We start from the raw sequence: 72,089 nt of genomic DNA, 5'->3' as shown, positions 1-72,089 counted from the left end.
GCTAAACCAACAAGTGTAAGGAAAAACGCATTTTATTGGATAGAAATATATTCCTATTCTAATGAGTTATCCTCCCTTTGTATGTGAGGATATTGTATTAACCACATTATAAATTCCACCTATTTACATCACATGCCTTTATCTGCCTACTTCTGACTGGTTCCTGACTCCACTTACTTAATATGCTTAATTATATGCTAATTGTTTTTATGGAGTTTTTGTTTTTTTAAAATTACATATTAATCATAAAGGATTATAGTGTACTATGATACTGTGCAGTCTCCCAGGCATCAAGACTATGAAGAGTTAACTTTTTCTTATCATTAGGGTTACATTTACTAAATTACTTTTCCTCAGGAGATGGAACCTTCTCAGAATGAAAATGTTAATGCTCTCTCTTCCCTCCAAAATGAGTCATTTGCTCTTCTTGCCTATTGGTAGGATTAGGTACATTATAGAATTCAGAAAATTTTAAACATCTGTTATGAATTTAAACTGGCTTAATAATATAAGGGAATGTTTTGAATGACCTTCTATGTCATTTATGCTGGCATTTATTTATAATTAGTCCCACAATTTTTCTGAATAATTAAAAAGTAATTTTTGTTGGATCTTCCTTTTTATTTCATTAAATATATGTAAAGATCAAGCAATATATGAAAAAGAAATCTCCATATTGCAAGCCATGGACTCCATAAGACCTGTAAATCTTTCATTAAATGTTCTGTATAGATTGATTGTCACCAAATTTAAACGTTATCTTTTGAGTAATTGAAAGCAGAACAGGATTCACAATGGTGCTCGCTGCTTTTTGAATCCATTAATCTCTTGAGTGACATTTACATATATCCAGGAATTATATTAACTACTTCATCTACATTTGAATACAGAATTACTTGAATTGGTGATAGAAAGCATTTTTAGTAGGTAAGAGTGAGGTGATTATTCCTTTTACAGTTTAGTCTAATTGAGTTTAATGTTACACTTTTGTTTAATTCTTTTATTTATAGCTATGTTTCCTAGGGGCCAAATCTAAGAATTAACTGCCCCATGGCTAGCTAATCATATATTATGGGATTTTTAAATCTGTGCACATTGGTGTAACCAATTTAAAATAATCACAGTGACAAAGAAAATTGGGCATTTCTGAATTATTTGAGTGAACTTCTTACCCTCTTTGAAACACTTTTATAATGCATTCAATATATAAGTTCTGAGTACTTCTTGTTAAAAATCCAACCAGTAAAAACTATACAATAAAACTCAGATGTTTTAAAATAGTATTTGAAATCATAGTTGTATGTGTATATAATATAAAATATTGGTAACAATAGCTAAATCTTTTAATATTTTTTTTAAAATAGACCATATGTTTAATTTTAAAATGAATCACTTTTATGATTTATTTTTTTTACAGAGAAGTCATTTTTTAAGCTTTAACTATCCAACTATTTACATTTTTATTTTAAGAGAAAAGGGTCAAATATGTTTACAAGGCATCAATATCTGCTCCGTTAAAACATAATTTAGGTACTCTGGCCTTCAGATGATACAGGGTTCAAGGTGAAGCAGCAGACTGTGGCTTGCTTCTCTAAAGATCAGATCTCAAGAGATTTTAACAGTTGTCAGTTATATCAAGCTCCCCTCCATCTCAAAGTGTTGTTAAGACGTCCTAAGACGCACGTGTTGATGAATAATAGTCCTACCCAGACTGATCAAATGAAAGAACAGATATTTCTCCAGAACAGGGGGAAAATAAGTGTTGGTTGTAAAGTCCTCAGTAATTCTCTCTGTGCTTCAGCTATTTCCAGAACACATTTTAAAGCCTGTTGTTGTTTGGAAGCATAATAATGAGTAGCTTTCTTGAATCTGAGCAAGGGCTTCAACAATGAGGTTCAGAGCTCTAGAAATAGTTTCAAGTTAAGCTGCTCAGTAGTAAATCTGATTGTTCTCTTGCTATGTGAAGGCAAATCACATAACATTCAGAGCCTTAGTGTCATCATCTAGAATACGGAGGTGTTGGAACTTCTTTCTTAGGCACTTGGTTCAGGTGAGATTCAAATGACATTTCTAAAATGCTGTAGAATGTGATTAGGATTGTGCATACATAAAGTTGAAAGGGAGTGATCAGGAAAAACAAATAACTCAAGCATTCTTCTCTCAATCATTGAAATATAGTTCTGATCCTGTAAAAAGGAAATAGACCTTAGTCATTGGTGGGTTAAGAAAATGAGGAATTGAGGTTCATTTACCTTAAAAACAAAAATTACATACTTATAACCGAGCAAGCTTATTATTATTTTTATTCTGAATATGAGGCCTTTTCTGACAAGTAAGACTTCAGAAAACAAGTGAAACTGGTTTTGCTATGAGGAAGAGAAGACAGGAGAAAGCAATTATGATTGGCATTTATTGAGTTTTTCTGTGCATCTGAGCACTTCATATACAGTATCTCTTATAATCCTCATGACAACTCAAGGAAGTAGTAACTTTTGCATGCCTATAATCCCAACAACTCAGGAGGATCACAAATTTCGAGGCCAGCCTCAGCAACTTACCAAGGCCTTACACAACTTAGCAAGATCTTGTCACAAAATAAAAACTAAAAGGGCTGGGGATGTGGCTCAATGGTAAAGCATTCCTGGGTCCAATCCCAAGTACCAAAGAAAAAAATTGGAATAAGTTCATATTTCTTTTACATGTATGTAAGTTAAGGCAATACCTTTTGAGTGAGGAGTTAAATTTCGAGCTCAGAAACCAAACTCTTACTCACTAATCAGAGGACACTTTCTTACCCTCCTCTTAATATCTTTTGTCCTGTCAAAGAATAGAAGTGAGAGGAAAGCTGAAAGCACTTTGTTTGTAGGGATCTTCTTTTAAATATTTATGTATCCTATGTGGAAACTGTACACAACTCAATAATTGGCTTTAGTGTCTAGTTTAAGAGTTTTATCACTTTCTGGCACTCAAATACATTATTACCAAATTGCATAATCTGACTCAGCAGTTGTAGAAGAAAGAGGATGGATTGACTTCTTAGTGAGATCTAAATGGCTAGATAGCCCTGCTACAAATATCCTATGCTTAAAATTTAGCTATAAGTTGAGGTGGGATTATTGGAAGTTACCGAGTCACCCCTGAAAGGTCATTTTCATTTTGCTCAAGAAGTATTCATTCTGCATCAAACTGAGGTCCATTTTTATGAAAAAGCTTTATTTACTTGATTTTAAAAAGTAAAGCACTATGCAGATGATGAATTTTATTTTTATAGTTCATTAAGCATCATGTAATCTCAGATATGGCTCATACACCCTTCATTTATGTTTTGCTAATATTTGTGCATGAATTCATTCATGTAACAAATAGTACTGAAACTGATCACTATGTTATCATTAATTTTTCCTCCTTTTTGGAATTTACAAAATGTGATAGTTAAAACATCTGGGAAATATTCTCACTATATGCAAAAGTAATTGTGCCATTTATTAGTCAAAAAGTCTATGAAATGTATCATTGTGAGAGGTATTCTCCAGATTGTACTTGATTGATTTTTATCAGTGACTTTTGAGAGAAAAATGTTACTCTCCTGGATTACTTAAATTGAGCAAATTCTAATGGAAAAGTTAAGCCTGTATCCTTAGACACTGTATTTTCCACTGAGAGAGATTATGCAAAAGAGCATTTTAAACGCACTAAAATCTGACATTTAAAAGAATTTGTTATGGACCATTATTTCCTCTAACAATGAAAACGTGGAGGCAGCAGACATGAATAAATCAATAAATGTTCTTTTGATACAGCAGCCATGTTTTTGGTTTGTTCAGCTCTGCAGTTAATGCAATGGGAAAGAAACAATATCATTTTGAGTGATTTATAAAAATGTGTTTCTGATTGTATCATTTCATTGTTTATAGCTTTTACCATCTCTAACATAGTGATTCTGGTATTTTGAAAACAAATACATCTTTCCACCTGATATTGCCTGTTTGTTCTGATATTCACCATCTCTGAATAAATGCATTATTATTTCCAGGTGGGAAAGGTGGAAAAAAGAAGAAAAATAAAAACTCCTCTAAACCACAGAAAAACAATGGATCAACTTGGGCCAATGTCCCTCTATCTCCTCCCCCAGTTCAGCCCCTTCCTGGCACAGAGCTGGAACACTATGCAGTGGAACAGCAAGAGAATGGGTAAATGGTATTTTATATACCAACAAAATGGACCAGGCTGCATTCCACTCTCTATTGTTCTCTTTTGCCCTGAGTTCTTGTTCTTTCTTAGCTCCCCTCCCACCCTGTTCATTACATTTTCCCTCTTTCCTGTTTGCACTGTCCGTGTATTTTTAGCTGATATACACAAAACAGCACATATTGAGGACTGTGAATCCTTGGCCTTCAAGTGCCTCAGATTGTCTGCAATCATGATAATGCAGCCTACATTTATAATATTGCTTGTTAGTTTGAAAGCAAGTACCAACAGCTCTTTGAACTAAAGAGCCACTCCTGAGAAGGGTTGAAAAGGAAATTAAAATAACCTTCCTCATCATCCCTTGCAGTTCTCTAATGACTTGATGTCTGGCCATAACAGGGCGCCACGGTAAAGCGCCATCACAATGGGATAATTGTAGGGACCTGGGCAGTGGGTAGAATTTTAATCATCAGCTCTGATGGGAATTTAGGGGCAGGGACAATAAAAGAGGTTCAAGCCAATGCACACTCTGTAACAAAACCTTTTTAAGTTAGAAAATTTCCTTTGAGGACCTTTAAATGTGATCAGTTTTCTGATTCTTTCTTTTGAAACATCTAACAAGAGTTAGTGTCCTCTGTAAGCTTAAGTGTTAATTGATTTTGAACACAGACACAGATAATTTTTTATTTGAAAGAAAAAAAAAACAGGTCAAAAGAATATATTCTCTTTTTCTGTATGAATAAATCCTATGTCTTCCTTATAATTCCTAGGTCACTGTTTATTTTGACTAGACCTTTATGTAACCAAAAATAGAGAATACAGACAGTTTTTCTTTGCATAAATTTTCCTTACTTAGGAAAAAAAAAAAAAAAAATATATATATATATATATATATATATATATATATATATATATATATATATATATATATCAGTTTATTTGAATGATAGATTTAAATCTTGTCTTGGTTCAAATAAATATCATATGTATGTACTTATCATTTTTTCTATCTGCTTTCTAAATCTTCTGAGGTTCCCAGAGTACTTTTCATAACTGTTTTCTATGTCATAGCTTTTGTTTTCTTTCAAAAATATTATTTTCCCATATATATATGTATATATATATGTATATATATATATATATATATATATACACATCTGTATACATATAACATGTATTATATATATAAATATATATACACACACATAGTATGTATACATGTACACACATCACACATCACACACACACACACACACACACACACACACACTCTCATCACATATTTTTGTATGTCTTTTTCTCCCTCCAAAGGACTTTATTTATTTCTCTGGGATTATAGTGCCCATATATGTTCATATTATTATCATTTATATATTTTAGAAATATATTGACCTATGAAATAGGCAGCTAAGGGTACATGCTTTCTTTCCGTAACTTAAAAAAATTAATAATTTACCTCAAGGTATAAATGTGTTAGTATCACATGAATTGTGAGCAAAGAAATAGCAGACCTATAAGGGCTGAAGGTGTAGCTCAGTGTTGGAGCTCTTGCTTAGTCTGTGTGAGGCCCTGGGTTCAATCTCCAGCACTGCAAAAGAAAAGGAAAAGCAAAGATACATATTCCATAAGAAAAGATTATCACACAGAATTTTACAGTCTGCATTTTTAACAGAATCATCACAAAATGAGGGAATGAAATTTAAAAGATGAATATGAAGAGAAAGCTGTGCTATTAAAACTTTATAAGCATAAAATTGAAAACACAGATCACACAAAAATTATGGGTAATTTGGAATTCTTTCTATTTTCTTTTTTTGTTGAGTCTACTTGAAATATATATACAATATAATAAGGCCAGTTACTCATTAAAATAAAACTAATTCCATCAAAGTGAGTACTAAACTTATCACTTGATTTTGTTTTATCTAGCAGTAGAATTGGAAATACTAATTTGATAATGAAATAACACATGCTATTGCAGACTTTTATCTTTTGACAAAATCATTTTCAGAATATCAAGATATAAAGCAAAAACTTATTTCTTAAGGGGATTTTAATTTGTTTAAATATTCATCCAAAATGCATGATATTAAATAATCCCTTTTTAAAGATTTCTTTAATATCAACTTGATTTTTTAAATAGGTAAATTATATTTGTTGACCATATACATGTATATGTATATATCTACATGCATGTGTATATGTATTCATATGTATATTTGAAGTCTATTTAGGATGTATTTTAGTCCTTATTTACCTTTGAATTTTTATCACTTTACCTAGTATTTGCTGAAAAAAAGTCATTCTTGCTCAAAGTAATGGTTAGGTCTTAAACAGTTAATAATACTAACCGCAGAATTAGATTTACTTCTATTTTAGGTTTTTTTTTTTTCAAAGAATATTGTAAGTTTTATTTCAATTTTTGTGATGAAAACATATTTAAAGTCAATGCAAAAAGAACAAATTAAACTTGCTAAGCTGAGGCTGATATTGTTCCTTTGCATATAATCTTTACATTTTGGTGTTTTCTAATGTGCAAACCTCACACTACCAAAAAGGAAACATTATTAGACTCAGGCTGTTGTCTGCTATTCATGAAATTAACTTTGACTATTTCACAGATGAGAACTTCTATAGAATCTTTTTATATTTTAGTGTGAAAACTTCATAATTTAGGCATGAGGTTTTCTTCATATTCAAAGTACAGAAACTTTAGAATTAATTTTTTGCTTTTGATAATTTTTACTTCTATCCATCAAGGATTCTGCAGTTATACTACTTACAGAGATATACAGATTATGACACTTTTATTTCTAACATCATAATAGATAATTTAATCCACAAATATTTCTATCAAGTATAATAAGTGCTAAGCATTGTACTTGGAAGAGACATAGGAGACACAAGATAAATGTACAATTACTAGGGAAAACTGACCTGTGACCCAGAGGGGAAGATAGAAAGCACATTCTAGATAGTAACCCCCTTCACAACACTTATCCATCTCCATCTCTCTGTCTCTCTGTCTCTGTCTTTTTCTCTCTGACACACACGATTTTGTACAATGAGCTCTTGGGGAATTTTGTATACAAAATAATAATTTGTCTACCCCAAGGAATAATCATAGATGCCAGGTAAGCAGGTAAGTCTTCAAAAAGCTGATAGCTGGAAAATATTGCCGTGAATCTTGAATCATTTCTTCATAAAGAACATTGCCAAGTTGGGTGGTTGTTAGATGCCAGATATAGAGCAAAAAGTAAGGACAAAGGAGAACAAGAAATAAGTCTCTGATCTAATGGATCTTATGTACTAGAAATAGGTCGTTAATCAATAGCTGCAATGAAACAATACTAAGGTCACTATTTGAACAAATGGAAAGAAATTTCTGTGGGGAAAGACAAAATTAAAATTAATACTATGTGTGATGAGAAAATGAGAGTAGAAATAGCTCCATTGGTCTTCCTTTGGAAACCCTGCCATATTCTAGTTAGAGGTATCTGCTTTTCTCTTAGTTGCCCCTATTCAGTACCACCCGCTTCCATGCCCTACCCTCAGCACTTTATTTTAATTACTTGTCTGCATCCTTCAGCAATTGGTGGCTTCTGTATGTGGTTTTATGAGCTTTAACCTACATTTTGTATGACAACATCTGACATGGAGTCTTAGTTTTCATCTTGAATCCTTAATGCCATAGGAAAATTCTGATTTTTGAATACAGATGATGGATTGGAGAACATGATGCTGAAGGACATGAGATTGCAGGTGGATCACATACAAGATATCATAGCATATGATCTAGAAATCATATGATATAAAAATGCTAAAGCAGTAAAATAAGACGATGAAAGTGGGTAGGTGCGAAAGGAGTAGATTTAGGCACAATTCCTAGCTGATAAAAACTGTGATCTGGAAAATATAGTCTCTAGTTTTTGTTACAATTTTTAGTATAATTTCTAAGTGTTTAGAAATCAGCAATTTTCTTTCTAAGCATTTCTTGGACCAGTCTTTCTTTACAATACTAAATACCAAAACTTATCAAAGCATTGTCCAAATAACAAAATATTTAATTGTTAATTCAATAATATGGTAACAATGCTAAATGTTCTCTCTCATCAATATGCATCTTCAGTTAGACAAAATAGTGTTAAAATGTATTAGTTCTTCACTATAAATATATACATTTTATTATAGTCATGATGCTAGGAAGCATTGAATAGTAATTAAGTATAAAACTGGTGCTTTGCTTTGTTATGGCAATTAGAGATTGGCAAGCTTTTGCTAGTGTTGAACTTTATTGTATTTTTTATTAGTAATTTGATATTTGTATTTGGCCTTTAACAAGTTAGTTCACATGCGGCATTGATTTGCCGTCATCTTTATCATTATTCATCAGGCAAGACATAACATGATGCCTCATATTTCACTGACAGAATGTCAAAAGAACAAGCACTTCCCTAGGAAAGGTTGGCCAGAAGAACTATGGTTTGGCATTAGAAGAATTTTTATTCATTTTAATGTTACACAAGAAAAAGATGAAATTCTACCTCTCAAATAAGATGTGTATTATAAAATGTGAAGGAAACTATCAAAACAGATGTACATTTTTATAAACTTCATAGGCACATCTGTAGTCTTTTCATCCTTCCTTAGTAGCTGCATGAACTAAGCCTAAAATATATGTTCCTCTGGAATGGATCAAGACTTGACTATTTCAGAGATGATGAACAATTCTTCGCCATTTTGATTTGCACTATATCCCAGATTCCTTTCCTCTATTCTTTCATATTTTTCTTCTTTGGATATTCTTTCCTTCTTTGTTTATTTATCTAATGTTGGTACAAATCACTTTGAATCCATGGACTTTTCCCAGCTTTGCTTATATACTGCATGTAGACTTATATATAGAGTTGGTATATTAAAGTTCTAGAGTAGCTTTGAAAAAGGACGTAGAAGAATTGGTGATAAAATGTATAGTATGTTAATGAGATAGGTGATGAAATATGTTTTAGTCATTTAATACACAATGCAATGCATTTACATAGTATTAAAAATAATGTTTTAATGATTAGACACTTCTTTGCCTGATATTATTTGAATAATAAAAATGAATCTAATACAACTTACTACCATGTTTTTTCTGTTACCTTAACACATGTGATGCATATACCATACACTTTTCCTTTCTCTTATGTTCATTTTGTGTTTTCATTCCATAGGTATATCTCTAGTAGATTATTGAAAGTAAGAACAGTTTACTATTTATGGACTACACAAATTTTAGGAGATAACTGGCTAATTTCATTTGAAAGATTAAGTATATAGTTTTTTATTTAAAAGTATAATATATATGGGAATAAACCAATGTAAGTAAAGAAAGTGCAATTATGACTTTCTGACACAAAAATAAATGTGCTCTTTTCTACTGAATTTTACAAAGTAAATGTAAATTTAATTGATGAAGTACAATGGTAAACACATTCTATACTGAAAAAGGACAATTATTTTATGATTAGCTTTCTTGTATATTTTTTTGTTTGAGTTAATAATATGATATTTAAAGTTAAGTAAGAAAATAAACCTAAGCATTTTTATTAATTAATCAATTTGTGTGTTTTCATTTCAAATCAGTAAATATGCTTATAACCTACTATTTTTAAGGTATACTGTTAGGGGCAACAGAACAAGAACAGTTCCATGTTATAACTCTAAGGTAGCTTAAATCCACTTGAGAAAAAGACACCATAAACATGTGAAAAGTAAATACAAAACTAATTTAAAGTTTTAAAGAGTCCAACATTGGAAAGAACATTAGACGGTGCATAATCAATTTTCAAATAAATGTAGAAAAATATTTTCAGCACCAGTTAAGAAGAGTAGTTTAGCAATGCTAGTTGACCTCATCAAGGAAATCTTTATAAAGATATGAGATTTCACCTATAGCTTGAGGATTTATCAGATTAAGATAGGTAAATTTGGAGGCATCCAGTTTATTTGAATAACTTGGATTCTATAAACAAACCTACCAGAAAAGTACGTAGACAAGAGGAGACAAACCAATTTAGTTTGAGCAGAAGATTCATGTTGAGAAACTATAAAACCTATCCTAAAGGTAGACTAAAGATTAAATATATTTAATAAACAGAATAGATAAGAGAAATAAAATTGGTAGACCATTCTCATATTTTCATAGAAAAAAAATGTAAGTGGTGCTCTGCTTCACCTGTGCCCATTTTTTTTTTCTTTCTTTGGAAGATATTGCCATTTAGGAAACTATCTGAATTGTTCCAATACCATTTCCCTTCCACATATGTCACTTAAAATTTTCTCTTTTTAGTGATCACTGTAGCCTTGACCAACCCCAAAACAATATTAGGCCTTCCAAATCAATTCTATAATACCCTGTATTTTTAATAATTTACTTAATATCAATCTACTGAATTGTATGCTATATGAAATAAAGTCAAAACCCTAACACATAACTGTTGGGAAAAAAGGATGATAAATTTGGGGTTACTTTAAAAAGAGATTTTAGTTTTATAGACCAGTTTTTGGTTCACAAGAAAATGAAGAAAAGCATAGTGATTTATCCCAACTTTCACATATGCATAATCTCCTATCATCTCTCACCAAGCTGGTGCAATTATTCTAGTTGATGAACTTGCATTGGCACATCATTATCTCCCAGAATGCATCATTTCCCCACAGGGTTTACTTATCATGTGGTACATTTTGTGGTTTGGACAGATTCAGGTTGACATGTATCTACCATTATTGTATCATACAAAATATCTTCACTGTTCCAAAATCCACTTTGCTTTTTGCCCATCTCTCACTCCCCAGAGTCTGGCACTACTGATGTTTTTACTCTTTTCATGGTTTTGCCATTTCTAGAATGTTCTGGAATTGGAAATATATAATCTATACCCTTTGTATATTGACTTCTTTCACTTACCAAGGTGCATTTATGTTTTCTCCATGTCTTTTTATGACTTGAAGCCCAATTCTTTTAAACATTGAATAATATTCCATTGTCTGGATGTATCTGTTTATCTATTCAACTTCTGGGGATATCTTAGCTACTTCCAAATTTTGGCAATTATAAATAAAACTGCTATACATGTCCACATGCAGGTTTTTATGATATATTCAGTTTTTAACAAAATGATTAAAATGTTACTCAAGTGAAGATATTCAACTTACAGTGGATCTATATGAGTTACAGTTTTTTTTATAAGGGAGATCAAGACTAGTTATGCATAGCTGTGATATGGATAGTTAATTCTAATTTTAGGTACTAAGCACTAGCAATGGAGAAGAGTATTAAATAGTTCTTGGACTTAAGGATCTCACAGAATAATAGGACAAAAGAGACAGAGACAAATAATCCCAATATAACATGGGTAGTTCCACAATGTAGGTATTATAAAATTCTAATCAGTTGTATATGGAAATGGGAGAGAAGGTTCCACAAAACTAACCACCTTTGAGGTGACCAGGAACCCACAGGCAGATAGATGATTTGAGAACAGTCATACGCAGACCCGGAATTTAGGAAAAATTAGAAAATAGGCTGATGTTGGGGAAATAGTGAGAAACAGGGCTAAAATAACAGATTAATCCATTGGGGAAGGATCTTTTAAGTCAGCTAATGAGTTTTGACTTTTCTCATATTAGTTATGATCGTAAGTGTAGGTGTGATGTGAATTAACATTCTGTTGCCTGCATTAAAGATAGGGTGGAAAAGAAGAAAAGAGAATCAGAAAGCTAGTGAACTATTTTATAGAAGGTGACTGATCAATAATTGTGGAAGAGGAGATGTAGGAGGCAGATTCAGGAGATATTTAAGATGTTGAATTAAGAAAACAATTAAATCCTTTATTATTTTTATCTTATACTTAAAAATCTATAAAAAGGTATATTAGGACTTATTTGATTTCTGAAAACATTAGGGTTACAGAAAAAGTATAAGTAGAAATTCTGCTGATTTTGTACCACAACAAAAACATATTCCTGGTCATATTATGATCATATTCCTGGACCATAATCCCCTTTCTAGATGTAATTTGAACATGAAATATAAGTATTTAAAATAATTGTATTTTCTGCACTTAAAATATGTCAATGAGGTTCATTTCATATTAAATGTTTTACTACAATAAAACAATTTTTTAAAAAATATATATTTTGTAGGGCAAGGTTTTGAACTTCTGTTTTCTGGTTTGAATTTAACACTCAATGTAAGCAGAAGCATTTGATTTTACTGATAAAATTAAGGGAAATAAACTAATATTGAGTATAATTTGTGTCATGAAGTCTTATGACTGGAATATCAAATAGAAAGGTTGTCATAAGTCTAGAATAAAAGCAAATCAAGGGGCTGGGGATGTGGCTCAAGTGGTAGCGCGCCCGTCTGGCATGCGTGCGGCCCGGGTTCGATCCTCAGCACCACATACAAACAAAGATGTTGTGTCTGCCAAAAACTAAGAAATAAAATATTAAAATTCTCTCTCTCTCTCTCTCTCTCTCTCTCTCTCTCTCTCTCTCTCTCTCTCTCTCTCCCTCACTCTCTCTTTAAAAAAAAAAGCAAATCAAGTTCTCTGATACTTCTTATATGGTCAGTCAGCTCTATTGATGTATTCTGCTGGTGCATAAGAGAAGGAAGCAGTTAAGTCTACAAGCACTAAATTCATTAATTGTCTTTAATTAGCTTTAATTTCCTGAACCTGCCATTTAGGTCATTCCTCATCCTTACCATACTCTGGACAGCTTCAGCATTAAGGGAGTGGAGGAAAGGGAGGACTCTTTCATCCCTGCCTTAGTTTCTGAGAGTTCAGAGGCCACTCAATTCAACCCATATAGGTGCTAAAGGGATTACAGCCTACACTCCTAACAGACTTCCACAAACTGGGTAACCAACCACCTGAGACCTGCTGTTCCACAGTTCTCGAGCAGGAGTCTGCAGGGCTGGTTCCTCCTGAGATCCGTGAGGAAGAATCTGCTCCATACTTTCCCCTGGCTTCTGGAACCTCTGGCATTCTTTTGCCTTCACAGTCATCTCTATGTCCAAATTTCCCCTTTTCATAAGGACACCAGTCACTGAATTAGTGGGCACTCTTATGACATCATTTTAATTTGGTTAATGACCTCCAATGAAGACTACCTGCAAATACAGTCACCTTCTGAGGTACTAAGGCTTAGGATACCAAGAGATCTTTTTGGGGAACAATTCAACCCATAGAGGTGCTAAAGGGATTACAGCCTACACTCTGCCAACACTGCGAGGGGTAACATTTGACGTCAGTTTTTGAGAAGCAAAGGGAGGGGAACTAAAATCACCTGTGCAGCACCCAGGGACACACTGCCTAGAAGAGCCTAGGGCAGCCTACTTTTCTCCTCCCTCCTTCCTATCAAAACCCTGGTGTTATGCCAGGCAAGATAATGTTATGCCAACCAAAAGCCACAGTGCAGCCTTGTTAGAGATGGTTATTGTCCTGTAGCTGGGCCCTGCTCAATAAACTAGAGACCCTTTCTTCCTTCTCCTCCTTCCTGCTACCTGGAACACAAACAATTGAGCTGGAGCCCTGGTTGGCATCCTGGACCACAAGGTGACTCTGAAGATTGAAGCCATACACCAGCATAGTGGGTCAGACAGACAGAAAAGTAGATGGGTAAGTCCAGGGAAAACCACAAGGCTCCAATGCAGACCACAGATACCTATCATCTGGACTTCTTCAGTTGACTTAAACTGTTACTTTGGGTGTTCTATTACACACAGCTAAGACTAATCCTCTAGATTATAGATCAAATCTAATGGAACATATAGCGAACTCCTAACTTCTACTCACTTCTTTTTGGTAGATGCAGGGAATTTTGCTTTTTCCAAATCAAATCAAACTTGCACTGGCTCCACCACACCTTCCCAGAAGGCTGCATGAGTCCCATGTGATCATCAGTGTCCAAAAGAGAAGTCTTTAAGGCTGGACAGTCCAAAGTGAATTTGTGGCCTGATCAAGAGTCAAATGATTTGCTGAGAGTGACAGTCACATGATGTATTCTATGTCCATGGCCACACATTCTAAAACTTGCTGTGGGAGGCCAGCTTCAAGGAACTTACTATCTTAGGGATCTGGATAGGACTGACATGTGTCCCCACCTCTCATATTTTCTTATAGTTATTTGTCTTTTTTTACCCACAAACTCACCTGAGCTGAAGAAACAAGTGTCCCAAATAGAGGAGACAAAATATCTATAAAGACAAAAACATAAATATAATTTGTATTCAGATAAAAATCCTCTAGTTATAACAATTATTTGACAGTCACTGACCAACATTTGGTTCAGAAAACAGTTAAGTGAAAAGTTATTATAAAGCTAGGTTTTAATGTTTTGTAAAATCCAAGAAAAATTTCCCTATGCTATTTAATATATATATATATATATAAACATATTATATATATACAAAACTAAAATCTACAACTTAAATACCAGATGAATGGCCATTTTTTGAAGTCACTCATACCTGTCCTTTCCAGGATTTCTGACTCTACCTCCTTCCAGTAGTCACCCGAGTCCCCACTGCCTCCCTCCGAAGCCTGAGAGCTCTTGGTTCCCAGCATTCTAAACTCATATCTGTGGTGCTCTGGTCACTTTATGAGACTCCACGTGGCACTCACTCAAGCTTTACTTTATCTCATGAACTACACCAGGATCGTCACTGTCTTCGATCCTAACAGCTGCACCTGCACAGGGCTTCCTAGACGCCAGGCACCATTTTTGGTATTTTCGGTGTATTAACTCCTTCCTCCCAGTCATTTTGAGGGAGGGTCTGATATTCCTATTCTGTGGAAGAGCAGTCTCCATAGGAGGCTGCCCAGGGCCACACAGTTAGGAAAAGGCAGAGTCCAGGTTTGACCCGGGACATCTGGCTCCAGTTTGCTCTCACCCCCAGGTGGCCTCTGAGGACTAAGAGTGGGCTCATTCACTTATCTGACATTCACTTAGTGACTTCTGTCTTCTAGACATTGAGCTACCTGCTGGGATACAAAGACTTTGAAAGAACATGAAAATATTCTTAACCCATTATGTTCCATCGTCCTACATAGAATTGAAAACTTGAGACTTAATGGATTAAGAAAGTTACTAGCTTACTGGGAGAGCTGCACAATTAAAAGAACCTGTGATACATCCTTGCCCGCCTCCACCCAACACCTCCACCTTCTAAACTGTTGGTGCTGAGGAGCGAACCTGGAGCCATATGCAGAATGGGTGAGCACTCTATCCATGAGCTGTATGCCTAGCCCCTTTTTCCCAAACCCTAAGTATCTTTCAAGGGCCAGGCCACTGATGCCCCCTCTTCTATGAGACCTTCTAGACAACCTCCAGTGATGGCATGTGTCAGCATGGTGTATCTATTAGCAGGGACTTGGGTCCTGAATGCCTGGATTTAAATCATAGCTTTACTATTACCAGCTTTGTGATCTCAGACAGTTCTTAGTTTTTCTAAACTGCAGATCCATCACCTGTCCAGTTATAGTTCATCGTTGCTGCTGGACCATCTACTCTGGACCACCTACTCATAAAGTTACTGTGGGGTTACAATAAAGGCAGAGTTCCTCTCATGATGTCACCCACCCACACAAGATCTTGGTGCTCACAGTCAGTCTTTTTCATTTTTATTATGGAACCCAAGCTTTGCAGAGTTCCCCATTTCCTGTGTTGCTCTCTCTCAAACAAGATAAAAACACTGACAACTATCTTATCTCTTCAAAGTACCTAGATAAAAGATTCTGAAAATGAAAATCTGTAGAATCCAATTTGCTACAGTATGGAATTAAATCCATCAACAATTATATATCACCCAGAAGAAATTGAATATGCAATTATATATTTGACAAATAAAAAAATTACTGACAGTGAACGTAATCTATTCTTGAATATGAACCAGAAAAAAGTTAACCTTAATGAAGGGGAATTATGCTTACTGTATACATCTGCTGTATAAATATACTGTGCTGGTCACATCATGCATTTGCTTCAATTTCCCCGAATCCCCAGCCTACAGCCATACTTGTCAAAATTTTTTTTTTTCCCTAGAGTAGTTAGGACCACAAAGGAGGGTTCCTGGAGATCATTCCAGGCTGCCTCCTTGGTTCACTGAGAACACTGACAAGGCCAACTCCACAGCTCCTGATGTCCGCATTCTTACCCTTGATGTGGAGGGCTTTGGAGTTGTACTTGGGCTTAAATCTAGTGAAATAGAACTGGAAGGGGTTCCCTTTGTCTAGCATGTCCCAAATGTCTTGGCCTTCCCCTGAGGTCTCATACTCATCTTCCTCTCTTTTGTGCCTGTGGCTGGCAGGAAGGCCATGGTTTCCAGTTATCTGGGCAGCACTATCTTTGGGAGAGGAGAGGTCTTTTTCCTCTTTGACTCCATATTCTCCGCCTGCTTCTTCTGAGTTTCTGGTTGCAGTTCAGCATCACTGATGGAGAGACACCAGCCTAGCTCTTCTTGGGAACCACTTTTCTGCTTTTTGGGAGGTGGAGCCAAATCTGCACTGCTGAATTGCACAGGTGATGTCTGCCTTCTGTGAGCAGCTTTTCGAGCTTCAGAACAGTTGAACCGTGGCTCACTGGATGTTCCCTGCCCAGCATGGTAGAGAGAGGATGTTGATGGCTTGTCCAGTTTGGGCTTCTCATCCTCACTTTCATCGCTACTGGATATGGTCTACCTCCCGTAACTGCCTTCCTGAGACATGCTTCTGGAACAGAAAGGCAGAAATATCATTTCCCATTCACCACACCATTGGCAAAATGACTTCGCTGCTCTCAAATTCCTTATCAGATGAGCTTCTGCAACAAGCAGCAGTTATGACACCTCTCAGAGGTTAAGCCACGTAAATGTTAACAGAATTGCTACAGGAAGTTGACAATAGCAAAAATCCTAGTCACTATCTCCTCCTCCACCCTTGTCTTAGAATCCAGACCTTGTTTAGATCCCCCAGGAAAGGGGGTTGGAGCCAAATTCCAAAATAAAACAAAATGTTCATTCTTAACTCTGAAACTTCTACTCACTGGGTGCTTGGGGTTAAGGCCAATTTAAGGAATTTTAAGAATAATTCTGACTGCTCAAAGTTTTAAGGTCAAATTGGAATTCACTCAAGAACAGGTACCCATGGGACCTCTGTCATCATTTAAGTCTTACTTTCCCAAAGATAAGCCACTTAGCATAAGCATAGCAAAGTCTTCAAAAGGAATGCCAATGACCACTTTTGTTGGTGTATTATCTATACTTACCATGAGGACCCAACTAATGAGATAATTATCTCACAGCCATGCCATAAATCCAACTAATAAAACCTATAGAAGAATTTGTACTGAAGCAAAACATTATTTTCTAAATCACTATTAGTCTAATTTCACTTTCTTATTCCCAGAAAACGAAAATATGTGAAACATGTATTTTTGGTATTACCTATAAAGTGTGGTCAATTCAATGGTAAAGGGCTAAGTAGATTTCCTGAATGACTAAAGACAGCTCTGTGGTGTGACACTTCTAACAAAGTACAAAACCCAGAGGAAAAAAATCATAAAATTCAAGTTGGTGCTCAGATTGTTAGGTACCTTCAAGTTTTTGCTGTTTGAAAGAGGCTGAGTAGGTTGTATTATGTAAACCAGGACAGATGGTGGTTACTCTGTTGATATAACATAGACAATTCCTTAACAAAAACGAAACCCAAAAAGCCTTGGGTCTACATCAAAAGATTTTCAAATGAATATACATTCATACTTCAAAGTAAAAAAAAAATTTAAAGTGCCTATCATTTTTCCAATTTCTCACCCAACTTTTTCAATTTGGATGGGGCCACTGGCTCCTGTAATAAGTGACACCCTAGACTCTGTCTAGGTCTCTTGAGCCTCATATCTGCTTTCTAAAAGTTTTCTGTTAATTTCTACTATTTTATTATCTTCTAGGGGGTTGTGAAGACTCAGTGTAGATATTTTCATGAACTATTTCTAATCTGCAAGGTTAAGTAAATGAGACAACTAAAATTGTTAGAAGTATATTGTTACAGTTAACTTGGTCTGAATGCCAGGTTCTCCAAGAAAGACATCCAGAATGATCTGCTGTTTAACTTCTACATAAAGCGGCTTAGACATATTAGTTAACTTGTTTTTATTTACTTATTGTTTTTTAAATGTAGGATCCCCTAGAGTTCTAGATTCTAAAGGATTGCTAGCTAGGAGTATCTAAGGTGTCAAAACTCACTTTCAAAGAATAACTTTAGTGGCTACAGTTGTGTGACTATTAAAAACAAAAGAGCCATCTCAGGAAAATTTACTCAGAATGTAAGATCTACTTTCTTTTGAATTCTTAAACTATGTGGTTCATGTGCAGCGGGCAGATTGGATAAAGGCTGAGCCTCGTTTTCCTCAGCTGTGAAATAAGCATTGTGCTTACCTACCCCAATTCATTGACATAGTACACGCTTATTGAACAGATACTGTGTACTGAGCACTGGGAATAAGAAAACAACAATATACAGTTTTTGTCCTGGGAGAGTTTGCTTCTAGAGTGGAAGAGAGATTAACAACATAAAAATTTAATTAGCTAAGGTGATTTCACACACTCTTCACATTTTACAGGGATGACCTTACTTAGGAACAGTCTCTGAAGAAATGAGTGGGACCCGGAGGATAAAACGGACGCAGACAGCTAAAACATGAAGTGAAGAGCATTCTGGGGAGAGGGAACCCAACCGGCAAAGGGTGGAAGGTAAGAACAGGGTCATAGAACTGCAGGATCAGAAGAAGGATTTATGCAAGAAAGATAATGGTCTGGGATGAAAGGAGTGGGGGAAGAAGGCATGTTAAAGACACTACATCTTATGCTAATAACTGAACTTCAATATTAAAGGGGAGTAACTTGACTCGATTTACCTTTTTAAAAATATTACGCTGGCTACAATTCCGTATGGTGAATGGTTTGACGGGAAGGTCCAGCAGGGACTAGGACCTGTTTGAAGGAGGTAGGCGTGGACTGTGACCGTCCCCCTTTTGAGGGAAACAGCCAAGAAAGCTCAGGTTCACTCCCGCAAGTGGTGCGCGCTCCACCTGCGCTCGCTACAACTGTGGGGGACCGCACCCCGCAAGGGCCCAGGGCGGCAGAACCGAGAGGGGGCTTCGCACCCACCCTGCGGGCAGGAATCGGTCTCTGCAGCGCTTGCTGAGCGCCCGCTAAGAGGCGCTACTACTGCAGGAAGCCGAGGCTGCGGGCAGAGGACCCCGAACGGAGTCCTCCGGTTGCGCCGCTTCTCTCGCGGTCAGCCTCCAGCCGGGCCGCCACGCGCGCGGTTCTCCAGACTCCACCTCCCCCGCACAGCGAGCGGGGCAGATGCGGGACGTAGGACTAGAGACCGCGCGCAGTCCGCGGCCGCGAGACACGTACCTGACCACACCGCCACCGCCACCGCCTCGGCCCCGCCCCAGGCGACGTCTGCGCCTGCGCGCGGTTCAAACGCACTTCGCCGCGGCGCGCCTCTCACCGCCCAGCCGCTTCCCCTTCCGGGAATCTTGCCCCTGGGTCCTAAAGACCCCCATTCCGAGGGACTGACAGGTTTATTCCTCAAAGGGGGCAGATAGGAGACCTGACCTCCTCTCCCTTCCAGCTCACCTACTGGTGACTTAAAAGAGGGAGAAACAGAAAGGTGGTCAACCCCTTTATAAGGGTTCACATAGCTTCAGGTTCCCAGGGGTCAGCGGTGTGTTTTGAAAGGTGGAGAGAGAGAGAGAGAGAGAGAGAGAGAGAGAGAGACAGAGAGAGAGAGAGAGAGAGAGAGAGAGGGAGGGAGAGAGAGAGGGAGAGAGAGAGGGAGAGAGAGAGAGAGGGGGAGAGAGAGAGAGAGAGAGAGAGAGAGAGAGAGAGAGAGAAAAGATGAGCTGAGATTAAAAGCAGCTGCCAAATGGAAAATCCGTGTCCCGGGAAGAGCGGGTTCGGCTGGGGCTCAGTCTTTAAAAACCTGCTGTAAAATAAAAAGTTAAACAAGTCCACATCAGACTCAGAACCTCGAATGCCTGCTTCTTTCAAACAGGCATGCGAACGTTCTTTTTAATTTATCGATTTGACAAAATAGCGGGATCGGAGATGAACCCATCTGGGAAACGGAACTCTCTCCCGACTTTCGTCTTTTATAAGGACTAACTAGAGGCAGTTACAGTAAGAGCCAGGGTGTCATTTTGACTAGAGGAGCTAGGCTATTGTGATGAGAAGGGTGTAGGAGTACTTTGGGGATGTTGGGATGAATTTTGCCCTGGTGTTTGACTGGACGTGGTGGTGGTAAAACAGTGGTGTGATCATCAAGACCAGAGGGACTGTGATGCCACCAAGTAAGAAAATTCAGATGGAGCAGGTCCACAGGGAGCTGGTTCATTATAGGGCATGCCGAGTTTCAGGTGACTGTGGGAGTTTCAGCTGCATTCACTCATCAGATGCTATGCTGATTGTGGAAGTTATGATGGTGAAAATATCTCAGATTTTGCTACCTCTCTTAGATGTAGGAACTGAAATTTGGTGGAGAAGTGAAGGCTAGAGATAGATTTTGGACTCCTTTGTGTATAACAAGTAGCTCAAAACACAAGGGTGAATGGAATTACCAAGGACGATTTTGCAGAAATCTTGTTTGAGGAGCAGTGGTCTGAGGAGAGAACACTGGGGATGTCAACAGTTAAGGGTAGGTGGGAGATTCCATGAAGAATATGGAGTGGGAGCCATTTGGGAGGGCCAAGAGAAGCCAGGAAAATGCAGGGACTCTAAGACTGGAGAATTCCAGACTGAAGGAAAGTATGTCAGATGCTCTAAGGGTTCTATTCCCCAAAAGTTTATAAAGCCCTTGAACAATGTGGGGAAATGCTTCATTTTAATACACTGGTGAAATCAGGTTCTCAGACTTTGTCAGTGTGTTCTCAAATGTTTTAAATCACATAGGGATTAAGAAAAAAAAAAAATCTAGGCTAGACCAAAATGATAAAAGTAGTTTTTATTGAAGAATTAAAAAACTTTTTTTTTCTTCTTCATAATTAAAAAATCATCATTTTCTATATCAACCAGGGATTACTTTTATAATCAGGAAAAATAAAAATAAGGCCATGGAGCCCATTGTAACAATTTCTTGCTTTTGTCTTAAGCAGAAAGGTTGCCTTACAGATTACCATCTATATGGTACAGCCAAATTGACTATATGTGTTTACACATATTGGTCAATGTTATAAAGTTTTGAGGTCTGTTAAAATCTGTAGCTTATTGATGTTGACAAAAAAGTAAAATAACGAGTATAGTTGCTGAGCGACTTGTTTGCTGGGTTCAATAAAGATGGTTTCTTATAAAATAAATCCCTTACCCCAAGATTAAGAACTTGCACTGTTAAAACACTTGATAACTTACATGTTATTACTCTCTCCTTTTTTCTAGATAGAAGCAGATTCTGTGATGTCTTCAAAAAATTCCAGTACTTCTGGTAATATAAATATTAATTTTAGTTTTAGTACCTTTATTTAGTGACTCACAAAACTAAAATCAAAGGCAAGAAAAAAAATAGGTACTATGTGTTGTGTTAAGCACATCTTTATTTTATTTCACTCAAAAGAAAGTTTTGGGTTTTTAGATTTGATTAATTAGTTTAAAACTAAGATGTGTTTACAGTAGGAAAAATTAAGCCATTGAAAAGCATAAAGACAAAAATGTCACTCATAATATTTTTTGAGCAACTGGATGAATGGAGGTGACTCTGAATGGGAAGACTGGGTGAGAGTGTTTGGGGTGGGGGGAGACTAGAAGTCCAATTTTTGTTATGTTAAGTTTGAGAGATTTCAATCCATTATGTCAAAATAAATTGGGTCTGTATGAATATGGAACTCAGAGGAATACTGTGAACTAAAGAAATAAATTTGGTAGTCATCAGCATGTAGATGGTTTTTAAATTATGGAATGGATGAGACTGAGAGAGATTGGGGGGGAAGGACTGAGAACCTTAGGAACTGTAACTAATAGCACTCAGAGGATGAGGAAGAGACTAGGTGACTTAGGAATGGCAGTGGGTGGAAAGAAAATCAGCAGTATTTGATCAAAACCCAGGGAAGTGGCTGTTCTAGTGGAGAAACTATGGTCACCATTACCAATGCTACTGAAAGGTCAAGTAGCTTAAGAACTGAAGGGTATCTGTTGGAGGTGGTAACCTGAAAGTGTTGGTTACATCAGCAAGAGGAATTTCAACATGTGGTGATGGCTGGAGGCCAGGCTAGAGTGGGTTGAGGATAAATGGAGAGTGATAAAAAGTGACAACAAATAGGTAAGTTTTTCAGTAAGTCTGGAATGGCTGTAGATATTTTATTTGTTTTTTTAAAAAAATATATTTTTAATTGTAGATGGACATAATACCTTTATTTTATTCATTTATTTTTACATGATCTGAGGATCAAACCCAGTGCCTCACACATGCTAGGCAAGCATTCTACCACTGAGCCACAACCCCAGCCCTTATTTGCTTTTTTATTTGTTTGGTTTTTTAAAAAGTAAGAACAGGTTTTTAAGCTTAACAAAATGATTTAGTGAAGAAGAAGAATAAGAGAGATAAGAGAGCAAAACCGTTTATGTGAAGGGGATAGGATCCAGAATGTCTGGAATGGCTTTTCAGTAATGACCTGCATGTGGAAATAAAGCTTACACAGAGTTGCAAAATAAAAGTCATAGAGTATACCTGTGCACTCTACCCAGATTCACTTACTGTTAGTGTTTTCCCCACCTTCATCCTCATCCACAGTCCATAGTGTGCATAATTCTGCATACTTATCTACTTCATAAGTTTATATCAATGCTCCATTTAAATCTAATTTACCATCTATATTCTATTGTTGTCAGTTGTTCTGGTTACATTATTCCCCCTTTACTCTAGGAATTAGTTTTTGGTTTTATATCTCTTTAGCCTTCTTTAATTTGAAATGTCTCTGCAGTCTTTTTGTTTTCCCTTTTTGCTTTTCTTGTAACATAGATATTTTTGTAGAACACAGTATGCCCCTTACCTTTTTGTCTTTATTTTTAAAGAACATTCCTCATTTTGCTCAGTTGGTATACTTTGTGATTAGACTGGGATCTTGCCTTCCTGGCCAGAATACTGTTTAGATGAATTGCTTTTCTTCTGGGTAATCATCTGAAGGCATATAGTATCCATTTGTGTCTCAAAGATGACATTCATTTCATCACCAGTCAAGATGTTGTTTAATTTCTCCATTGTGTCATTTATTTTTTATTGTCTTCCATTGCAACTAATTGGTAGTCTGTGGAAAGACACTTTTAAGTCAATGCAAATATTCTTCTTCTTGTCAGAATTTCTCCCTAGATTTGATATCCATTTATTATTCTTGTCCAATCTAGTTTTGCTGTAACAGTTGGAAAATAATGATTTTTCTTCTCCCAAAGCCTCTTTCTATCAGCCCTTGACATTCTACTATCAAGAAACTTCTTCTTTATCTGTCTCTCTGTTATCAGTGTGGACTAGTGGATTTCTATGTTTTTAATAATTTATAACTCATTACTGTATTTAATTATTTTAGTGCTCACTTCTCACAGATTTGACCAGTGAGTGCTCCTTAAGTTGGCTCCTGTGTGTGTTTGATTGGTTTGGCATTTTCTTTCTTTTTTAAAAGTCTTTATAATAAATGTTAGATTTATAGAAGAGTTTTAGAGGTAGTACAGAGAGAGTGCCTGTCTACCTTTAATCCAGTCAGAAGAAGGATTGAGAGATGGAAAACATTTTAAAAGGTCCTAATCAAACTTTAAAAGATAAAAACTAGTGAATTTGAAAACAATAGAAACGAACATGAAACACAAAGAGGAAAGAAAAAACTTAATAAATAGCAGTGATCGAAATGACTTCAGGGAGCCAAATTGCACAAATATAAGTGCAATTGGAACTCCCATTGGAAAGGAGAGAGAGAGGTAGGGGCAGAAAAACATAGTTAAGTAAAAGGAAGGTTTTTCTAAAATAAGTAAAGCTATAAACTTCAGATTCAGTGAAACTCAATCAGAAGAAACTTGGGGGAAAAAAACTATACCCAGTCACATAATAATAAAATAACTTACAACCAATGATAATGTTAAAAAAAAAAAAGAACCATGGGTGAGGGAGACACTTTATATAAAGAGGAACAAAGTTGACAGCAGACTTTTTATAGGAAATTATTTAAGTCAGGAGACAATAGAGGTTAAAAAAAATAAAAGAACCTAGAATTCTATGCCAAACAAAATATCTTTCAAAAATGAAAGTAAAATCAAGAATTTCAGGGCTTGGTGCAATTCAGTGTCCCAGCACTGCTTTAAAAAATAATTAAGACTTTAAGCTTTATATGCTGAATTTGTCAAGAGGAGATTTACTTGATAAGAGATATTAAAGGAAATCACGTAGGCAGAAGAAAGCAGTACCAGATGGAATTCTGGATCTTCCCCAAGGAATGAAGAGCACCAGATATAGTAACTATGTGGTTAAATACAAAATACTTTTTACTATTTAAATATCTTCAGAAGATAATTGACCAATTAAAGCAAAAATAATCATGAATTATGCAGTTCATAATGTTTAAATTAATGATGATAACATCACAAATAAAAGTGGCCAAATAAATAATGTTGAAAATGTGGGTACAACACAATAATACTGGGTAACTTTAACATGCCTCTGTCACCCCTGGATAAATCCTCCAAACAAAACCTAAATAAAGAAGCTATGGAAGTAAAAAATACAATTGATGGGGCTGAGGTTGTGGCTCAGCAGTAGAGCTTTCACCTAGCATGTGTGATGTGCTGGGTTTGATACTGAGCACCATAAATAAATAAATAAATAAATAAATAAATAAATAAATAAATATATTATGTCCAATTACAACTAAAAAAGTTTTAAAAAAATACAATTGATAATTTAGACTTAACAAACATATATAGAATATTTCATCCATCAATGACTAAATACTCTTGCTTCTCAGCAGCACACAGATCCTTCTCTAATATAGATATGTAAGCTATCACATATGTTGGCATACAATTGTAATATTACCTTAATGTAATTTTAGCATTGGTATGGTTATTTTGATAGCTCTTTCCATTGATATTAATTTTTGTGTTCTTGCTTTTTTCTTGATTAGACTTGTTTATTTTTATCAAATTTTAATTATTTCTTTATTTCATATATTTCTGCTCCTACTCTTATTTTTTTCTGCCCACACAATTTGAAAATAATTTGTTATTCTAGCTTTTTTCTGATACAAGTACTTTAAGTTTTAAATGTGCATCTGAGTACTGTTTCATCCCAGAGATCCTGATATTTTAAGTTTTTGTAATCACTTAGTTCAAAGCACTTTTTATTTATTTTCTTCCTTGACCTCTAAAATATTTATAAATTTGCCATTAATTTTGAAATAGTTTATGTGGGGGTGGGGTTCTATATATCTTAAGGTGATTGATTTCTAATGTAATAAATCATGCAGGAAACAGTTTGCATGATTTCAAATTTAAAAAATTAATGGAAATCCTTTTTACATTGATTATAGTGGTTACATACAAGTCAAAACTGATCAAACTGCATACTTAAAATATGTGAATTTTACTGTGCTTCAATTTTACCTCAATAAAGCTATGGGGGGAGAAAAGAGAAAATGGAATATAGATGTTTATTATATACCTGAGTGGTGTTAATATCACTTGAGAATAGTTACATTTTGAAGATGTGGCTCCTAATAAAGTAGCCAATAAGAGAATACAGCAGAGTTTAAGACAGAAAAGGAAATAAAATGAAATAAATTATTTTATTCAAGAGAAGGGCTCTTTCCCATCTTGTAAGATGGTATGTGAAAAGGTTGAGAAGCCAGAGACTAAGGAGAAGAAATATGGAGCCCAGAAGGCTGATGCTGTTGGCAAGGTTAAAAAGGGAGAACCTACAGACGAGAAACCCAAGAAAGGGAAGCTCCTCTGCAGCCGAAACCCAGTCCTGGGAGGAACTGGCAGATACTCAAGGTCTGCTGTGTATTTCTGAAAGCCCACGTACAAGAGGAAGTACTCGGCTGCTAAGTCCAAGGCTGAAAAGAAGGTTCTTGCTACCAGTCAGTGGTAACAAGAACCGTGGTTCCAGGGTGGTTAAGCTTCCCCAAATGGCACACCTGACTGAAGATGTGCCACGAAAGCTGTTGAGCCACCACAAGAAACCCCCAGTCAGCATGTGGGAAACTGGGAGCCAGCACCACTCCTGGACCATCTTGATCATCCTCACTGGGCGCCGCAGAGGCCAGAGTGGTTTTCCTGAAGCACCTGAGTAGTGGCTTGCTATTTGTGATGAGACTTCTTTCCCTCAATCAAGTTCCTCTGCGGAGAACACACCAGAAATTTGTTATTGCCACCTCTTCAAAGATTGATATCAGCAACGAGAAAATCCCAAACACCTCACTGATGCTTACTTCAAGAAGAAGTGTGGAAGCCCAGATACCAGGAAGGTGCAATCTTCAACACAAACAAGCAAAAGACAAGATTATAGAGCAGTGCAGAAAGTTGTGGACTCACAAATTTTACCCCAAATCTAAGCCATATTCCTCAGCTCCAAGGCCACATGTGATCCATTGTGGGTTTATCCTTAAAAATTTGTATTCTAAACTTCTTACCAAGAACCTAATTAAATAACTGAAATATTAAAAAAAAAGAAGATAGGAACTAAGAATAGATGGAAATAGACAAATAAAGACAAATAGCAATATAATAGAATAATACCTAACCACATATACTATTTTTATTACATGGAAATGGTCTCAACAGTTGAATTAAAAGGCAGATACTGTCAAGTTGGACAAAAAAAAGTAGGACCTGTGTTGCCTGCAAGAAGCCTACTTTAAATATAAAGGCACATAAAGGTCAAAAATAAAAGGGTGAAAAAATATATGTCATACTAACTCTGATCAAAGGAAAGCTCAAGTAGGTATGTTAATATCAGATGAAGTTGACTTCAGGAAAGGGAATAGTACCAGGGATAGGGAGAGTCATTTCATAAAGATAAAGTGTCAATTCATCAAGAGGATTAAACAGTTCTAAACCTTTATATCTCTAATAATGAAAATTCAGAATACATGAAACAAAAACTGAGAAGAAAAATTGGACAAATCCATAACAATAGTAGGAGATAGCAACATTTCTATCAATAATAAAGCAGTTAGACATAAAATCATTAAGTCCATAGAAGACTTGAACAAGACTGACAAGTTTCCCTTTCAACATCAGAGAACACATTCTCTTTTTAAAAATTTTTTTTAGTTGTACATGGACACAATTCCTTTATTTTATTTATTTTTTTGTGGTGCTGAGGATCGGACCCAGTGCCTCACACATGCTAGGCAAGTACTCTACTCCAGCCCTGAGAACACATTCTATTTAAGTCCACACAGTCATAAGTTTGATCATAAGCTGATCCATTAAATATAAATGTGGATATTTGGTGAGTAGCATATTTCTAAATAACTCATACGTCAAAAAAAGTCAAAAGGCAAAAATTAGAACGTTCTTTGACTTAAAATGAAAAGTCAACATTTTTCAAATGTTATGGGATACCTTTAAAATAGAACTTGGAAAGTCATAACACTAATAATTTCTGAGACACTGGTTATCTATATCCGGAATGAGAGATGATATTGTGAATTCCACAGTTATTTAAAGGAAATGGCATTATGAACAACTGTATGTCAACAATTTGACAACTTAGATGAAATGACCAGATTTCTTGAAAGATTAAAAATGACTAGAGCTCACTCAAGGAGAAATAAGTAACCTGGGTAGTTCTATCTCTATAAAAAGAAATTTAATTTGTAGTTAAAACCCTTTCCACAAAGAAGACTCTAGGACCAAGTGACTTTACTGGAGAAATCTACCAAATACAAAAGGAAAAATAGTACTGACAGTGTTTCAAAACCTTTGATTCACATTTTCTGTTGTCTCTCTTCTAAACATTTATTAAGTCTGGGTGCTGTTTCTCTGGGTATTTGTTACAATTATTATCTCTGCTTTTGCATATTGTGAAATTTTATATTTAAAATATTAAATGTAAAAAGCAGTGATGATATTTTCTGCACATAATACTTTTTTTGTTTTTGTATATAATGAGTACTACAAGTTATAGTTTCTTTCACTTAGACTTGTGTTGTTAACAATTGGAAATCTTGTTTTGGCAAATTTTATGTAAATATTAGTTGCATAGATTATATTTGCTGATGGAGGGATCATTGAAAACTTAATGTCAGCCTTGTTTCTTTACTAAATGACCATTTCACTTACTATGTCAAAGTCACTTTTCTATTGCATGAAACATGGTGGCATGATATATTTTTAAAAAATATTTTTTTAGTTGTAGTTGGACACTGTACTTTTATTTATTTATTTTTATAGTGCTGAGGATCAAACCCAGTGTCTCGCACATGCTAGGCAAGCACTCTGCCACTGAGTCACAACCCCAGCACCAGCAAGATATTTTTAATCTGGTTAAATATTACTTCATTTCTAATATATCAGATGGTAGGATATCTTATTGTATATAAATTGGAAATTCATTATGTTTGTATACAAGTTTAGAGATCCTATATGATATGACTTTTATAATATTATTACTAGAAGAATATGTTTTGGACATAATCCCTAATTTCTCCAAACTTTGAATTTACTGAAAATTTTGATACCTTCAAATATTCAAAATATTTGATGTTCAGTTAGTTTTAACATCTTTGTGAATTATTTTCTACATTTTTTCCATGGTGTTTGTATGTGAGTATTTCCAGTCTACAAGGAGTTCTGACTTCTGCAGAAGAATTTCCCACATTCTTCATGTTGATAGGGTTTCGATTTTTAGGAGCCCTTCTCCTGCTTGTTATATGGTATTTCTCTGTTGGTGACTTCTCTGATGTGTTGCTGAAGGCACCCACCTTATCATTATTCTCAAAGATTTTCTTTCTTATTTATGATTTCTTTCTTTCTTATTTCTTTCTGATTTTGAATTAAGTATTTCATTGAACACTGAAGATCTTTTTTCCTTAACTCTGGAAGAGTTAATATGAAGGTTAACTCTCCTTTCCTTAGTTCTCTGCTGTGCAGAAAGGAGTGAGTCCTGGAAGAAAGAGTTCCTCCATTCTTTACCCATGTGAGTCTCTGATGTAAAGGTTGATTCCCTTCAGAACTTTCCCCCCATTCAATCTATTCATAGATCTCCTCACCACATATATACTCTTATGTTTAGTAAGACATGACTTCGTGAACATGCTTTCCCACACATATTGTGTTCACCCAGTTTTCCTCTGGGATGAACTCTGAAGGGTCAAATTTGGCAGAAGTTTTCTCATCTTTGTTGTTTTCCAAAAGCTTCTCCTATGCATGAGTGTTCTGATGTAAGGGCTGATTCTTGGGGACTGAGTGTTCCAGGTATGCCGCTGATATTTATTTATTTATTTTTTGTTTACAAAATTTCCCTGCATTTCTTTTTTCTTATATTGGAGAAAGGTTTGACTAGTAGCTGAAGACAGCTGATGTTCATGAAATTCACAAAGTCTCCTCTCCTTTGAGAGTTCTCAGCTTTTATTTTGCTGTCCTGCAGAACTATTTCTGACATTCACTGCACTCATCCAGCATCCTTTTGATGAGTTCCCAGTCAAGACACCTCTCTACGTTTGGTATGTTCATGTGATTTCTCCCATGCCCAGGTTCTCTTACATATAACGAATACTGCGTTATTATGGAACATTTTCTCAGATTCATCATGGCCAAAGGATTGCTTCATCTGTTTTTTGTTTTGTTTTTTTTTTGCACCAGCAATAATCTTCCTGTGGCTGAGGGCTTTCTGACTTTGAAGACATGCTCAGGGACCTGCTCCTTCCCACATTTTCTTGCATTTAGTATCAAAGAACAACTCTCACATCCATTTCTCAGATCATTATGATGCTTCCTTTCTCAGCATCTTTTGCGAATAATTAATTTTAAAATAGATTTCAAAAGGTTAAAAAGTAAATTAGTCATCCGAGAAATTCAGGGGCACTATCAGAAGAAAGATTAGTTTGGAGGAATGAGATAAAATGTTTATGCTTAGTGCCTTGTTCTAGAAACACTGTGAAAGAACCTGCCTTATGTATAACCTTCCAGACTTTTCCATTTTAATTTTGATTAACTTTCTTAAAGCATCACTTCCAGGTTAAAGGAACAGCTTTATGACCAGGGCATTAACTTTCCAACTAGCTTTAATTCACGTTGACTTAATGGGGAGCCCAAGACCACAAACATTCAAGCAAACAGTTAAATAGCCATCCAGCAGTGAATCGTCACTGACCTCTGCTGCTAACGTGAATTTTTTTCTATTAGAACCCTTCAATCCTGAACCAATTTCAGACATGGACTTCATCTCTTCCCTATAAGTGACATGAGTTACATTTACATCATGTTTCTCTCGAAGAAGAGGGTTCATGCACAGGTTATGTTTCTTCAAACATTTTCTTTCTCCTTAATGTTTTGATTTTGGAGAAAAAGTGAAATGTTGGTCTTGGCCTCCTGGAAGCTAATCATTTTGGTTATAAACTTTCCAAGGTTCTTCTGGTATCTGTGACTTGGGAATTCTGCTCTCCACAGCTGATCTTACCTCAAGACAAGGTGAGGCCTGGTGTCTGGGTAGGGCTGCATGGTGCATGGGTGAGGTGCAGACCCATGTCTTGGGTTGACCTTGACTGAGCTGCTCTTAGGCCAGGGCAGTGTCCTGAAGATGCACATACTTTACTCTGGGTTTAGGACAGTACCTCAGTACCCAGGTCCTGCTTCTCAGGTGATTGTCCTCTCAGAAGTACATCATTTCTATACAGGTTTCTTCTGAAAATTAAGAGTTAAAAATTACGTCAGAGCTATTAGAAATATGAGTAGAATGTGGGTAAGAAAAGTACATGCTGAGAGATTCTTAGGGTAGCCAGCAGTAGCCGAAGAAGTGCTACTCATTTTTTAATTTGAGAAAAAGTGAAATATTGGTCTTGGCCTCCAAGTGAGTGTCAGCAAAAACTGTTTAGGGTAGCCAGGAACAAGGAAATATATTAATGGAATAAAAAAATAATCCATCCACTTATTTAAGGAAGCAACAGATTGCTGTTGAGAGTGTTTTCAGAATACAGTATTGCTTCTTCTTTCAGAGAGTTTTATTACAATCCTTGTTCATAACTTCTGTTAAGTATAGAGAAAGAAGGGGCAGGGATATAGCTCAGTTGGTAGAGTACTTGCCTAATATTTGCAAGGCCCTGGGTTCAATCCCCAGCACCACACACAAAAAAAGTACAACTAGAAGAGACCAAGGAAACAGTACATGCTGAGAGACTCTTAGGGTAGCCAGCAGTAGCCAAAGAAGTGCTACTTATTTTTTAATTACCTGTAGCCCAACAACCAAGTGAGTGTCAGCAAAAACTGTTTAGGATAGCTATGAACAAGGAACTATATTAATGGAATAAAAAAAATAATCCATCCAAAAGGGGACAGATGTGTCCCCTGTTGAAAGTAAGGAAATGGGGCTCTAGAGAGGAATAATAAAAGCAAATAGAAGAATGATAAAAGAATATTTGCATGGCAGACTATTTGTTTACAAAATTCTTTCAACTGTCATAAAAACATGTCTTGTTGTTATAAATATGAATTATAGCTGTTATTTCCTACCCATGTGCAGATCTGCGATGAGCATTGCAATGGAGATTATATTTAATACACTCTATACTTTGATGATTATCCATATTTGATAAGTTTTTTTAAATCCTGGAGAATAAAAAGGTTGAATAATTTGCCTAGAGTGGCACAGCCAGTTAGTAAGCAGCGGATCAGAGCCATTTGACCTCCAGCTTTACCTTCCTGACCTATTGATAGGCCCTTCCCCTGATTTTTAATAATGTCATGGGTCATATTCGTAACTGTGACAGAATTGAGGCCAGCGTTCATTCCCCTAAGGAACTTAATTAATTAGCTGGTGAGTTGAAGTCAGGAGTGGTGACATACACAAATGGACAGTCACCAGTTTCTATATAGTTGCTGGCAGCTGAGTTCAGATTTGGTTCTAAGCTACCTAGCATCCAGAACATGCAGGGAAATGCAAGCAAGTACAGTAGTCAGAGTTCATACAATTAGCTCTTTTTTCTGGAGGGATTTAGTCTTCCCTGGCCTGTGACAGTTCTTCATGACTTCTTATGGGGAGAGAATGATGAATCGATACCAATTTCCCAAATGGTTCAATAAATGTAATAGTTTTGTAGGGCTTCCGTGTAGATCCATGTTTAAGACCAAAACCCATCAGGACAGTTCTGTGAAGGGCAAAGACCAGGTGCTTCAAGTGTGCAGATCTGGCTCTGTTATGGATAAATGGTAGGCATTTCATATGGATAAGGACAGCTAAGATTTATGCATCTCTTTCTCTATGCTAAATGCTGCAAGAAAGAACTGAGTGAGGATTGTTCCCCTGAATTGTCACACAGCTGTCTGAGTTATTATTTCAGATCGATCTAAAATATGCCCTAGGAAAAACTAGGACAGAATACCTCAGAATTTTGCTTTCACTAGATGATCAGATTGAGCAAAATTCTTTCCTGTTTCCTTGTATTATTGCTCTTTTAAAGAAATCACATATTTTACTTTCATACTTAGAAAAGCAAAAGATTTCCAGGAACTAAATTTTAGCCTTCAACTTTGAATGATGGAAAAATCAAAGAGATTGATTCATCATAATGGTAATTATGGACTGTTTAACTCAGTCATGCTACTCAGTGTAAGTTCAATTGAAAAATAATTTGTGAATGAATAGGTTAATGGTCATCGTCTTGTATGCTTTTATTTATTACTGTCTTGTCTCACTTGTTATTTGACTATTAAACATGTTATTTTCCTAAATTTAAATTTCCATTTGCTGATATTTTAGAGTCTATTTTAAAACACCTGTAGTTGAATATGTTTTGGGTTTTTTGGCTTCTACTTTCAGAGGAAAGGCCAAGGCGTAGCAAGGGTGAAGGTTTTCAGATTTCAGTTAGCATCTTAGTTCTTCTCTATAATCAGGAAACTCATACAAATTAAGGTTATTATATTCTGAAACTGTAATCATAGGGCCAATTTGTGGTTTCACCCAGAGAAATTCACACATAAATTTCATTATTTAGTTCTTCATTTAGAGAATGGCTAGTGCATTTCATTGCAAAGACAGGAATTAGGAAACACAGACACTGACCTATGGACCATTTAAAAACATGGCTTGATAGAGAAGGTGAAAAAGTATTTTCAGTTCTTTAATGGGCAGATTTATTAGAATACTGTAGGCAAGAAAACTGGTAAGACTTTGGAGGAAGGCGATGCTCCATCCTAGACAGATGTGGGCCTAGGGCTGGACACTGGGGATAGGCAGGATTTGGAATAGTGGCAAAGCCAAGAAGAGAACATGGTAAAAGAGAGACACCAGCCCCATTCCTCCTTCTGCTAGCTCCTGTGGCCTCTCTGCCCTGCGGGGCCGGGGGCGCCCCCCCCCCCGAACTCAGCAGGGATTCAGATGCCTCACCCACTCCACTGCCATAAAAAAAAAAGCACTGGAGGTGGTAGAGACTGTCCTGAGTCATTATCACTCACAGTCTCCCACTGGCCATGGATCAAGCAGGTGAGTGCTCTGTCCTAAGGGCCCTTTCTGCTCTTAGACCCTCTTACCCAACCATGTTGTCACTTGGTATCTGGTGTCTCTTCCTTCCACATCTCTCTCGCCTCCTACAGCACCCACCCTTTGTCTCCTCTTAGAGTTGCATACCTAAATCTGTGGCTGTGATGCTATTTTGTGGGGTACCAGGGATTGAATTCAGGAGCACTCGACCACTGAGCCACATCCCCAGCCCTGTTTGGTATTTTATTTAGAGACAGGGTCTCACTGAGTTGCTTAGTGCCTCTCTGTTGCTGAATCTGGCTTTGAACTCACGATCCTCCTGCTTCATCCTTCAGAGTTGCTGGGATTAAAGGTGTGTACCAGTGCACCTGGCTGTGATGCTGTTAATAAAGCATCTGCCCCTAAGTATAGTTCCCTCCTTGGGATATCGTTACCTCCTGCAACATCAGGGAGAAGAGCAGATAACTATAAATTATGTTCAGCCGAATCCACTGACCTGATGGGACCGAGAATTGGGAAGGGGTTTAGGGCAAGTTCGCCAAGAAGGAAGGACGAGGTTTCAAATTCCAGAGCGAGATATCAGGGCTTTGCACTATTAACACCTAGAAACCTTGAAGTATTATGAGCAGGAGATGTATATAATAAAAAGGGTAATGATTCCTGTCCATGTTTGATAGAAATAAGGTTTTATTGGTTCTGATATCTCTATTCAGCTGTCACCTGTTTTTACTCATTTTCCTCTCAATGATAGAGTAAAACTTGATTTTTTCCATTAAGGTAGATTCTTTCCCTTTATTCCCCTACTTTTCTGCAGGCAACTAGAAGAAACTATTAGTCTTCTGAATTTACTTATCCATCTTACTGTGACAACTCATCATTGTCAATGTCACTTTCACTCTCTGTCCTTACAGTCTTTCTGTGTAAACACATTACAGCCCTTTCCCCCCATCATAGCCTCCAAAAGACATAATCTGTATTTTATTTCTCAAATTAGAGAAGGCCAGCATTATACATTTTAAAAGGCCACTTTGTTCTTTTACCCCACCCCCCTTTTTTTTTAGACATTCTTAGTCCTTGGGAAAATTAATATATGGCCCAGGGAACACAAATCCCCCTTTGCTGTTAAATATGGGACAAGGCTTACAGTCCAGATAACCTGGCGTTTTTGTTGTTTTCTCCTTCACTCTTCTGGGTTTATTACAGTTTCTAATTTGAGCTCACCGTGCTGGCCAGACTCTAGACTACTTCATTTTCAAGAGGATTTCTTGTTGTGCACTGACACTTAGAACTGTGAACCACAAAAATATATATATATATATATATAATGGAATTTTCAAGTAAAAATAATATATAGTATGATTGGACTTTATGAATATATTTGCTTCTGTGGTGAAAGATGATTACCCTCCCAGGAAATGGCTTAAAAACAAAAAAAAAAGTAGAAAAAAGTAACAGTCCCAGGCTCTCTATATGGCATATCTATATCACATATATTAAGTAGTATGGAAAGTAAAACTTTAAAATGCATGTATGTTTTCATTATAGAACATGAAAAGAGTCATTTTGCTAAGGATAATTTATAAAATGGAAGATGTTTTCTAGTTGTATGGGAAATGCACAGGCTTGTGGAGTCAGGTCCTCTTAGGATTTGGATCTTAGCCATTCCCCGAAGGCCCATGTGCTTTGGGCAAGTAGAGGAACCTTTAGGGGGTGTGGTCTCATGGGAGGAAGTTGGGCCGTTTTGGGTGTGCCTTTAAAGGGGACTTTGGGATTCCGTCTTGTCCGTCTGTGATGAGTTTCCTCTACCACATGCTGCCACCATCATGTACCCTGCTGCCACAGACCGAAAGCCACAGGGCCATGTAATCAGGAACTGAAACTGTAAGCCAAAATACAACCTTTTTCTCTTTTGTATATGTTAGGTATTTTTCACAGTGACAGAAAGCTGGCTGATACATTCTTAGCAGTCTTTAAGCTGTGGTCCTCAGCCCTGGGTCCTGTTGGGATACTCCTGGGGAAACAGTTGATCAGAGAAGTGCACTGAGCCCACCTCTCTTCAAATGGAATAGCCTTGCCTTCACGTCCTCTACACATCGGACTGTGCTGGTTTATAAAGAATGACTTTCCTAAGAGGCATTAAAAAAACAAAAAAACCAACCAAACAACAACAAAAAAAAAAAACAACAGTCTGCAAACCACTGATAGAGTCCAAATACACAGGCAATTTCACAACACCTTCTATAGACATTAATAAATGCAGGTAAACACCTAGATCTATGTGTTTTCTGATGATGTTGTGATCCTAATGTGTAAGTATTGTAAAATGTGTTTTAGTTAACTTATTAGAGGATTAGTGTACATAGAAAATGCAAGATTGTGTTTGAAATTAGAATTTCCTGAACATATTCTTTCACTCCGGGGTGGGGGGACACAGATAATGCATTTCTCATTGGGTATGAAATCTGATGTCAGTAGAATTATTGAAAGTCTTTGTGAAGTGGTAATTTCAGGTTTGACTATTTTGACAGCAGGTGGAGCTAGTTGTAGCAATTCTATTTCTAGGCCATTTAAAAAGCAGCAAGATACATAAAACTTACATTAATGTGTTTGCGTTACAAAGCTGTAGGAATAGTAAATTATTAAGTATTAGCTTTGGAAAGCAATTGTATTATTACAACAGCAGAGTCAAGCTGAATAAAAACTTCTGCATCTTTTTAGAAAAGGGGCTTGCATTTGGATGTGTTTTGCCTTGGAAGATGACATGAGGGCATGTGGAGAGGGGTGTGTTTACCCAGTGTAATATGTAATCGATGCCTTTGACCCCTAGATATTGACTTGAAAAAAGACGTTATATGGCTCTGTGAGAAAATAGCATGAAAGAACGATTATACACACAGTTATTTGTGTTTCTCTTTTTAAGTGGTAATAAACAGAATTTAAATCCACCTACATTTTCTCCTAGTAAAAACCAAAGAATATTTGATTTTTATTCTATGAGATTGTGGAGTAAAGACTTGAATGCTTTATAGCTCCAATACTGATGTGTCATCTGAACATGTAATTTAAAAGATAGCACCACTCATATGGTTCTGTTTTTCAAGTGAATCACACATTGAACCATGAAATGGAGCCCCCCCCATCCTTTCTGTAAGTCAGATGCAATAATGAATAAAGGACAGATATTATGCATGCATTGCCTTTCTCTCTGAATTTTGTTTGTTTTTTTCACTAGGTCACTATGTATTAAAATAGAAGTTTTTCCAGTTAGAATGGCAATCATCAAGAATGCAAATAGCAGTAAATGACGGCAAGGATGCAGGGAAAAGGAACTCTCACACGCTGCTGGTGGGAATGTAAATGAGTACAGCCATTATGGAAATCAGTATGGAGGTTCCTTAAAAAGCTAAAAATAGAACAGCCATATGATTCAGCTATACCACTCCTTGGTACTCATCCAAAAGAATTAAAGTCAGCTTACTTGAGAGACACCTGCATACCCATGTTTATGGCAACACAATTCACAATAGCCAAGTTATGGGATCAGCCTAAATGCCCATCAACAGATGAGTAGATAAAGAAAATATGGTATGTATACACAATGGAGTTTTACCCAGCCATAAAGAATGAAGTTATGTCATTTGCAGGAAAACTCTAATGGATCTGGAGATCGTAATTTTGAGTAAAATAAGTCAGAAAAGCGTCATTTGTTTTCTGTCATGTGACAGCAAGAGAGGAGAAAAGGACACCAGGCAGGTTGAAGGGAGCACATTAGGGCAGAGGTAGATTAGGGTAGGGAGGAAGGAAAGGGGGGAATGTGTTAGTGAAATTTATCAAAGGATGTTTTTTGTATGTATGAATATGCCCAATGAAACCTGCCATTCTGTATAATTAATATGCACCAATAAAGACAGGAGTTCTAAAATGACTGCCAATTTTGCTGGCTATGTGAATAAAAAGTGACCTACTTTGAGGCACTAGTTTACTGAGTTATAAGATGACTTAAAACAGGCATTTTAACTTTTTGCCCCAAACTAGAAATCATCTAGAAAACATCTTCATGGTCGTTCATACTCATTCATTCTTATTCATCACATTACTTTTTCAGCAAATGCGTGATGAATGCCTGTGTATGAAGTCTAGACACCATGCTAAACTTGGGGCTGAAATTGTGAGTAATGCATACTGAATTCCCAGGAAGCAGACCTGTCTCCAAAAAATTACCAAAGATTCTAATTAATTTGACAATTGTGTGTGAACACTGGACTGTCAGTCACAGCAAAGGGACCCAGTCAAGAGGAATTAGAGAAGACTTCTAAGAGGAGGCAGCGCTTGAATTTCATGTAGAAGGAGTTGTAAAAATTCACTAGGAGAAATAAAGGAGAAGGGACTTTCCAGATAGTGTGTTTACATGTGCAAAGTTACTGGGTGCTAAAAGCCTCTTTGGAGAGGTATAAAGGGTAAGATTGTGATGTATCTCATTGAATACGCCATCATCAGTGGATAAAGTTTTCATGAGTTTCAACAACTCTAGATGCTATTTAAATAATTAGTTTTGGGAGTTTATGAAACTAAAGTTATAGATATGAACTTAAGGGAACATGCATTACCTGACTTCAGTTTTAACCTCAGCTAGCATTCTGAGGTATGTTCTCTGGTCACAGTGTGATTAGATGGAATGGAGCAGCATCAATCTCTAAGCAACTACTGGGGGAAAAATGTTGCATATGCTGATTCAATGCAGTACTGTCAGCCCTCTGCATCCGCAGGTGCCAAGCTTCACTCATCCACAGATGGAAAAGATTTTTTAAAAATTGCATCTATATCAAACATGTGCAGACTTTTTTCCTGCCATTATTCCCTAAACAACACAGTAACAACTATTTATACAGAGCTTCCATTGTATTAGGTATTACAAGTAATCTAGAGATGACTTAAAGTATATGGGAGGATGTGCAGAGGATATATGCAAATACTGTGGCATTTTAAATGAAGGACTTGAGCATCCTTGGATTGTGGTATCCTTGAGGGGTTCTGGAACCAGTCCCCGACAGATACCAAGGGATGATTATATGTAGGAATACCTGCCAGACGCTCCTCTAGGTGCCGGGACATGTGCCTTGTTGCCTAGAGGAAAGCCAGCTGCCGCCTCCACGTTTTCCTCCTCTTTGGCTCCAAAGCACTGAGCACTTCACACATCCTAACACAGCTCCTCATCTCACCCCAAAGCCTATCTTCCCTTGTCTTTTTATCTCTTTAAATGACTTCTCAAACTACCTAGCAGTCGGTCCAGAAGCTGCGGGTTATTCTTGACATCTTTCTCACCTGCCACATCCGATTCATTATCAAGTCGTGTCATTTCTATTCTAGAACATTGTGGACACTTTCTCCTTGTGCCCACCAGCACCCCAACAACCACATCTCTTGCCAGTAGTCTCCTAACTGGTCTTCCTTTTTATATTTTTGCTTCTTCCCCAATCCTTTTTCCCAAGACAATACCCTGAAAGATCTTTTGAAAATATAAATGAGATCATATCACTTCTTAATTTAAATCTTTGACTGACTTTCTACTGCAGCCTAAATAAAATACAAATTATCTGCTGCTGCCCACAGGGCCTGTGGGAGTCCCTGCCCTGCCTCTCTCACCCACCTCATCTTGCATTACTCTCTCTTGCTCACCATGGTCCAGGCAGGTGGCATCTTCTCATTTCCCCACCTGGCCAGCCCACCACCTTTGCACATGTTATTTCCACTGCTTGAATGGCTCTTCGTATCCTCCTTTAGCTAGCTGGTATCATTTCATGATCTTAGCTTAAATGTTTCTTCCTCTTGAAAGTTTTCTCCTCGACCAGAGTCTGTGCTACAAGAGGGTTCCTGGAACTCTCCTGACAACCTCCTGTTTCTTCCTGGTTGCTGCAATCTGCAATTATGTGTTTGCAGTTGAACCTGAATAATGGTGGTCTCCCCACTAAATAGTATTACCCTTGAAACTGGGGCCATGTCTGTTTTCTTCTCCCCTCTACTTTCAGAGCTTAATACAGTGCCTGGCACACAGTGGATCTTAAAAACTTGTCAAAGAAGGCTGGGGGCTGGGGTTGTGGCTCAGCGGTAGAAGGCTCACCTTGTACATGCTAGACCTGGGTTCGATCCTCAGCACCACATACAAAAATAAACAAGTGAAATAAAGGTGTTGTGTCCAACTACAACAAAAAAATAAAATATTTTTTTAAAAAAAGAGGGCTGGGGTGTAGGTCAGTGGTAAAGTATTTGCCTAGCATATGTGAGGCACTGGGTTTGATTCTTAGCACTGCATATAAATAAATAAAGGTGCATCGACAACTAAAAAAAATTGTAAAGTTGTAAAACAATCAGAATAATTTAAAAACATAAAGCTTGATTGATTTTTTTTAAAGTTTATGAATCTTTACAAATAAGAAAAGCATGAGAAATTAAGAAAATTATTTCAACATGTTTTGAGCTATAGGAACTGTCTTAGGAATGACATAAGGCACAATATTAGTTACCCCACCCAAAGGAAAAGGTTACATGTGGTTATAGTATGATTTAGGGCTATTTTTAAAACAGAGTGGTAACTTTTTTAATGGAAATCCTGCATTATAAAAATGAACTGCTCTTTTTATATATTTAGAATGCAGTTCACTAAAATGTTTAAATTCTTGGCTCTGCTTCTTAAACCTACTACAAAGATCACATTAGAATTCATTTTAATAGACATTGTAAGCACAGTATCCAATCTCATATCATCATGCTGGGTTCTTTTATTATGAGAGTCGCAGGAAGCTGAGCCCCAGGCTGCTGAACATATTGTGGGGTGTATCCATGCCTGGGGATGGTGCCAGCTCTATTGTTTATGTAATATTCTCTTTACCTTTATCTGTGGTATGCAATTGGTATTGACTTTTGAGAAACTACTTCTCTGACCTGATCTCCCAGTTGGAATAAAACCTGCCGAAATGACATCTGGCTAGGAAAAAAGGGATCAAAGAAGCATAAGGAAAGAAAAATTATGAGACATCGTTAATGAGTAGTTTCTTGCCTGTCCTTTAGATCTTTTAGAGAAAAGAGTGTTAAACTTTTTCAAGGTCACCATTCCTTTGTCCCTTGCAATGGCACGGTGGACCCCAAGGGTATCTATCATTTTCACTATTGATTGCTAGGGCTGGATTTACTTAGCATGTAGCAAAATGTCTCTTTGACTTTGTTTAGGAGTAAATACCATTTTCCAAAATTAAGGTAAAGTTTGATTATGATATTTATTACTGTTCACGTCTGTTTTATTTTTTCTAAAGAGGAAGACAGTCATCTTTGGCAAATTGTCTTCCCCAACTTTTAGGTGTAACGCTTGAGGAGTTTTTAAATATCATAAGGAAAAAGAAGGAAGTTCAACTATATCACAATGAGATAAGACACATCTTCACAGCTTTTGACATGCACTGTAAGTGTCTTCAGAGTGTTTGAAGTGTTTTGATAAGAAGTTTCTGCTAAGAAATTGTGAATGAGAATATATACTCAGTAAACCAAATATACAGTATACTTGGAAGATTATTTTACTGTAGTCTTTAGCTATTACCTTAGGTGTTGGTGTGAATTTTTTTTTCCCACCGCAATCTTAAGTTCTTGGCATATTCTAAGGATGAAATAATGTTTGTGGTTATGTAATTGTGCTTAGATACTGTAATGTGTACTCACAGATTGTACCTATATTGTGCAGTTGGCAGCAAAGTGTTGGCTGTGTAGGGATATAGGTCACAGCCAGCTGGGGATTATGGGAGACCCTGCAGCTGTCTTCTTCAGCTCCTGCTTTGACTCACACAATTGGAAGAGTTGTCTTCCCACACTGGGCTTGCTGAGAAGGGTGGCCACAGACCCCCCCCCCAGCCCCACAGATCTCACCCAGGAGGAGAGGACTTATGGATTAAAGTGTCTCCCCTGCTATTATGAGTTTCCCCACAAAACTAAAATAAAATAAAATTTGAAGACTGAACAGTTTTGACAATTCACAATGACTCAAAGCCCAATTCCATTATTGTAGTCATGTCTGCATCTGGTCCTTTCCCCTGGACTTGGGGAATCAGCAAAATGGCAGGGCTGGAAGTGATGCGAGATCACTGGGACTGTGCTGAAGGGAAGAATATTGCTAGATTTGCAAATTCTTCCATTGAGACAACCTTAGATTATCTTTTTTAAGAAAAAAAATTGTTTTTTTAGCTGGGCACAATATCTTTATTTTATTTATTTATTTTTTATGTGGTGCTGAGGATCGAACCCATGGCCTCACACATGCTAGGCAAGCGCTCTACCACTGAGCCACAACCCCAGCTCAACCTTAGATTATCTTATCTGTAAATTCAAATGTTAATGTACTGCTTTTCTCCCAATAATATATTAAAATAAAGTTTCACATAAATATTAAGTGTGAAATAATAGTTCACAGGGTTTATAAAAGTAATTGAACATGATATATTTTGTTTTCAAATAGATCATGGATTTTTAACTTTGGAAGATTTCCAAAGAACCTTCAGGCTTGTGGCTCCCAAATTACCTGAAAGGACTGTTCTCGAGGTATTCAGGTAAAGCACCAAATCTTTACATCCGTCCACTTTTGATTTACCATTTGCTTCATGAGTTTTCAGTTTTTATGGAAAACTTTTACTTGTGCAGATTTTTCACTTTGGGACATTTCCATGTCATAGCACTATGTTGTGATGCAGGAAGAAAGCCTGTATTTAAGTATGGGTCCATCCACAGCTTGAGGATGGCCTTAAGGTTGGTGGAGTGCTGCTCACCTGGCAGATGCTTGAGAACATTGTTGGTAGTGGCAGGAAAGGAGCAGGAAGGAAGCAGAACTCCATATATTTATGTTTCAAGCAAAATACCAAAACTTTATTTCTGTTTACCAGGGACACTAGTGGTCTCCTATGGTCTGTATTTGTCAAATGCAGATTATGCGTGGTTCTTGACTTGTCTGGAAGAAAAGCTGGAAGTGCCTAGTGATGGCCTCCTCATTGATTTGCTTTCTAATCTGCTGACAGAGGTTGTAGTTTACACTAACCTGGTAAAGTCAATTTAAATATTCTATTATGTAGTTCTTAAAAACTAATTCTGACTAAATGGATGAGTGGCTCAAAAGCAGTTCCTGTTAGGAAACTGCAGATTGAAGGTTATGTTAATGAGGAAGCACCTGTGGATGTGAGGAGATGGCGTAACTCCTAGCATGAGTCCTTCATCAGGCCATCACCAGGTGTATTAATAAGGGTTCAGCATACCAATGAGAGACAGAAAACCCCGAATACTAGAAGCTCAAAGAGATGTAAATATATTTCTCTCTCACATAAATACAGGCAACTCAAGCCTGAGTGATAACAACATAGATATGGAGGACCTGGGTCAACCTTCTTGTTGCTGTGACTGCCCTAATAATGCCTGGCTTCTCCTTCTTGCTTCAAGATGGTTGCTTAAGTTACAGCCTTCAAATCTGAATTCTAGGTAGTTAGAAGGAAAGGAGGCAGGAGATCTGCCCCTTCTTCTAAGGCGATATATTGTTCCTACTTACATCCCAGGACTTACAATGTAGATTCAAGGCTGTATCTGTAAGGGAGAAAGGAGGAGGGCCTTGGAAAATGTGAGGTTTGCTCTGGAATGTTATAGGCCAGTTCACAGGTTCTGATACTGAGGAAGAGGGAGAGAGAATGGATACTGGGAGACATCTGGCAGATATTCCCATTTGGGATGAAAGCAATTTAATGGAATCTGTCCAGAAGCCAGCCCTACTCAGTAGAAATAATGAAGCAGGTTATTTGAATAAGGATTTGCACTCATTATCATTAACAGTGACATATATGAGATGTGTTGGCTGCAGCACTCACAAACAAGCTATTGAATGAGCTATTGAAGAACAAAGACATTAAAGCCAGATGCATACACAGTACCATAGGATAATATTACTTAGTTGGTTGTGTGCAAATAAGTTCTTTAAAGTATGCTAGTACCTTTTTATACACTTTATAATGAGATGTGTAATGAATACCAATATATTTCTCCCACACAGAGGTTGTTTTTAATAAGAGGGACTATAAATTGTTACCCATTTTCCTTTTGCAGAAAGACAAGTTGTCCAAACTAGGTGACCTTGATGTGCTAAATGGTTTTAGTAGATGCTATCTTGCAGAGATTTTTTGAAAAATATACTTAAATATAGCCCTTCAAGGTAGAAGCAGTGTTTTGACAATAAGTGAGAAAATAACTGCTTCTGGAAGAAACCTGTTACAAGGAGAGCATTTTCTGAAAGAAGATGTTTGTAAATGTGATTTTATTTTTAAAAATAATGTGTCACCTATTATAACTCTTCACATCTACATGTTTGTTAATATGTAGATGGAATATCTACATATTAGATATGAAAATGGAATATCCTAACTGGCTTTAAAAAAACTTGCAAAATATCAATGGCTTTAGGACATAATTTTTTAAAAATATAAGAATTCAAAAGGTTAATAAGTTTTCAAGAGCAACAAACTGATATCAAATTGATATCAGGAAATATATTAGCTAAATTTCAGTTAGAAATAACAAAATAGTAATAATTAAAAATTGAAAACCTCTAAACTTTTGCCTTAACAGAGGATAGAATTAAAAACTGAGGCTATTAGGGCCCCGATGACTTTTTCTCATTTAGATCTACATAATTTTATGAGGTATATTTAACATTTGTTAAAATCATGTATCAAAACAAATTGAACTTTAAATTGCTCAGTCACAAAGGATTAACCAATATGTTCTGAAATAATAAATTAGCTTAAATCACATTATTCTTGTTAAATATCATTAATAACTTCTAGTGACAGCAAAAAGTTATTTGTCATTACTAAATAAAAGACATCTTTAAAATTCTTGAGAAATCTATATTTTGAGCTATACATAATGTATTAATATAGTAGCACATGTACATATAATCTATAACTACATATACTGTACAAATCTTGTACTACTACTGAGAGTTGAGTGCTCAAGACATTTTGCAGAGACCACTATATACCAGCAAAATAAAGCATTTTAGTTGATTGAACATGCTCTATTTAAACTCTCAGTTATATTTGAAAATTATATTGCTATCATAATCCCTTAACCAGAATAAATGATGAATATAAAAAGTATTAAATGAAGTTGGGAATTCAAAAAGGAGAGAGAAATACTTCCCCTTTGTGTAAATTAAAGCAGGCCACAGAAACAGATGTCTAATATACACATATACACTCCCCTGCCCTGTTTCAGTGATGTGTACAGTTTTCCAGAATAAGAAAATAAAAATCAGCTGCTGAGGCTATTATGATGCAAAAATTTATAATGTTTCTAAAGCTAGACTCACTTTTTGAGGAGCCAGAGTAGCTTTTGATGGAGCTCACCACCTAGGCCCATAATTACCCAGAATAAAAGCTTGATATATGAAAAGCACCATAAGAAAAAAAAAAGAAGAGTGAAAATTTTTTATTAGACCAGAGTTCTCTGTGGTTTGAGTGACTAGAGAAATAAATCTTCATACCATTTGAGTCAGTGACTGCCATGTTCTCTTCAAAGAAATTGCTAAAGATCAAGATTGGTCTTTTTCAAGAGTATTTGCCCATATTGCATTTTAATTTAGTAGACCAAACCAAACCACAACAATAAAACCAATCAACCAAACAAGCAAATAAACATCAAAACAAATAACTAAAGAGAGAAACTTGGAAAATAGAGAGATTCCAAATAAATAAGCTTATGCTCCACCTCAAGGCCTTAGAAAAAGAAGTCTAAACTAATTCAAAAGCCAGCAGAAGACAGGAAATAATTAACATCAGAGTCAAAATCAATGAAATTGAGAATAAGAAAATAATACACAGGATCATGCAATGAAGAATTGGCTCTTTGAAAAGATTAATAAATTTTTAGCTAAACTAACCAAAAGAAAGAGAAAATCAGTGAGAGGTGAAAAAGGAGATATTACCACAGAACCTTCTGAAATCCAGCAGATTATCAGATCCTATTTTAAAAATTTTACTTTACTACACTGAAAAATCTAAAGACATTGACAAATTTCTAGACATATATGACCTTCTTAATGAATCAGGAAGATATAGAAAATCTAAACAGACCAATGTCAAGTAATGAAATTGAAACATCAGTTAAAAGCCTTCCAAAAAAGAAAAGCCAGTGATCAGATGGATTCTCAGCTGATTTCTAGAAGATCGCTAAAAAGAACTAACACTAGTCTTTCTCAAAGTGTTCCATGAAATTGAAAGAGAGGGAAATTCCCAAATAAATTTTGTGAAGCCAGTATAACCCTGGTACCAAAACCAGACAAAGATGTATCAAGGAAAGAAAATTATATGCCAATATCCCTGATGAAAATCCTTAATAAAAATTAGCAAAACACATTTTAAAAAGACATCAGAAGATAATATACCATGATCAAGTGGGCTCTTCATTCCAGGGATGCAAGTTTGGTTCAACATAATGTAACTCACCACTTAAACAGAATTAAGGACAAGAATTACATGATTATCTCAATAGATACAGAAAAGGCTTTTGATCAAATTCAGCACCCATTCATGTTACAAAAAAGAAGCTAGGGATGGAAGGAACTTGCTTCAACATCGTACAGGCTTTTTATGACAAACCCAAAGCCAACATCATACTGAATGGAGAAAAACTAAAAGCATTTCCTCTAAAATCAGGAACAAGACAAGGCTGTTTACTCTTTTTACCACTTCTATTCAATATAGTTCTTGGAACATTAGCCAGAGTGATCAGGCAAGAAGAGGAAATCAGAGGGATACAAATAGGAAAAGAAGAAGTCAAACTACCTCTGTTTCCCAATGACATAAACCTATCTAAAAACCCCAAAAAATTCCACCAGAAGACTTCTAGAGTTTCTAGAGTTTATAAATGAGTTCAGCAATGTAGCAGGATGCAAGATCAACACCCATAAATTAATAGCTTTCCTATACTCCAACAGTAATTCATCCAAGGAATAAATCAGGTAAACCATTCCATTTGCAGTAATGCCAATTTTTTTTTTAAATTGAAAAACTTGGGAATTAATCTAACCAAGGAGGTAAAATAGCTCTACAGTGAAAATTATAGAACACTTGAAGAAAGAAATTGAGAAGACCTTAGATGGAAAGACATCCCATGTTCTTGGCTAGGCAGAATTAATATTGTCAAAATGGTCATAATACCAAAAGCAATATGCAGATTCAATGCAAGCAACATCAAAATACCAATGACATTCTTCACAGAATTAGAAAAAAATAATTCTTAAATTCATTTGGAAGAATAAGAAAACCAAAAGAGCAGAAAAGTGAAACAGGAAGTATAACAATATCTGATCTGTAATTATTCTACAGAGCTATAGTAACAAAAACAGCATGGTGTTGGCATCAAAACAGACATGAAGACTAGTGGAACAGAAGACACAGAGGAAAATTCACATACCGACAACCTTCTGATACTTGACAAAGTACCATAAATATATTTTGGAGAAAAGACAGCCTTTTAACAAATGGTGCTTGGACAACTGGATAGCTTTTATGTAGAAAAATGAAACAAGACTCCAAAAAGAAAGGGTTGGGGAGACTCCATCTCTCCCCCTGCACAAAACTCAAAATGGATCAAAGGCTTTGGAATTACACCAGAAACCTTGCAACTGCTATAAGAAAACATAGGGTAAACCATCATATAGGTGCTGGCACTAATTTCCTTAAGAATACCCCCAGAGTGCAAGAAATAAAAAACAAGAATCAATAAGTGGGATACCATCAAACTAAAAAACTTATGCAAAGCAAAAGAAATGATTAAGAGAGTGGAAGAAAATCATTGCCAGCTACTCCTGATAGGGGATTAATATCCACAATATATAGAGAACTCAAAACCCTTAACACTAAAAAAAGATCAATAAATGGAAAGCATTATGGAGATTCCTCAAAAAACTAGAGATGGAATCACTGTATTACCCAGCTACCCTACTCCTTGATATTTTCCTAAAATATCTAAAATTGATTAATCAGTAATATATGTCTTTTAAAAAATTTTTATTCTTTTTATTTATATATGACAGAAGAATGTATTTGACATATCAAACATACATGGAGTATAACTTCCCACCCCCCAAAAAATCTAAAATTGGCATATTATAAAGAAATAGCTACCTCAATGTTTATAGCAGCACAATTCAAAATAGCTAAATTATGGAGTCAACCTGGGTGTCTTCAATAGATAAATGGATTAAGAAATTGTAGTGTGTGTGTGTGTGTGTGTGTGTGTGTGTGTGTGTGTGTGTGTGTGTGTAGTTGAGTTCTACTCAGCTATAAAGAAGAGTGAGACTATGGCATTTGCTGGTAAATGATGGAAATGGAGAATATCATGCTATCATGCTAAGTGAAATAAGCCCAACTCAGAAACTCAAAGATGGAATGTTTTCTTCATTTGTGGAAGCTGGAGTAAATTAAAGGAAACAGGAGGGAAGGATAGGCTAAGATAAAGATAAAGGGAAGATCAGTGATATAGAGGAGGAGATGGGGAGGCAGAATAGAGGGATGGGAAATGGCAGGCAAGGCAGAATGAGTTTTTAAAAAACTAAACCACAGGGAGTTTCACCTGTATATAAGTAAAAAAAAACCAATCAAATATAAATAAATGAGCAAAAGGAAGTCTAGTAGAGAAAGGAGAGGGAGGATGGAAGGGAGGATGAGAGGGAAAAGTGAGGAGGAATTGGGGGGATTGTGATCAGAGATCAAATTCCATGCATGTGTAACCATAATACTCTTAATAAAAATAATATAATAAATGACTTTACATCCAAAAAGAAAGGGTGGGGGAGACTTGGATATAAGGCATCAAAGAGTCATTTCACTTTATAACGTGACAGCAACACTGGCATAACCATTCCTTCTAAAATTGTTGCAAGCACTTATTATTTTTTAACTGTTTGGGTGATGTTTACTTTAGTGATTTTATCATAAATAAGACCAATGTGATTTTTATATATAAACACATATATTGTTGGGGTTCATAACATTCACCTTCTGTTCTGTGATCGTCTCTTCCTTTGTTGTCATCTTACTTCTACAGTTAAATTAATTCAAAGCTACCTCCACACCTCGTGCCATTGCTGTTGCTTAACTGAAGTTAATCCTTTCTTAGGGTCCTAAGACCTGTATTCCCTGTTGTCTTTCATATTCAAAGATAATTATTTGGGCCATTGTACTTAAATAAAATTATATAATGTATCAGAGCTGACTTTTTTGAGTCACCTTCTTTTTCTTTGGAATGCTGATTTATGCTTATATTGGAAGTCCTTTTAATTTTTAATCTCTATTTTTAATTGCTTGCTTTGCTCACCATGTCTTCTACTCTGATTCTGCAATGCCTGTTCTCCTTTGTGCTGTGCCCAATGTGGCGCCCCCGCCCCCGTTTCGGTTTAATTTTTTCTTAGATTTCTTTTTGAGCAGTATTTGCTAATGTTTCATGTGCTTTTGTTAATTTGCTGTATCATGTTATTTTATGGTGTCTCTTCCAAGCCTTTCTATATCTATTTCTAGCTATTATTTTATAGAGGCATTTGCTTTATAAAAATGATCTCTTAAGATTTTATTTTTAGTGGTTCATTTCTTAGGGCATGCTAATTATAACTGCCCATACAAATGAGTGAGAGCAAATTTTTTTACTTAAGGAAAGATTGTGAGGGCCAAATTACTTTCTTGAATCAAAGGACAGCTCATGGAAAAATCAAAACCAAAAATTGGTAAACTTCATCTCTAAAGATATCCTAAAATTTAACATTTGGATTTCAAAATTTGAGACTCCTTTCAGTGTTTGAAACTTTTAACTTTGCTTTCCTCATATAGCTGGTAGTCGTGATGAACACATGTGGGTAAAATAGCTGAAATAGTACCAATGATTGTATTTCATTATTATCCTGGAGTTTTTAGTGAATTCTTTTCTTGAAGGTTTTTTTTTTCTTCTACACATTAAAAATGGCAAAAGTACAGAGATGTAAGAGCTGAGTGCACTTTTGGTGCTGTGGAAGTCCTATCAGTAGGCTGTTTCTAGCACCCAGATTAAAACAAGAAACATCTTTCCACTTTAACACCAATAGAACTTGTTGAAAACTTTGTGGTGCTTTTTATTATTATTATTATTGTTCAAAGAATCTTCATCGATTCTAATAGCTAAGTTAGAACTCTTCATCTTGACTGTGCAACACCTTGTCACTGTTCCAACATCTGCTTCCTTTTCAGACTTGTCTTTCTTTAGTCCCAAATTCCCATTTTCCCTTGGCATAATCCTTACTCCTTTGATTGTGCAACGTGCGTTTATATTTCATTCATTTCTCTTGCCTGGCAGCGACTCTCTAATCCCTAACTATACAAATTGGGACTTTCTTTTAAGGTCCTTCTCCATAAAACCCTTTTTTTCCCTTTCTACTTTGAACAGCCTTGTCTCCTTTTTCTAAATTTTGAAAGTATTTATTGCTACAAATTACTTTAGTCAGTTACTTGATAAATACAAATGCAGTATTTGTGACTGTCTCCATAAAATGCTGCAAGTCCTCTGAATTTATAGTTTTATCTCCACTGTCCTTGGCATGTTGCTTTATGCATTATAATAAATAAGTAATTGTTGGTCCATTGTCACTTATTCTAAATGCCCAGTGATAGTAAAATTCTCACGGTTTTCTTCATGGCTTAATTTATTTCTTATAACTAGGAAAGAGTACTTTAAAATGCAACCAGGAATGTCCACATGTGGCTTCCTTATCTATTGTCTCTTTCTGTATGTGATTTTCATGAATTAATCTCTGACGGCCTTGCTTGGCATTATTTGGGGAAAATTTTAGTTTATGGTATAGCCTCAGCTGTCATCAGGGAGCTGGCTTAATGTTCTTTTTTGACTTTGCCATGAGCACTCTGTGTATGTCTGGCCTGTGTTTTTCTCTGCATGGGTATGTTGACTTCTCCTTGCCTAGAGGCCTTCTCCATCTATTGTAAGCACAGATTTCCACCACCTGTCAGTTGGCAAAAAGCACTGAGAAGCTTCTTCTGCTTCCCAGGCATGAAATTAAATGTGGATGTGCAGAAGGCCCCATGGCCTGACCCAGCAGCCAGGATTCTGAGGCACAGGCAGATTGCCACAGGCTAACGTACAGTAAAAATACGGAGGCATCAAAGTGCTCTCCAATCACATGTGGGACATTTAAAGTTATACCCTGATATTTTTGGTGTAAGAATTCCCCTCTTTATATTACATGTTGGAAGGTCGAAGTATATAAAAGAACATCTAACTCTCCTTTTTGGAGTACTAAATATTAGTTGAAAATAGAAGCATGATGACTTGTTGAGTAAGAAATAATCAATGTCAGAGTTTAGTGAGGGTTAGGGGCTTGAGAACGCAATTGTAAAAAGGAGTGATGGATACTCTTGGCAGAAAAGTTGTATCAAATAACTGACTAAAATAATTTGTAGCAATAAATACTATCAAAATTTAGATTATGGCCAGTCTATTGGAAAGGATTGTTATGAGCTGGGTAAAATGAACTAATAGGCATTCTTGTACACTGAATGTAAGTCTTACAGAACCAGCAGGCCTAAAGGAAGGGATAGCACTTATTTTTCTAAATCATTTATATCCCTTTTGAAATGTCATTCCTCACTGTGTTCTTTAGCTTCTCATAATTCCTTTCTGTAAGCAACCAATTTGTTGCATATGTTTAAAAAGAGAAAGTTTCCCAGTTATTTTGTGTATCAGAATGAGTCTGAGTGTGGCCATGGGGCCTCAGGAAGGTCACAGCTGTTATAGTGAATACCTAATTTGGTGAATGTGATTATTGATCTGTAAGGATCTTCATGCTTCAGTATATAGGAAAATGTAAAAGATTTGAGATGGGGGCTGGGGTTGTAGCTCAGTGGTAGAGCGTTTGCCTAGCATGTGTGAGGCACTGGGTTCAATTCTCAGCCCCACATATAAATAAAATAAAGGTACACTGACAACTAAAAAAATATTTTAAAAAAAGATTTGATATTTTATCTCATTCTTCATAGCACATGTAGCAGTCATCAGCTGTATCCACTTTGTGAGTGTCATGGCTAGAAAAATAGACTTCTTGAGCTTCTATTTTTTATTACTATGATTTATTATTAGGTACTAGGGATTTAACCTAGAGGAACTTATCCACTGAGCCACAACCCCAGCCCTTTTTATTTTTTATTTTGAGACAGGCTTTCACTAAGTTGCTTAGGCTGGCTTTGAACTTGATATTCTCCTGCCTCAGTCTCCTGAGTGGCTGGGATTACCGGCATGCACTACCACTTCTAGTTTTCACTTCATGAAATTTTGTGTCTTCTGTATAAAGTAATGCTTTAATTTTTATTTAAATTCTTTTGGTTCAGCATTTTATGGTCAGAGATTCTCCTTTCCGATTATCCTTTTATGTTTACTACATGGGGATTATGAATGTGTATAAGCTTTTCAAGATGACCTCATAATTTTCTCTTTGTGGGACCCTTAGGGACTTTCACATGTAATATAGTGAATAAAGCTGTTCTTTAAAAAATCAGCTATAAAATTGTAATTGTTTGGTTGGGGCTTGTGGCTCAGTGGTAGAGCACTTGCCTTGCGTGCATGGGGCACTGGGTTCCCTCCTTAGCACCACATAAATAAATAAAACAAAGGTATTATGTCCATCTACAACTAAATAATTTTTTTTTAATTATAAATGTTTGAGGTGATAGATATGCCAATTACTTGATCTGGTCATTACACATTGTACTTATACATATGTTGAAATATCACACTATACTCCATAAGCATGTACAATTATTAGGTGTCATTAAAAATTTTAAAAATAAAAGTCCAGCTATATAAATAATTATGTGCTAGTTATTTCCAGGAAGTGCCAGTTTTTCAGAGGGTTCTTAAGTGATTTTGCACCATGGACAAAAATTATTCCTTTGTAATTGAGGATAGTCCTTTTACCAGCATGAACTTTAGACCTGGTGACACGGGACTTAAAACTTAGGAACTGGATCAAGAAGCAAGTAGAGAAGAGTGATCACTTCACTACATAGATTTTTGAATAGAATGTGTTATTTTGATTTCTGCTGTTAAGCTAATTTACTTCATTTCATCAAGTATCCGTTACTTGATATGAAGGAATACTTAACCCCTCCCACATTTAGGATATCCAGATTGTGTAGTCTCCTCTTAGGTTAGACCTACCCCCGATGCAAATTCTACTTATCTTTCAAGGCCCAGAAATTTAAGATATTTCTTATCTTGAAAGCTGTCCCTATCCTATACCTTTTACCCTTCCATCCTTCAAAAAGAAAATTGTCTCTACCTTTTGCTTTAAACTCCTAAGCTGTCATGAATATCTTTGTTGATGCAATTACGTGGCTGTTTGTATTCATATACCATCTCCTGCGTGTGTGGTCAGGAGCAGTGGAGGCTTCACCTCGCAGCCCCTGCAGCTCCTGGTGGCTTTGTACTACATTTGTCTACGTTTCATGTAAATGAATGGCTTATGTAGCGAATAGGCGTTGTACTATGGTTGGTTTTGTTTTCGGTACCTCCACTCCCCCAAGGGCAAGCTGGTGCCACGGAAGGGTCACGAAGTCCAGTTGAGTCCCCAGCTGGGAAGCAGGAGACTCAAGCACTAGTCCCAGCTCTGCCACTGACCGGTCTTCCACAAGTCACTGAGCCTCTCTGGATACAGTCTTCTCATCCCAGAAGTGAGGGTGCTGTGTTATGTGATCTGGCAGGCGTCTTCCAGCTCTGAAATTCACTGGCAGGGTTATTTATCATGGAGAGTGGCATGGCAGACTCCTTTATTTTCTCTGTATACCACAGATATTATTCAGAAGCCACCACAGCATGAATACAGATGTGGTCTGTCAGTATGACAAAGACTGTTCTCAGGAGGAAATTACTGGGTTTAGTTTTTGAGATGTCACTATAACAAGTGTTATGGCCACTTAACACTGGGTTTAGTTTTTGAGATGTCACTATAACAAGTGTTATGGCCACCATATCCAATTCCTCATCTACATATGTGGTTGAATATGCTGTTCTTGCTGTAATAGCACGAGGGCTATTTTTCTTTTAATTCAACTGTCACATAAGAAACTGCTGCCATGGTTTCTCTCTATGACCAAATGTTGCTAACCCTTTCAGTCATCCTTGAAGTTATTAATAGCCTCACATCATGAATGTATTCATGCCATTTTCCTTTATAGAAAAAGGAATCAATTTCTTGTGTTTTTTTCCTTTGTAGTAGATAGCAAACTTCTGGGTGGAAATCTTAATAATATTGTATGCTATATTTATAAAATAAGAGAAATTTGTATTTGCTAAAAGATCTTTATATTTTATGAGATATTTAAAATAACATTTAAAAATGGCCTGGGAAAATAGGCTCAGAATTAAGAACTACATTAACGTTATTGTCCTCCTTATATAGAGCCTAAAATAAGGACCAAACATTTTCCAGTACTCCCTTTTCATCTGTGACATCTGTGTCACAGGAGTTTGCTGCCTTAAGGCTAGACATCCTGTCTACCCACCTCCTACTCAGACACTCTCCTCCCTCAGGCTCCCACGGAGAGGTTCACCCTTGTCACACAGAGTCCTCCAAAGACCAGCAGCATCAGCGTCAGGGAGCTTGCCAATGCCTAATCTCAGCCCCACTCCAAAGGTCCTGAATCAGATTTGTTTACTTTTATATGATCTCTGGGTGATTCATATGCACATTAAAGTTTGAAAATCACTAGTCTACCCTTCTAGTTAAATTTAGATTAATGAGGGTAAATTATCATTACATTTTAATGTTACTTCTTGACTTCAATAGCTGCTCATTGCCTGCCATAGAACATCTACATTTCTTTGCCTGAAATACAAAGTGCTATAGACAGAAACTGGTGAGCCTTTTTCAAAAGTTGCTGGCAGGCCCAGGTCACACATTTGACCCACCATTTGGTGTGCTTGCCCTATACCTATCCTCTCATTTCTCTTCCACATTTTTGTTTGTGCCAGGTTCACTGCTTTCTCTCTTCCTCCTCCCTCGCTCCATCCCATCTAATGGGTATCCATTCCTTCATTGAACACTTCTGTGAAGCCCTTCCTTATTGTTCTGTCTCACAATATCTTCCCTCTTTCTTAGGACTGCCGTAGTGCTTGCCACACTAACATAGTCAATGGTATAACCATGACATGAGCAGTAACCACCATTTCCTGAGGTTTTACTCTGTACCAGATGCCATGCAGCATAGACCCTCACAGGAGCCTGTGTGTTAGACTGTCTGTTCCCATTTCACAGATGAGGAAAAGAAGTTGGAGCAGTCAAAGGATTTGCTCCAGGCTACCAGCGGGTTAGGAATGCAACCAAGATTCAGACTCAGATTCAAGATTCAGGCTGGCTTTTTGCCCTGTGCTTCCAATCACTGCCCTATTCCTTTCTCACTTCTTTTAACAATACACATGTTCTGAGGGTAGGAACCCTGTGTTCGTATCCCTACCATGCCAGCCATAAACACGAGGAAACCACACGTATTCACCTTGATAAAACACTTGCATAATTCTGTAGGTTTTCTCTGTTCATGTGAATGGCTTTGGTTTGGAGTGTTATCCTTGAGATTTCATTTGATTACCTAAAACATAAACAAAAGGAACTGTTTATGAAAATATACAAGAGGCTGCTGATGCAGCATTTTAGCCCCTGAAGCTGTAGCAGGCATTGCGGGGCAGGCTGTGTGGACAGGAATGCACGTGGCATGCTTCTTGCCTAGAGAATATATCACAGTGCCAAAATATTTGGCAAACAAACTGTGGAAGCAAAAAATATTTAAAATTGATGAGTGGAGTTTTATTATATTTTTAACTGGAATGAGGATGCTAAACTAAATTCGTATTTTTTATTCTAAGGTAGGTTATAGTTTCGCTTACTTTGAGGACTTTTAATCCGTTGCTGAGTTCAGAACTGGTTTATCAGTTTCACCTTGCCCCCCCACGCTCTTTGCTCCTCTGCCCTCCTTGCGTATAAGCTGCTGCTAGAGAAAATCAGGCAGAGTAGTCACTAAACCCTCTCGGCTTACTGTGATTCCTGAGTTCCTGCTCTTTCCCCTGCTTCTGCCCTTCCACCCCTTGAACCTACTGGTGACTCTGGTTCACCCAGTTCCTAAGCCAACCCCGGAGAACCAGGACAGGTGCTAATACTAATAACCTTTGCTTTCCCCTCTTCTCTCCCACTTGCCACTCACTTCCACCCTCCTCTCACCTGTGGAACTCAGACCGTCAGTATCAGAAATGGTTTCTCTTGGTTCCTCTTAGCTGCTAAGCCCCAGGAACGCTGATACTACTTTCCCCTCCTTAGCCTCCCGTTCTTTGCCAAGGCTTCACCCTTTTCCAACCCGAGGGCGGGGACTAAGCTGGTAAGTGGGCTCTGGTACTTGGACCTGCTCTCTGCCAGTCTGAGACCTGAAGCTCCCTTATGACCACTGGCCTTCCTTCTGCAGCAGCCTAACTCTTGCCCCAAACGCTCTTTACCCATTCTACAGTCAGTCAGTGCTCTGCTCTCCACCTTCCTGAAGGCTCTTGCTAAATTCAAGCCAAACTGGAGTTAATTCTCAGTTATTTTATCTTTTGGTCAAAGAAAAACAGTCATAGGAGAATTATAGTCAATAGGAGACTGACAAATTATCCAAAAGTTTTATTTGATAATAATCATGTTGCAGATCCCTGTCAATGGTCCAGTGTTTTGTCTTGTGATGTAGGAACACACTGCCTAATAATAATGGGGAACAGACTGAGCTTGCAGTTAAAGTGTCTGCACTCCCATGTTCAATGCAGCATCATTCACAGTCACCAAGACATGGAAGCAACCCAAGTGTCCATCGATGAATAAATGGATAAGAAATGATTGTGTGCGCACACACACACATGCAGTATGATGGGATATCATTCAACTTTGAAAAAGAAGGAAATCCTGTCATTTGGAGGATCTTGGAGGACATTATACTAAGGGAAACAAGCCAGCCAAAGAAAGACAAATACTGTATGATATTAGTTACTTGTAAAATCTACAACAGTCAAAACTCAGAGAAACAGAGAGGTTGCCAGTGACCGGGAAGTAGGGGGAGAAAGGTATTGGTCAAAAGGACAAACTTTTGTTATAAGATGAATGAATTCTAGAGATCTAATGTATAGCAAGGTAACTATAGCTAATAACACTGCATTATATGCTTGAAACTTGCTAAAACAAGCACAAATGAATTCTGTCAATTGATGAATATGTTAATTAATTCAGTAGTGGAAATTGTTACACAAGGTATATTTCTATCAAAACACCATGTTGTATAATTTGAATATGTACAGTTTTTCAGTTTCTTAGTCATGTTCAAAAATAGTCTTAACAAATTTAGCATTAAGTATCATTCAAGAATCCTATTAAAGGAGATATTTAGAAACAAAAATAAATAAAAGTTACAAAATGCTTTCCTTAACCCAATCTTACTATTAATGTTCCTCATAATCCACTCATGTCTTCAGATAGAAACCTTTGTATTGGAGATGGTATATGGGGACTCTCATTCAAAGAGAAGAAGAGACAGTAGAAATCTCACTCTAATTTGTTCCTTGCAGGAATTTAACTGTGTTTTGTTGGAGTCATTGATGAATACATGAATGAATGAATGAGGCAAATAAGTAAGAATAAGAAGTTAATTTGATCAAAGTTTGTATGTCCAAATCATGTGTTAAGGACTACCGCTTTTCTACCCTTCTTAATTATCTGTGCCTATTACAAATTGTTGTCTCTACTAGACTTTCAATTGCGGATTCAGACTCGGAGGCTTTTAAAAATTATGAAATTGACTACACATTTATTAGAGTTTAATCTGCTATTATCACAAAATTACTACAGTAGTTTTAAACTCTGTCAGGAAGCTTTTAACTGAACCTGTCATCAGAGTCAAATTTGATTGTTGGGATGGAATCTTTTCATTTCTTTCTTGAACATTGTCTAGTAGAGAGGTCTGCAGTGACCAGATTGGCCATAGTGTTGCCATTCATTCTGCAGGTTACAAATTTGTCATGAGAACAAGTGGCTAGATGTACTTTTCATAGACAGTGGGTATCCACAAATTGGTTCTGGGGAAAATTAGATTTAGTTCTTCAAGGTTACTTACTTTCACAGATTGATTCATTGAGTGGAGATCACTTTTGTACCCTAAGGGCTCAACTGTGCTCTCCCTTACTGGTACCCATTGCTAGGTGGGGTTCAATTAAACAGGAAGGAAAGAAATGGCAGTGTATGTTCACATGACAGATGAAATGACAATATTCACCTTTGAGACAGGTATCTTGGAGGAAAAAGTTCAACTTTTTTTTTTTTTTTTAAATGTGAAATTATCTCCTCGGTCATTTTTATTTCCAGTCAAACCAGGGTCTGATAAAATTTGTATACAAAGCATAGTCCTCCATACCATTTATTCTAGTAGCTTCTAATTTTAATTGTAGTTCTCAGTCTTTGCTTTTTGACTATGAGTTTTAAGATAGAATAAATCAAATTAGCTCTAGTGGTTAGATATAGTTTTTGCTAATGATTTTTACTAACCAAAATATACCTCCTCCTTATGTGAAAAAGGCAGTGTGAATGATTATTAATTTGACTGACAAAGAAAGGCATTTCTAATTTTATTTAGTGACTGAAATAAATTACTTTACCATAAATTAAATGTGAGATAAATGTATGGTCCTCTCTCAGTGAACAAAACAGATTTGAGTGCCAAGCACATTTTTGTAGTAGATCTCTTTATCCAGTTGGTGGTGCTAAAAACTCTGATACGAAGCTAATTGAAAAGAGAAGAGGTGAACCTGGAGTCTTTCTTAATAAATGTTTTTTATTAGTTTTTGAAAAATTAATATCAAAAGCATATGTACAAATTAGTGCATTTCCTAAAGTTAGGAATCAACCCAAATCCCTCAGAGAGCCAACAGAGTACATTGATAGTATGCTCCTATAGAAGTATGTTAGTATTCCCAGGGGAAGTTGTGTGGTTTGAATCATCTGACTCCATCCTGGATTAGACTTGCTTGTTAGGGAAGGGAGATGTGGGCCATAGAGCAGTAGAGTTCTATTTCTGGTTACTATTTATGTGCCAAATTCAGATTTCAAAAATTTTGACTTGTTATTACTTTACAATTTTTTTAAACTGTAAGTGTATTCTGTGACAGCAGAATCATTGCTTTTGTAGGATTAGATTCATTTAACCCTTTGTGGCCCCCTCCTTATTTTAGCTCTGAAGAATCCAAAGGGAGCAGTAGTCTGTGCATGATGGCACCCTGAGATACAGTCAGGGGCATAGGCTTTGGGGTCAGAGAGGCCAGGTTTTGACTTTCCCTACATATTCATAACTGTCCCTTAGGTACTTAGATTCTTTATATCTCAGTTTTCCCAACTTGTAAAACGGTCATGATAACAACTTTCCCCACAGTAGGTGTAAGGTGCTTCTGGGGTGTTGTTTACCCTGTGCTTCCCTAGGTTGAAGCTGACTCGGTTCTTTTTCAGTACCTAGCACACCATGAGGACTTAGGATGTAGGCTTTGGGGCAGGGGGTCCTCTTTGGTTCAGATGATGTCTCATGGTCCACTAATAGAAAGCTATTTCTGGTTAAAATTCTACAAAGATTTTATAAAGATTCACAAAAGAGATAACCATATAGTTATATCTTGTTTCCCGAAATTTTCCAGTTTAATCCTAAGAATGTTTATATGTTGGTCGGGAGCTGCTTAAACATTTAAGGTTGGAGAGTGGAATACAAGGTTGCTGGAAGGTATGGCAATGGTGTCATACGAGTTTGTTCGTCTATCAGTTTTTTTCCTACAAACTTCTATTGAGCATTGCTATCGCTGGGCCTCAGGCATATCAAGTTGGACTCCAGAAGAGCCTGGGCATGTCTCTGAGGACTCAGAACTTCAAGAAGCAGGTGCTTCCCAGTAAGCAGTCCATATTACTGAAATTTAAATATTCTTTATGTTATAAAATTATTGGATTATCTATAAAATTGAAAAAAATTAAACTGATAGCTTTATATTAAACTTTATACATTATCTTTTGTGTTTGGAAGGTTGAAAAAAGTTTTAAGAAGGCTTCTGTGGAATGGTGAAATATCTAAACACTACTAACCAGGAGTTTTAGCTGGTAAAGAATTTTAAAATATACCTGTCAGGCATGTATGTGTGTGTGTCCACATGCACATGTGTATATAAATGTGTGTACGCCATACATACACACCTTTGCCATACCTTCCATATACACATACATATGCATGTCTGTGTATAGATATTGTTTTTAGGAATAGCACAGCTATCATCTTTAGTTGGATCTGAGGGATGCATCAGGTCTTTGAGAGTTAGAGACTGAAGCATCTTGGAATTAGATGGTGAGAGACTTGTAGAATCACATACACCATCTTGTCTTATAGCTAAGAAAATGGAGGCTGAGCAAACTTTTATGGCTTTAGCCAAGATCCATAGATCCGGACCAAACTCGGGTCCCCTGACTTCCACTTCCATGCTACTACATTATTTTCCCATACTGACCTCTGCATGATGAGCCATTTTCAATGTAAATAAAAACAAGGGTACACTTGTTTTCCTTCAGTAACCTCTCACACTAAATATGGAGTGTGTTTCTGCCCAATTATCAGAATCAGGACTTGTTCCTGAGGCAGCTGACTAAGTAGCTCCTGTATTGTGTCAGAGCAGAGATAAGGGAGGCAGGGGACACCAGGCCTGGGGTGTGCGCTTCACACCAGAGGCAGGCTGGGTTTTGGCTTGCTGTCTGTCTTCCCCGCTTCTTGTTTCTTGCCAGATAAATGGCATCATATGCCACAGGTGTATCAGTAATTTCTGAGTTTTTCCCCACTAAAAATGACCTCATTGTTTTGTGATTCTTTTCTATAATTATGCAGTAACAGGAAAATAAACCAGCCCTGAGTACAGCCCATAGCAGAAATCATGTGCTCTTTATGCAAGTTTGATTTATAGACGTGTACTGCAGAGCGGAGTGACTATGAAACATTCATCTTCCCATTGCTGGTTGCCATGGAAATGGAGTACACAGAGCAGTGTCATTCCAGTCCTGGTGATGCCTGCAGTAGTTTATTCCTTTGTTGTTCTCATTTCTTAAACAACTGCCTAGCATTCTTTCATAATTATAATTAATCATGCACACAAGTTTTTATCTTTCATCGCACATAGAAACTACTAAAAATGTATGACAAAAATAGGGAGAATTTAAATATTCTTGTGGCTTTAAATATGCATTTGTAATTTCCCCTCTCAGTCCCATTGGAAAAATAGGTCATGAAAAAAAGAAAAGCTCATCTTAATGTACAGAAATTTCAATAAAGAAAGCAATATAGACATTTGAGGAAGAAGCCAGGAAACCATAAGGAACTTGAGATACCTTGAAAATTTTCTAATTTTTGAATTATAAACATAGATAATCAGAAAACTTTTGCTTTTGAAAATGCATTGTTTCCTATTGTTTTAGAAACTGTAATTTCTACTATAGTATCTCAAACTCTTAAGTATTCTAAATGAAGGACTCGCCTTGCAGTGGCTTTTTTGCTCTGGCCAGACTCCCAGGAACACTGTCAGATCAGGGTCAGGTTGAGACAGATCCATGGGTGGAAGTTTCTGTTTTCATTCAGTTATGCTTAGATCCAGGATACCCATCTACATGAGTGGCATGGGTCAGTCGATAATCATAACCTCTTAGGGATGGAAATTCATCCTTCCTTCTTTCCTTCCTCCCTTCTTCCCTCTCTCTTTTTCTTTCTCTCTGCTTTCTCTTAGGTAATAATCTCTCCCTCTCCCTCTCTTTGCTACTTTGCTCAATAATAGGAAAGTTTCATGCAACACTTTGGGTTTCAGGTTAATCCTGTGAGATGATCCATATTGGGCAAGCTCTGGATCTTGACTTCTGGCCTGTTCCCCCATGAAGCTACCAAACCAAAGCTGAGTGCAGGATACAGGCCATTGTCTCCAGGGTAAACGTGGCCCTGGGGAGCTGATTTTCTACCATTCTCTCGGCTCATTCTTCCCCAAGTTTTTTTTTTTTTTAATATTTATTTTTCAGTTATCATCAGACACAACATCTTTGTTTGTATGTGGTGTTGAGGATCAAACCCCAGCCGCATGCATGCCAGGCAAGAGCACTACCACTTGAGCCACATCCCCAGCCCTTCCCCAAGTTTTGACCTGGCAGTTCTCCACTGCCTTTTAAGTTCTTTGGTAATTTTTAAGGTGATTTTGTATTGAGTGTCTTATCCAGCATTTTTAGTTTGTTCAGGGGGTAATTGATTGTCTAAAAACAGAAAGTCATATGAATTATTAAATATTTTTATTCCAAACTTAAAAAAAAATTTTCCAAATATGGGTAGACTATTAAATATTAGAAGACTATTTATAAGAAATGTAGAAAATGTATAAAATTACCAATGCATTTCTAAAATTCAGTAATTTTGGCATTTGACTTGTGATATATCTTCTATTTCTGTTTGAAGCATATGAAGGCCACAGCCACTTATTGTTCTTGTATAGAATATCATTTAGAAGCCATAAGCTAAATATTAATTTTCATGTGACATAAAAACATAGTATCATAAGATAGTGATGCAATTTAATGATTGTGCTATTGAATCTCAACTTTATTATTTCATCCATTATTTATGAGAAAAACATGGAATGTTTTCCATTGTCATGAAGATATTATATTCAAGGTATAAATATCTAAAAATCTTATTTGTTTATTTATTTCCATACTGGGGATCAAACCCAGGGCCTCACACATGTCAGGCAAATGCTCTGCCAGAGAGCCATATCCCCAGCCTTTGAAAATCACTTTTTTGTTGAACTCAACTTCAGGATTTATTAAAATGCATTCTTACTGTATTTATATCTAGTGTAAAATAATTGACTGTCTCTGTCCACGTGTGTCCAGAGATAGCATGTACCCAAATTCCAGACTCCCAGAAGGAAAACATGTGTCCAACATGAACCATATCATTTGCCCAGTTGCAGGCAGTGATCCACCCTTGTCAGTTAGAGGCTGTGTGATCCTTATGATGCCAGGCAGAGGCCAGCCATGGGAGCGGGGTGGCAGTCAGACCAGCTGTGCTGCCTCTTCTGCACGTGGAGCTGTGGCTGAGGTTTTATAGCACTTAGTATGTGGCAAGTGCTGTCCTAGGTCCTTTACTCATTTTCTCCTCATGACAGCGTTTCGTAGATGAGATATTGAGGGCCAGACGGGTTAAAAAACCTGACCGTGGTTGCAGGACAACAGATAGTAATACAGGATTCGAAAGCAGCACTCAGAAACCATGATTTTATCAAATACTTTTGGTTTTTTTAAGGAATTACTTTTCTGACTGACCTCATGGATAAGATGCTATATACATCCTGTAAAACTGTCATTAAAAGAGGCAGTCTTCATTCAGCCTCTTTCAACCTGCATTGTTGCTTCATGGCTCTTTATTTTCAGATTTGGAAATTATTCTAATTACCCTGTGCAAACCTCCCTGATCTCCTAGGCTTTTCTCAGCCTTTGTTTTCCTGGATTAGAGGATCTGATTTTTTTTCACTCTTTGTACAGAAGGGGTTTCTGGTCCTTGACTATTAATTTACTTCCACTATTGTTTCTATATTTCCTTTTGTTGTCTTCTGAAATGTAGCAATTAGAACTGTAAACAGAGAAGATGTCGTGTCTCTGTGGTCTGTAAACAAAGACAAGAATTGGTCTTTGTCCATTTGGACTGTTGCATCAAAAACACCATCAACTTGGTAGCGAATGCACCAAAGAAATTAATTCCTCACACTTCTGGAGGCTGGACAATTCAAGAACAGGAGACTGTTGATCTGGAGTCTGGTGAAGGCCTACTTTCTGCATCCTCATATGATGGAAGGGGAGAATTTTTATGAGGCCACCTTAGAATCTTAGAGCCTCTTCTAAGGGCACTAATCACTTCCCAAAAGCCCCCCTCATCCCACCATCACACTGGTGATTAGGTTTCAACATTTGAAGTTTGGGGGGACACATGTTCAGCCCCTAAGCAGTGTTTCCTCTTTCCTTCCTTCCAATTCTCATGCCTGTCTGGGCCATATTGTGTACCTGGGAATACTGGATGGTGCCCACAGGGTGTATGAAGTTTAAATCTCTTAGGTGGCCATCTGGGATACAGCTGGCAATGAGGAGTTCGGCTCTCAACAAGAGCACTTAGGTTATTTTCTTCTGATTGAAATGAAAGGATCTACTATTTACTATATCCATTCACAAGAAAATACATTACAGCTTCAAGAAAAGTTTGAGTGTTAACACAAATGCTGAAATATAATACAGATGTTTAATGTCTTGCTGCAATATTATTTTACTGTTCACAGTCACCTGCTTTTTGATCCCTGTCTATATTTGCTTTCTTTGTTTCATAATACCTGTTCCTGAGAATATATTTTCAGTCTGTCGTTTTTTTTCTAAATGGGTGGCACATGTTAGAAAATGTTGATTCTTACTAGTGTCTTTCAGTAAATACCTGAGGACTCTTGTTAATTTTGTTTTCAGTACTATATTGTTTTTACTTAAATACCACATAAGAAATCATTCTGTGTCACTGGGTTATGGTACTTATTTAAATGTTTGTAGAGAGGGAAAAAAGTTATTTCTAGTTTTAACTTTTAAAAAAGAATTCCCAGGCTTCAAACCACTGCATGATGATAAATGTCCTGTATTTCTACAGGCTCAGAGTGCTTACGTGCAGTTTATAATGCTCATGTGGTCATGTGCATATCGTCACCTGAGATACTTGTCACCTTCTATTTCAGGTTTATACATATACAGTTCCCTTTTTAAGCAGTACATTATCTGAGAAGTGACTTCCCTCATCTCCTACCCCCACCCCCGTCATCTCTGCTACCACATCTTATGTCAATCAGAGCACTTTCCAAATCTCTCCTTCTTTGCCTATTGTGTCCCTCTTGCTGGACTATAAAGCTTTATGAGAACAGCCTTGACCTTGGGATGTTCAGATTAGCACAAAGCACATAGTCATTTACTTCTTGTCAAATGAATCAATAAATTTATTAAAGACTGCACAAAACAAGCTATTTATGTTAGAAATGACATTTGATCCTTACTAATTTGAACTCATGAAATTTTCTGTGGCTTACTTAGGACTTAAAGAGAGTATTCATGCTGGCCTTATGTTTAGGTTCCAGTAATTAGCTAATTAAAATGTTAACGATGGGTATATTTAATCTCTAGGCTTGATTAAGTTTTCTGAATCTTTGGACTCTAAGGATTGTGTATTTGCCATAAACTATCAAAAGTACAGTTAAGCAGAACTCTTGTCACATTTTCAAGAACACTAAATACATGCATTGGTCTTTTGGTGTCCATTGAAAATATTTTAAACACAGAAAGTGTAGAGAATAACATAATGTATAACTGGCACTTATGCCAGTTAAATTTATCCAGTTTTAACATTTGCCATATTTTCTAAAAAATTTTAAAGAAATAAAATATCACACATAAAATTTAAAATCCTTGTTTTTTTCTTCCTTGATTCCTTCCCCTCCATCTAGAATCACAGTCCACATTTTGATATTTATCAATCTTATTCCTGTTCTAATATTTTGGCACTGAATTTATTAATAAATAATACATCATCTTCTGTGGCATATTTTCAAGTGTTATGTACATGGAGATGTTTTGTACTGGCACCTTGGTTTTTTTCATCCAACACTAAGTCTTTGAGATTCATCGTGATGATACGTGTAGCTCTTGTAGTTTATTCATTTTCATTGCTGTGTAAAATTTCATTTTGTTTTCCTGTCTCTGGTGGAAGGACACTTCAGTTGTTCTCAGTTAGTCACCATGTGATTAAAACTGCAGTAAGCTTTCTTGAACCTTTCCATTTGTGCACATGTGCCAGAATTTCTGCAGAGCAGTGCTTCAGGATCTTTTTCAACTACAGCCCTCCCGGAGTATTTATAAAGCACATTTAGGTTAACAGACAGATTGCTTCTGAATGAAGGCAGCCTGCCTGCCTGCCTGCCTGCCTGCCTGCCTGCCCAAGAGATCTTGGGGATGCACGTCTTGCCCCAGCTGTAAGCCAGCTGTGGTGCAGCTTTGGGAAGCTGTGCTCCGGTGCTGTGGTCTTTGTGTTTCTCGGGACAGAGTCAAAGACTATGCACTTTCATGTGTATTTTTACATTGATAATAAGTTCAAATGGTATCAGAGCATATAACTTCCAATATATTATAAACACAGACACTTAAAATTAACATATCATCCTTTTTAATGTGTCTGGTGGAATCTAAACACCACAATGATTTGACATTCATCATTTCGCTTTAGTAACGTGAAAGGTATGAGACCAAGTTCCTCAACAATTTGAAGTTTCACAAGTTAAAATATTTATATTTCTATTGTTATTATTCCCACATAAGATTTTATCCTAATGTAATTTTTCATCTTTCTGGCTTTTACTGTCAGTATTTTTCAATTAGATTTATCAGGGTATAATTTCCATATGGGGTTATATGCATTTTGATGGCTACATGCTTTTGTAACCAGGGACACAGTGGACAGAGAATATCCCTTTCAGTTTCCTTCCTCTGCTCCTGGCCTCCAGCGCTTCTGATCTGAGTTTTGTCTGTGTTACTCCCCTTTGCAGAATGTTGTGTAAGTGGTCACATGATATTCTGGCCTCTGTACCGGGCTTCTTCCACTCACCATAATGCACTTGAGATTCACCTGCCCGCCTGCCCGTTGGGGTGTGCACAGCAGTGACTGGTTCCTTGTCATTGCCGAGTAGTGTTCTGGGTGGGTAAAAGCACCTCTCATTCTTCAGCTGGCAGACACCTGCTTCCATTTGGGGATGTTTGTGAACAATGCTGCTGTAACACCTGTGTGCAGGTCTTGGCGTAGATGTTTGTTTTTATTTCTTTCTGGATGAATGGAATTTCTGAGTCTTATGGTAAAGATGTGTTTTAAATTTGTAAGAAACTGGAACACCATTTCTTTTTTATTTATGTATCTTCACTGACAAAAATTGTATATATTTATATATAGATAACATAGATGCTGCGAAATATGTGTACTTTGTGGAATGGCTGATGGAACTGTGAAGCATCATTACCACACTGGCTTGTCAGTGTGTGCGCACGCACCTGATGAGCATGCTTTAAATCTGCTTTCCCATAGAGCTGTTTTCCCAAGGGCCGAACCATGTTTTCATACTCACTAGTGAAATACGAGTGAGCCAGTTGCTGCACGTCATTGCTGGTCCGTGGTCTCTCAGTCTTTTTGTTTCGTTTCCAGTCATCTCTAGTAGGTGTGCGGTGGCTATCTCAGTTTTAATTCACAGTTCTCTGATGACTAGTGACTTCAGCTATTATTTCTTGATCTTAACTTGCCAGCCATATTTCTTTAATGAAGTTGTGTTAAGTCTTTTGCCCAGTGTTTTAATTGGTTTTAAAGCCTTGAGTTGTAAGAGATTTTATATTTTCATGTACAAGTTCTAGACTATGCTTTTTGTTCACTTACTTAACACTTCTTTCAAAAGTTCTTCTTATTTTAATGAAATCCAATTTGTTGGTTTTTGTAATCATTCATACTTTTCTTGTCTTACATTGTAATCTTTGCCTTACCTAAGTGTGATGGTTAATTTTATGTCAACTTGGCCAGGCCACATTGACCAAGAACTGGTTTATGCTGTGAAGGTGTTTTAAAGATACGATTAACACCTGCATCCATGGATTTTGGTAGAGCAGACTGCTGTCCACAGTGCCTCATCTTGTCAGCTGAATGCCCTAAAGGACTCCTGAAGAGGGCCTCTGCCTGCAGACCGCCTTCAGGTCAGAGACGGCAGCAGCAGCTCTTTCCTGGACTGTTATGTTGCGTTGGCCTCTTTGTCCTTGTGTCACACTTAATTATATGGCTTTATAATAACCCTTGATATCAAAAATAAATAAATAGATAAATAGACCTTGATAGCAAGTAATATAAATAGTATAAATTCTAGAGCTTTGTAATTTCTTCAGAATCAGCTTGGCTATTTTTAGTTCATTAGAGTTTCTTATGCATTTTCCGTTTCTGTCAAAAAAAGGTTTGCTAGGTAGTTTGAAAAATTTATATTGAATCTCTAGTGTAGAATAAGTTGAGGAGAACTGAAAATGTCAAATATTCTGAGTCTTTCATCCATGAATGAGGTATACCCTTTCATTTTTAATGTCTTCTTTAATTTTCTTATTGTTTTCTTATTTTACTATAAAACAAGAACATACTTTGTCATATTTGTACATATTTTGTCAGGTGACTCCTGGTTATTTCATTTCTATGTTGTTATATGATTTAGATTTTTAAATTTTACATTCAACTTAATTAATTAGACAAACATTTAGTTTTTAATGTGGTGACAGCAGCACTGCTAAATGTTGTAGTCTGCTCTGGCTGCTCTAACAAAATATTGTTATTAGACTAGGTGGTTTAAATAACAGTTCTTGGGGGCGGGAAGTCTAAGATCAGGGGACATACCAGTCGGGCTCTGATGAGAGCCCTTCTCCTAGCTTCAGATGGCTGCCTTCTTGCTGTAGGGAGTGTGCACCTGAAGAGAGACAGAGTGTGGGGGAGAGAGCTTTTCCTCTTCTTATAAAGGCGTTAATCCATTATGAAGGCTCCTCCCTCAGTACCTAATCACCTCCCAAGTGTCCCCCTCCAAATACTATTCTATTGTAGGTAGGGCTTCAACATAGAACTTGGGAAGAGGACACATTTAGTACATAATATCAATTTATTAATTCTAATAGTTTATCTTACTAATTTTGACAGTTGGTGTTCTTTTAAAAACTTTCTAGACATACAATCATGTCATCTTCAAATGATAATTTTATTTCTTCTCTTCCAACTTTTCTGTTATTGATTTTCTTTTCTAATTGCATTGGATGGGGCCTCCTGTACTGTGTTGAATAAAAGTTATGCTAGTAGACATACTGTTTCTTTCCTGTCTTGTTTCCTGCTTCACATCAGGTGTGATGTTTGCAGTAGTGTTTTGCATTTTTTAAATAGAATTTTTTTTTTATTGTAGTTGGACACAATACCTTTATCTTATTTATTTACTTTTATGTGGTGCTAGGATCAAACCCAGAGCCTCGTACATGCTAGGTGACCGCTCTACCGCTGAGCCACAACCCCAGCCCCTGCATTTTTTTGTGATCTGGGGGTAGATATATAACTTTCATTAGATTAAAGGAGCTCCTGCTTTGCTAGAAAACTTTTTATCATAAATAGATGTGTAACCGATGTGATTCTGCAATCTTTGTAATGTTTTGAATAACCAATAGAAAAATAAATAAATAGATGTTGACTTTTATCAAGTACTTTCTACTTATTATGGTCATGTTTTCCCCTTTTATGAATGTGATGAGTGCAGTAGTATTTTAAAGCTTTATCATCACTACAACTAAAAGACCTGACTGGCACAGTTGTAGAGTAGGAAAAGTTTATTTGGGGCCTCACGGTTTAGAGGTCTCAGTTCATAGATAGTAGGCTTCATTCCTCAGGCCTCAAGGTGAGGCAGGACGTCATGGTGGAAGAGTGTGGCAGACGGAACCAGCTCACATCATGATCAGAAAGCAGGGCAGGAGAGAGGGAGAGGGGAAGAGAAGAACAGAGGAAGAGAGGGATATTCCACTTGCCAGATAGAAATATGTGCTTTAAAACCGTGCCCTCAGTTCCCCACTTCCTCCAGCCACATGCCACCTGCCTTTAGTTACCACTCAGTTAATCCCATCAGGAGATTAATTCACTGATTGGGTTAAGATTCTCACAACCCATTCACTTTTCCTCTGAACCTTCTTGCATTGTCTCTCTCTCACGTGAGTTTTCTGGGGACACTTCACATCCAAACCATAACATTCTGTCCCTGACCCCAAAAGCTCACACTCATCTGACAATGCAAAATATATTTAGTCCATTCCCAAGGGTCTCAGAGTCTCAACAGTTCCGAGATTGCTCAAAGTTCAAGTCCAGAGTGTTCTCTGAGGCGCAAGGCAATCTCACATTGTGAGCTCCTGCAAAATCAAACGCAATTTAAAAGTATCCGATATATAATGGTACAGAGTAAAAATTTCCATTCAGAAAAATAGGGGCATAGAAAGAAGGGATAGGATCAAAGCAAGACTGAAATCCAGCTGGGCAAACAAGTCCTGTAGCTCCAAATGTTCGACATCTGGGGCACATGGCATGGTGATATTCTGTCCAAAGGGCTTGTGTAGCTCTGCCCCTGTTGTCTTGTTGTTTGTAGTCTGATTAGGCTTTCTGTTGGCTTGTCTCTGCTTGATTCCCGCAGCTTTCCTAGGACCATGTCCTACATAACTGGCATTTCTTAATCTCAGGGATCTCCACTGCAACCTTGGTTTCCTTCTCACATCTCCACATGTTGCCCTCTGTAGGGCTGACTTCAGGGACTCCAACCCTGCTGCACTTTGCCAGGCCTCCAAGGCCTTCCGTTGAAATCTTGGTGGAAGTCTCCATGACCCCCTAACTTCACCATTCTTGAGTCTTGCAGAACTAGCACCATGTTGTTTACACCAAGGTCTTCTGCCATCTTGAACAGTAGCCAAGCCTCCATGGACCATGGCTGCAATTGCCTCTGAGTGCCTGGGTAGCTGAGCATATTGAAAAAACTTTCTAGGTCCCCTTGTGTAAGAAGGGTACCCCACTGGTCTCTTCTCAAGAAAATTTTTACTTTTACTTTTTTGAGTCTGAGATGGATATGGTCTTGCCAATTCCTGAGAGGCCTCAGGCCATCTTTCTTATACTCTCTGGGCAAAGTCTTTAGCATTACTTTAGCAGCCATAAAAGTCTTTAACAACTTCAACTTCCATAGCCCCAGTTTTACTCTGCCTTTCAAGTCCAAGTTTTTCAAATCTTTCTGTTCTGCTTTGTGCTCCTGAATATCACAATAAATTTGGCTAAAAGCCACCAGCAATACCCATGTCACTTCTTGAATGCTATGCTGCCTAGAAATTTCTTCTGCCAGATTAAGAAGTCCATTGCTCACAGAAATTCTCAGGACACAAGCAAAAGGGAGACAACTTCTCAGCCAGGACATAACATGAATGGGCTCTAGTTCAATTACCAATAGTGTCCTCCTTTTCCTTTAAACCCTTTTGAGCCCTGTCTTCACTGTCCATGGTCCTATTGGCATCTGGTCTTCTGAGCTCCCACCAGAATTGGCCATTAAGCTCCTCTTACAACAGTCTAAAGCATTTCCAGCTTACAATTCTACACATCTCAATATTTATTCCTCCAACCAATTCTAAAGAGCTCCAAATGCTTCCAAATGCTTCATGGTCAGGTTAGTCATAGCAGCAACTCCACTCCTGGTACCAATTTCTGTTTTAGTCATCTTTCTTCACCACTTTGAATAAAAGACCCCACCAGAGCAATTGTGGAGGATGAAAAGTTTATTTTGGGGCTCATGGTTTCAGAGGTCTCACTCCATAGGCTCCATTCCTCAGGGGCTCCAGGTAAGGCTACAAGTCATGGCAGAATATGGAGGAGGAAAGCAGCTCACATTATGATCAGAAAGCTGAGAGAGAGAGACTCCACTTGTCAGATAGAAATATATATCCCAATGTCATGCCCCCAGTTCCCCCTCCTCCAGCCATTCATCTCCCTTTAGTTACCACTTAGTTAATCAGTTCACAGATAGTAGTCTTAATCCCATCAGGGGATTAATTCTCTGATGGGTTAAGACTCTCACAACTCAATCACTATTCCTCTGAACCTTCTTGCATTGTCTCACATGCAAATTTTGGGGGGACACTCACATCCAAACCATAACAAGTAGACATTAACAGTAAAATTAGAGAAATATTGTACCATTAATGAATATAAGGTTCAAAAAATAATGATTATATAATGGTTTTTTGTTAATGGCATTATTTATAGTAAAATGTGCAATATAATCCTGTTAAATTTATCTGTATCTAACAAGTAATTGGTAGGAAGAAATAAATGAATAAGAGATGTGGTTTAGAAGTGACAGGTGACTTGGGATTTATGACTAAGTAAAAAGTAAACATAT

At 36.9% G+C, this 72,089-nt stretch overlaps 1 pseudogene; it reads left to right on the top strand.

The window, feature by feature from the left end:
• Positions 1-26,069: 26,069 nt before the first annotated feature.
• On the top strand, positions 26,070-26,756 carry LOC143390022 (large ribosomal subunit protein eL6 pseudogene; annotated as a pseudogene).
• Positions 26,757-72,089: the final 45,333 nt, after the last annotated feature.

Source organism: Callospermophilus lateralis, unplaced genomic scaffold (genome assembly GCF_048772815.1).
Source record: "Callospermophilus lateralis isolate mCalLat2 unplaced genomic scaffold, mCalLat2.hap1 Scaffold_406, whole genome shotgun sequence".
NCBI lineage: Eukaryota > Metazoa > Chordata > Mammalia > Rodentia > Sciuridae > Callospermophilus > Callospermophilus lateralis.
Note: the sequence above shows the minus strand (reverse complement) of the source record. Positions and strands in the feature narration are given on the sequence as shown.